Raw genomic sequence first — 72,089 nt, 5'->3', positions numbered from 1 at the left:
TTCATTTCCAAGGCAAACCATTCAATACCACAATAATCCAAGTCTATGCCCTGATCAGTAATGCTGAAAAAGCTGAAGTTGAACAGTTCTATGAAGACCTACAAGACCTTCTAGAACTACACCTCCCAAAAGATTTCCTTTTCATTATAGGGGACTGGAATACAAAAATAGGAAGTCAAGAAACACCAGGAGTAACAGGCAAATTTGGCCTTGGAGTACAGAATGAAGCAGGGCAAAGGCTAATAGAGTTTTGCCAAGAGAACCCACTGGTCGTAGCAAACACCCTCTTCTAACAACACAAGAGAAGACTCTACACATGGACATCACCAGATGGTCAACATTGAAATCAAGTTGACTATATTCTTTGCAGCCAAAGATGGAGAAGCTCTATACAGTCAGCAAAAACAGGAGCTGACAGTGGCACAGACCATGAACTCCTTATTGCTAAATTCAGACTGAAATTGAAGAAAGTGGGGAAAACCACGAGACCATTCAGGTATGACCTAAATCAAATCCCTTAGGATTACACAGTGGAAGTGAGAAATAGATTTAAGGGACTAGATCTGATAGACAGAGTGCCTGATGAACTATGGACTGAGATTTGTGACACTGTACAGGAGACAGGGATCAAGATCATCCCCATGGAAAAGAAATGCAAAAAAGCAAAATGGCTGTCTGAGGAGGCCTTACAAATACCTGTGAAAAGAAGAGAAGTGAAAAGCCAAGGAGAAAAAGAAAGATATACCCATTTGAATGCAGAGTTCCAAAGAATAGCAAGGAGAGATAAGAAAGCCTTCTTCAGTGATCAGTGCAAAGAAATAGAGGAAAACAGTAGAATGGGAAAGACTAGAGATCGCTTCAAGAAAATTAGAGATACCAAGGGAACATTTCATGCAAAGATGGGCTCGATAAAGGACAGAAATGGTCTAGACCTAACAGAAGCAGAAGATATTAAGAAGAGGTGGCAAGAATACACAGACCCAGATAATCACGGTGGTGTGATCACTCACCTAGGGCAAAACATCCTGGAATGTGAAGTCAAGTGGGCCTTAGAAAGCATCACTATGAACATAGCTAGTGGAGGTAATGGAATTCCAGTTGAGCTATTTCAATTCCTAAAATATGATGCTGTGAAAGCACTGCACTCAATATACCAGCAAATTTGGAAAACTCAGCAGTAGCCACAGGATGGGAAAAGGTCAGTTTTCATTCCATCCCAAAGAAAGGCAATGCCAAAGAATGCTCAAACTACTGCACAGTTGCACTCATCTCACTGGCTAGTAAAGCAATGCTCAAAATTCTCCAAGCCAGGCTTCAACAATGCCTGAACTGTGAAATTCCAGATGTTCAAGCTGGTTTTAGAAAAGGCAGAGGAACCAGAGATCAAATTGCCATATCCACTGGACCATGGAAAAAGCAAGAGAGTTCCAGGAAAACATCTATTTCTGCTTTATTGACTATGCCAAAGCCTTTGACTGTGTGGATCACAAGAAACTGTGGAAAATTCTGAAAGAGATGGGAATACCACACCACCTGACCTGCCTCCTGAGAAATCTCTGTATGCAGGTCAGGAAGCAACAGTTAGAACTGGACATGGAACAATAGACTGGTTCCAAATAAGAAAAGGAGTACGTCAAGGCTGTATATTTTCACCCTGCTTATTTAACTTATATGTGGAGTACATCATGAGAAACACTGGCCTAGATGAAGCACAAGCTGGAATCAAGATTTCCGGGAGCAATATCAATAATTTCAGATATGCAGATGAAACCACTGTTATGGCAGAAAGTGAAGAAGTACTGAAGAGCCTCTTGATAAAAGTGAAAGAGGAGAGTGAAAAAGTTGGCTTAAAGCTCAACATTGAGAAAACTAAGATCATGGCATGCGGTCCCATCACTTCATGGGAAATAGATGGGAAAACAGTGGAAATAGTGACTGACTTTATTTTGGGGAGATCCAAAATCACTGCAGATGATGATTACAGCCATGAAATTAAAAGACACTTACTCCTTGGAAGGAAAGTTATGACTATCCTAGACAGCATATTTAAAGCAGAGACATTACTTTGCCAACAAAGGTCCATCTATTCAAGGCTATGGTTTTTCCAGTAGTCATGTATGGATGTGAAAGTTGGACTCTAAAGAAAGCTGAGCACTGAAGAATTGATGCTTTTGAACTGCGGAGTTGGAGAAGACTCTTGAGAGCCTGTTGGATTACAAGGAGATCCAACCAGTCCATCCTAAAGGAGACCAGTCCTGGGTGTTCACTGGAAGGACTGATGTTGAAGCTGAAACTCCAATACTTTGGCCACCTGATGTGAAGAGCTGACTCATTGGAAAAGTCCCTCATGTTGGGAAAGATTGAGGGCAGGAGGAGAAGGGGAGGACAGAGGATGAGATGGCTGGATGGCATCACTGACTCAATGGACATGGGTTTGGTGGACTCTGGGAGTTGGTGATGGACAGGGAGGCCTGATGTGCTGAGGTTCATCAGGTCGCAAAGAGTTGGACATGACTGAGTGACTGAATTGAACTGAACTGAATCATATTGCAAAAGGAGGTACCAGAAATTACCTCTAAATGTATTTATAACTTCATACTTATAAGCTTCTTCTTTTTGATTTGGTGTGGTAGACAGACTCTGCAGAACCACAAAGTACAAAGAAAAAAACTTCAGCAAGAATGAATTAATATGAGTCTCTAATCAAACCTGAAAGAGAATTAATATTGGACGGTCACATAATTTTAAAAGAGGAAGTTTGTTTTAGATTTTTTCGATGTAGATCATTTTTAAAGTCTTTACTGAATATGTTACAATATTGCTTCTGTTTCATGGTTTTTAATTTTTTTGGCCTTGAGGCATGTGGGATCTTAGCTCCCCAATGAGGGACTAAATCTACACCCTCTGCATTAGAAGGTGAAGTCTTAACAACCACTAGACTGCCAGGGGAAGCCCCAAAAGAGAAACTTTTTAAGAGCTTTGAGTGTAGGACATCTCATCTTACTCTTTCTTAAACTCCATGGCAGATGGACAATTTAAGCAGAGGGAAGAAAGACTCAAAATGGTAAAACTAGCACTTAGCATTAGCAAGGTACTAGTAGTTCTCCATATATATGAACTCAACCCAGTTGTTTTGCCAACATCCTCCAAGGTAGGTACAATTATGATCTGTATTTTAAAGAAGCTGATTAATGGAGAAGAGAAGAAGCATACAAAGTAAATTGCAAAGCTAGACTTTCTACCCAGGCCTGTCTCCACTGATGATGCTCAGAACCACTGCTTCACCTCCTTCATAATAGGTACACAGATCTGCAATGAAGGCAGATAGAGGAGCTCTCTTGCTCTCATTAACTTGGGTAATTAAGGACTTCTTTTCAGACTCAGACCCATGTGACAACTGAGTCAATCCTGAAGAGGGCAAGAAGCCCACTAGCAATGCAGCTGCAGTAGGAGAATCCAGAATTATTTTTTCTGGCACAGACCAAAAGCCCTGCAGTGAATCCTGACTGTCCCCTACCATCAGTCACCATTTGAGCTTTTCCCAGTCTTTTCTCTCTTGGCCCCAATTGTTGGATGAAGCTTCAGCTCAATTCTCCGACTTGAGTTTTATATCCCCAAGACTGACTGCTCTGAATTCCAACCAACTTCTTTGCAGCTCTGGGTTTGACCTAATTTTTGCAAGTTCCTCACAGGATGGAAGGTGAGAAAAACCAAACATCTTTCTCTCAGTGCCCTTAGCCATTGACTAGGATTTGCCATGAATATTTTGGAACTTTGGCACCAGTGTTTGCCTTTTATTACCCTGGCTGCTCACAACCCACCATAGTCATTTGGCCTTATTGATTGATCAGTTAACTTACTCTGACAATGTCTAACAGATGAATGCTATTGTAGGAGGACCTCCTATAGCTGAGGTTAGATTTTTCAGTACACTTCCTACTGTTCACCCCCCCCCCCCACTTCTTATTTCTTTTCTCACAGCATGTCTCAGGCTCTGACCTGTTTGACTTTTGACTTAGAATACTTCCCTTTATACAGATCCTCAGGGCAGAAGTACAGTTAGTTCTATGCAGCTACTTAAGTTCCACCACCACGGCCAGCCTGGAAGATTGTGAAGTAGTTCTGGGCATCACTTGGCCTATTTTGAAAGCTTACTTTGAGTCAGGTGCCCTCACATTGCACTCTCACTCTCTCACCCTTTCTTTACCTCTTCTTTCTCATATTTAACAGCTCAGCTGCTAATAGTTGCTGAGTCATGTCTTTGTGACTCTTTTGCGACCCCATGGACTGTAGCTTGCCAAACTCCTCTGTCCATGGGATTTTCCAGGCAAGAATACTGAAGTAGGTTGTCATTTCCTTCTCCAGGGGATCTTCCCAACCCAGGGATCAAACAAGCATCTCGTGAATTGCAGGCAGATTCTTTGTGTATTTTGACCCCTTTAATCACCAAAGGTATTGTATTATTATTGACTATGTTCCCCACATGTACATTTCATATCCATAACTCATTTATTTTGCACCTGGAAGTTTGTACCTCTTAATCTCCCTCACCTATTTCACTCCTCCCCTCACCCGCTCTCCTCTGGCAACCGCTGCTTTGCTTCCTGTAGCTATGACTCTTTTCTGTTCTGTTACGTTTGTTCATTTGTTTTGTTTTTTAGATTCCACATATGAGTGAAATCATAAGGTATTTTTTTAGTCTGACTTATTTAACTTAGCACGATAACCTCTAAGTCCATCCTGGCTGTTGCAAATGGCAAGATTTCATTCTTTTTTATGACTGAGTAAAATTCCATCATATATATATATATATATATATATATATATGAAACCTAAGTAAATATATGTCTCACACCTTTATCCGTTCATTTATCTTTGGATACTTAGGTTGTTTCCATATCTTGGCTATTGTAAACAAAGCTGCAATGAACATAAGGGTGAAAGTATCTTTTCAAATTAATGCATTTGTCTTTTTCAGATAAGTACCCAAGAGTGAAATTGCTGGAACATATGGTAGTTCTATTTTTAATTTTTTGAGGAATCTGCATCCTGTTTTCCATTGGTAGCTGCACCAATTTACATTGCCACAAACAGCACTAGAGGGTTCTATTTTCTTCACATCCTGGCCAGTACTTATTATTTCTTGCCATTTTGGTGTGGTTTGTTATGCACAAAATGTGATGGATGGATGCATGTTATCTCATTTGATCTTCATTGTTGGGCTGCAGTGAGACAGGTTAAGTGACTTGACTAAGATGCTTAAGTGGCAGAGCTGGGACTGGGACCTGGGCAGCTCTAGCACCTGTGTTCTCCAGTGCACCCTCTCTGCTTCTCTGTCTGCCAGAGGAGCATCTGATGAGATTGAACGGAATAGTGAAACACTAGAGAGGAAAGAGCCTTAGGGACAACTTAGTACTTCTCTCTTCCTGCACACTTGAAGCACCCAAGGCCTGGGAGTGTTAGTCTTGGTTCTCAAAGCTTGGAAGATATGTAGCAGGGATGCTGACCCCAGACTTTCTCTTCTTTTTCTCATGCTGTCTGCTTCAGAGTTCTCTGCTCTGCCTTCAGCCCCACCCCCCCAAATTAATTGTTTTAAGGTGAGATGGTGACAGTAAGGTGGTGTGGTGGGGGGGGATAGCATTTTAGGCATGCGGCAAGCATGCCTTATGTGTTTGTGTGTTTGGTGTGGGTGGCTTCTTTTAGATTTCTGAAATTAACAAGAGGTAATCAGCTGCTTCTTTGCCTGCCTAAAATTTGCCTTCAGTGATGGACTCCCCTTCTCAGAGAGTGAAGATGGCCTTCTAGAAACAGATACTTTCTCCCTATTGTTTAGCAGGAGATGTGCCTAAAAGACTGATGTGAAGGAACCTCTGGAAAAGAGCAGTCTCTGTGCAGAAAAAGATGGAGAAATAGACCCTGATCTTAGACAAGTCATACACAGGGGCAGACAGAAGAACAGAACTTGATTCTACTGTGGCCTCTTAGCCAAGGGCTGCCACTTCCGCATCTCTATTTCTTTCCATTCCCATAAAGCCCTTTCTTAAGGCCTGTCTGTATGTATCCAGACAGCCATCCACCAGCCTCCGGGGTGCAAGTGTAGCACTTCAACCTTGCCCCCACCTCACCCCAAGCCTAAACAGAGTCCTGAGAAAGGCGTCACGCCTCCTAGTGGGAGTGCCAGTACAAACCAGTATTTCCCTCTGTCAGTGTTGATGTCCAGCCCTTCTTTTCAGTTCTACTACTTTAGGTATGTTGTTTCTGTTCTGTGAAATGTCTTTTTTTAGAGAATCTTTCCAAAGAAGATAATTAGGTAGGTGGCCATAAATAGGATGTGCAGTAATGAGAGTAGGTTGTACAATCTGGGAAAATTTTTCATGCCTGTAATGAGGAGAGGGCGCAGGTGAAAATGCTGGTCTTCAGTAAAGTGAGAAGTACAATTGCATCGTTTTCCTTATCAAATTATGACCCCCCTTGTTATTCCATTTCCTGACTTCAAATTCTTCCTTCTATAAAGTCATATACTAACTGGAGAAATGAAACATTTATCACTACCATATAAAATATATACAATAGGGAAAATGTACTTGAATCTTTATAAATTAAAAAAAAATTTTTATTTATTTATTTATTTTAATATACTTGAGTCTTAACAGCTTGTATTTTTTTTCTAGAGTATTTCTTTTGTGGTTCTCCTTTCTAAGTCTTGGGTGGCTTATCTGGGTATCAGAAGCACAGCAAGAGGGAGAAGAGGAAGGGCAATTTAAGGTCATGACCCTGAGGATTCGGGCAGCAAGATAAAAGGTCCTTTCCTGCCCCCACCAAGAGAGGAAAGCAGAAGTGATAGGAATGCCCTGACTTTGGCTCTACAGAAGACTTTGAATCATTTTGTTGGGACTTCCCTGGTAGCTCAGATGGTAAAGCATCTGTCTACAATGCAAAAGACTCAGGTTCAATCCCTGGGTTGGGAAGATCCCCTGGGGAAGGAAATGGCAATCCACTCCAGTACTATTGCCTGGAAAATCCCATGGACAGAGGAGCCTGGTAGGCTACAGTCCACAGGATCGCAAAGGGTCGGACACGACTGAGTGACTTCACTTTCACTTTGACTTCACTTTCCTTCCCCCACCAAGAGAGGAAAGCAGAAGTGATGGGAATGCCCTGACTTTAGTTCTACAGAAGACTTTGAAACATTTGGTTGTAAGAGATGAATTCTTTTTTAAAAATTTTAAAAAAATAATAACAAAAAATGGCATTATATACACCTCTTAGACAAGATACCACTAATTTGGCTAAATATTAGATGAGGAGAGTTGACAGTCCCAGGGAAAATTCAAGTGCCTGCTTTCATCCAAATCTTCTCCATCTGGACAATGGCTTTCATTGTCATATTAGGAAAATTAAGGGGAGAAAATAGATGTAATTTTCTATTCTTCTCATTACATTCCTCAGAGTCCTTGAGTAGCTTCTGTGTTTTACTCTAGACATCAGATGAAAACTTCTAGCCCTAGCCTTCAAAACTGCACACTAGGCTTGTCTTCCTTGTCTGCTCTCATCTCCAGTACCCATCAGGAAGTCTCTTCTGCAGCACAGACCACCTCCCTGTAGAATCCTGAGGTCAGATTGTCCAGTCTCCCTGTTCATCAAGTGCAAAGCCTGGGCTGGTGCTCAACCAGCCGTAGAGATTTTACCTGGGTTCCTTGCATACACTGGAGTCTCCAGGTTTTTCACCTTGTCTGCTCCTATCCAGGATCAGGTTAGTGTTTTGAGAAGATCATCCTGACAATAGTTCTGAGAAGGAAAGGCTGAGTAGAAGGACATGGGTTGGAAACGAGCACCAGAGATGCTTCTGTACCCACTAAGAAGCTAGAGGAAAGATGATTTGAGTGCCCAATTCAATGTAAAAAGTGAAGAGGGAAAAGGGATAAGATTATTTGATTCTATGCATGTTCATTTACTCTAACCCCTGATTATCTAGATTTACCATTAATTAAAATATTTTATCTTCTTACTATGGTCACAATTATTTAAGACACAAGTTATACGAAGTTACCAGAATTTCATTTATAGAAGCACAGGTGTTGTCTTCAGATCACATTTAGTTCCTCATCTAAGGATATGGTCATACCATGAAAATGAAAATTACTTGTAGACTTTAAATATAAAATATGAGCAATTCATAAAGTTGCTATAAGAATTTTCTCCCTACAGTTTCAATGTCTTAGTTTTCTCAGAAAGTTCCCAATACCTTTTTTCTAAATCATGAGTCCTGTTAGTTCTGTAGAGAATGAAAGAGAGAAAGTGAGTAAGACTTATAGTATATTTTAGGGCTAGACTTGACATTTCTGACTCAAATTCCTAAAATAAACACTAAACAATTGTGTCACAAAATAATACAATCTTGTAAATATCTGGAAAGTATAAACTTTATAAGGGAAAAAAATTAAAATCAGTCATAATCCTATTGTTCAAGGAAAACCACTGAATTTTTTGAAATTTTTAGTCTTCAGAAAGACTAGATTGTAGCTGTATATATCAACTGCATAGATGTAACTGTATGTATGTACATAATTAGGACCATAGTGTATATTCTAATTTATATTCTTTTCTCATTTAATACCATGTCTTGAGCATTCTCCATTGATATTAGAATTTTTACAAAAGCAGAATTCAGTGACTATGTGACATTCTAACATGTAGAGGTGTCATTGTTTAACAGTTTTTGCTATTGATAATGTTGTGGCAGAGACTGATTAGATGGAAGGTCATTGAGAGGATGTGACCTCCAGTTGACCTTGGAGCTGGACTCTGACAATGGAAGGCTCCTTACTCCCTCGCCTGTCCTTGGAATGTGTGCTCTGTTCACTATTCCCATAGTTGAGAGCTGTTTCCAAGAATGCAGAATTGAATGAGCAAAGTTTTGTTGAAACCATCTGGATGGTATACATGACTGAGCCTGGTTAACTTTACACAAACTTTAAGGTTTTATAGGTAAGTACAGAGGTCCACTCATCCTGTGGCCACCCAAGATGAGCCTCCTAAGTTTCCTTACCATCTGCCCATCTGGAATGGTCTGTCCCTTTTTTGGTCTCTTCTTTCCTCTGTGTATGGAAATGGGGCAGTTTCAGATTTTTTTCCAGGAAATTCTCTAGGTTTCAAACCAGCATCATCAACCCCATTTCCTCCTGCAAGGAACACAGGAAGATTATACTGTCCAGCCTCTCTTGCAGCTAGGTTGGGGCCATGTGACTGGCTTCTGGCTGGGAATTTGAATCAGAAATATCAAGTCTGACCCTAAAATATACTTTAAGTTTTTCTTACTTTCTCTCTTTCATTCTCTACAGAACCAAAAGGACTCATGGCAGATGTAAAGGAAGGCATATCTTAGAGTTGTCACTCAAAGGAATAATCATGCAAGAAAGCCCCTCAGCCTTCATCAAACTCTGGTATGAGTGAGAAAGAAATGTTATCATGTCAAGTATCTGGGAATTAAAGCTTCCCCTCACTCCCCCAGCAGCTACCATTATTTATGTTGAGTTTTTCTGATTTTATTCAATTTATTAATATACCAAAATGTCTATCTTTATACAAATACAATTTGTCCTCTTAGGACAGATTCGTTTAGATCAATCTGGGTGGGATTTTTGGCTTCCATTGAGGATGTAGAAAGCTAGAAAGAGCAACATCCCTATTCTAGCAATAAAAAATCTGGATAATCTACAAAATAATAATTGTTCTCAACACCACCCTAGAGGTGAATTCACCTAAAATTTAGGAAAAATTTTAGAATCTAAAATTTAAGGGAAATTAAGGCAAGGCAGTCACCTCCACAGAGAGACAGAACATAAGCAGTGTCCTACCTATCAAGGCAGCAAAAGGAAGATGGGGCTCCCATACAAGGATGGGCAAAGATGCCTTCAGCTAAGATTTGTACCAGATTACTAAAGGCTGAGCATAAGCATATAGATCTCCTGGGAGCCACAGACAGAATGGGTGTTTTACAGCCTCTTCTTGGATCTTGTCAGATGTTCAGAGAAAGAATGGGGTATACGGCAGCTGGAGAAAGGCTCTCTTGGAGATGTTGGCCTAAGAATGAGGTTGGCTACCCCTGTAGGAAAAGCATGACATCCCACTTGTTCCCATCTCCCTGTGGGAAGCATAAACATTTCAATTAGTCAATCAGTAAATAATCACTGTATAGGCCAGGACTGTCTAGGGCCTCATGAAGTATGCCAAAAAGATTTCCTGCCTATGGGGAGCTTTGTAATGTAGTGAGGAGGCCCAATTAACACCAACAAAATTAGGAACAATTAAATATAACACTGAAAATTATCAACTCAGAGTTCAACAGATGAAATCTTGATGTTGAGACCCCCTTTCCCCACCTCCCACCATCAAGACAACCACAACTTCAGTTTGATATGATCAATAAGCAAAACAAGGAAACCTCAGCAACTCTTGCACAGGTACGAGTGTCATATGGGAACAATTCTTGGCACAGTAGGATAAGATCCCTGATATAAACACAGAACTAGCTCTTTGCAAAGCTTAACCTTGTATGTCAATATCAAAAGATATTGCTAAATTTTCTCAAATTATCTTTGAAAGAATTTATACTCTCACCAGCAATGTATAAGAATAAAATCTTGTTTCTCCTTAAACCACCATGTCAATCTAATGAGTTAAAATGCTACATGATTTGATTTTAAATTGTTGCCCTGAGTGAAATTAAGCATATTTCTTGTGCTTAGAGATCATTTCCTTTTCCTGTGACCCATCTATTCACACCCTCTGCTCTTCTAATATGTTAATGGTCTTTTATTTATTGGTTGTAGAACTCATTTGTTGTTGTTCAGTCATTAGTTGTGTCTGACTCTTTGAGACCGCATGGACTGCAGCTTGCCAGGCTCCCCTGTCCTTCACTGTCTCCCAGTTTGCCCAAATTCCTGTCCATTGAGTCAGTGATGCTATCTAACCATCCCATTCTCTGTCACCCCCTTCTCCTTTTGCCTTCAATCTTTGCCATCATCAGGGTCTTTTCCAATGAGTTGACTCTTCACATTAAGCAGCCAAAGGGTTGGACCTTCAGTTTCAGCCAACAGTCCTTCTAATTAATATTTAGGGTTAATATCCTTTAGGATTGACTTGTTCAATCTCTTTGCTGTCCAAGGGACTCTCAAGAGTCTCTCCAGCACTATAGTTTGAAAGCATCAATTCTTCGGTGATCATCCTTTTTATGGTCCAACTCATACCCACACATGACTACTGGGAAAACTGTAGACTCGACTATATGAACTTTGTCAGCATAATGATGTCTCTGCTTTTTAATACCTTGTCTAGCTTTGTCACAGCTTTCTTTCCAAGGAGCAAGCATCTTTTAATTTCATGGCTGCAGTCACCGTCCACAGTGATTTTGGAGCCCAAGAAAATAAAATCTGTCACTGCTTCCACTTTTTTACCTTCTATTTGCCATAAAGTGATGGGACCAGATGCCATTATCTTTGTTGTTATTCAGTCACTCAGTCATGTCTGACTCTTTGTGACCCCATGGATTGCAGCATACCAGATTTCCCTGTCCTTCACTATTTTCTGGAGTTTGTGTAAACTCATGTCCATTGAGTTCGTGAGGCCATTCAACCATCTCATCCTCTGTCATCGCCTTCATCTTAGTTCTTTTAACACTGAGTTTCAAGCCAGATTTTTCACTCTCCTCTTTCTCCCTCATCAAGGGGCTCTTTAGTTCCTCTTTACCTTCTGCCATTAGAGTGGTATGGACAGTGACTGCAGCCATGAAACTTACTTATCCATGAAATTAATTTAACTCTGGCAACTTGTCTTATTCCATCTAGGTTGCTAGAAGAAGAACAAAAATGTATCAAATGCTTGTTGATATTTCTCCAAGCAATCTTGATTCCAGCTTGTGATTCATTCAGCCCAGCATTCTGCATGATGTACTTTGCATGTAACCTAAATGAGCAAGGTGACAATACACAACCTTGTTGTACTCTTTTCTCAATTTTGAACCAGTCAGTTGTTCTATGTCTGGTTCTAACTGTTGCTTCTTGACCTGCATACAGGTTTCTTAGGAAACAGGTAAGGAGTCTGGTACTCTCATCTCTTCAAGCATTTTTCACAGATTGTTGTGATTCACAAAATCAAAAGCTTTGACGTAGCTACTACTTGAATTTTTAAAAATTTAAATTAAAAAATTTTTTTATGAAAAAAGATTTTTAAAGAAAAAAACTTGAACAGGAAGAAAAAAAACTCTGAAATGACCAATGACCAATGAGTCAGCCTCCTGCTATATTTTTGCCTTTTTATTTTTTGACTACATGCTTTCCCCCTCTTCCTTTCTTCTTTTTTCCCTTCCTCCCAAGAGTAATTCTCACTGCAGTGATAGTGTGATGATATTACTAAGGCCATGACCCACTAGAATTTACACTGAATGAATATCAACAAGTGTCTCTACTCTGCTTATTTGGGACTTGAAATCTCCATGCCCTGGTGAGCTCTTCACTTCATAGCTACCTGGTGGTTATATGACTCGCTGTGTGAAGTTTTACTCTGCATGACTTACTACTCAGCAAAGATTCAAGATGACTCTTAGGCCAAGTTTTGAGATTGATTTTCTGTGTAGCTCCCTTGTTTACAGAACTCTTCTTTGCAACATCCAATGACTTCTGGATAATTAGACTCCAATCTTTGTTTCTTTGACTCAAAGAGTCTCCAAGAACCTATTTAATTTCCTTTCCCTTCATGTAATGTCTGGAAATAACCTCCAGGAAGAACACTAGGGAGATGGTAGCATTCACCTTCTTTGCATCTGTTCTCCCAGGGATCACAGTCCTGGGCTGTCTATTTTGAAAAAACTGGAAACAGTTGCTGTAGATTCCACACCCCCCTCCCAGTTTTCTAGTTGTTTGTGGCAGAAGATCAAATCCAGTTTTTGTTTCTATATCATGGCTGACAATGGAAATCCTTAGTTTCCTTTTAATAAGCTATCCAGAAGACCAACTGTGATAGGCAGAAGAGTGCACCTCCAAAGATGGTGGTGGTGGTGGTTTAGTTGCTACGTCTTGTCCAACTCTTAGGAGAAGGCAATGGCAACCCACTCCAGTACTCTTGCCTGGAAAATCCCATGGATGGAGGAGCCTGGTAGGCAGCGGTCCATGGGGTTGCACAGAGTCGGACACAACTGAAGCAACTTCGCAGCAGTCCAGCTCTTTGAGACCACACAGACTGCAGCCTGCCAGGTTCCTCTGTCTACAGGATGTCCCCAGCAAGAATACTGGAGTGAGTTGCCATTTTCTTCTCTAGGGGATCTTCCTGACCTGGGGATTGAATCCATAGATCCACATCTCTTGCATTGCAGGCATATTCTTTTACCATTGAGCCACCTCCAAAGATATCCATGTCTTATTCCCTGGAATCTGTGAATTTGTTGCCTTTCATGGCAAAAGGCACTTTGCAGATATGATTAAGTTAAGGTTCTTAAGATGGGAAGATTGTTTTGAGTCATCAGGGGCCTAATATAAAGTATAGAGAAGCAAAACTGTCAAATTTAGAAAGGCGTATGTGATGACAGAAACAGAGATTGGAATGATTTGCTTTGGTGTAAGAAAAGGGCCATGAGCCAAGGGGTGCAAGTGGCCTCTGAAGCTAGAAAAGACAAGGAGACAGAACTTCCCTGAAGCTTCCAAAAGGAACACAGGATAGGTGACACTTTAGCCTTCTAAGGCTCATTTTGGATTCCTGACCTCCAGAAGTGTAAGATAATAAATTTGTGCTGTTTAAAACCTCTCAGTCTGTGGCAGCTTATTCCAATAGAAATAGGAAACCTAGATATCCAACCATGTCACAGTGGCCACCCAACCTTTACAAGGGAAAGCTGGAAGACATAGCCTTAATACGCACTCTGGCACCTTGTCTTAGTCCACTCAGGCAGCTATAACAACATGCCACAGACTGGATGGCTTATAAACAACAGATATGTGTTTCTCATGATTCTGGAGGCAGGAAGTCCAAGGCAAGAGTGTCAGCATATTCAAGTTCTGGCAAAGGCTCTTTTCTATGTTGCAGACTGCTGACCTCTTGATGTGTCCTTACACAATGGAGGAAGGGGTAAGGGATCCTTCTGGCACCACTTTTATAAGGGCACTAATCTCATTCATGAAGGCTCTGCCCTCATGACCTGATCACCTCCCAAAGGCTCTACCTCCTAATACCATCACTTTTCAGGGTTAGGACTTCAGCATATTAACATGGAGAGACAAAAGCTTATAGACCATACCACACTTCCAATAAAATTAGAATTCTATTAAATCCAGAATTGTTAGTTAAAAATGAGCAATCTCTTCCACAACAGATTTGTTTTAGTTCTTCACTATCCTAATTACTTTTTTAAAGATTTTATTTGTTGTTTTGGCTGCATGGTGTGTGGGATCTTATTTCCCGCACCAGGGATGAAACCCATGCCCCTCTGCATTTGAAGCAGGGAGTCTTAACCACTACACCATGAGGGAAGCTCTACTATCCTAATTATTACAGCTGTTGTGAGGTGTTTTAATATCTAGTGGGTCTATTCTCTTTCACTTTTTTCCTTTTTGAATTCCTTGAATATTCCTGCTTGTTTATTTTGCCGTGTACTTTGCAGTCAATTTATTTAATGGAAAATATCCTGTTGGTATTATGTTAATTTATAGATCAACTTTTAGAGAATATTGACATCTTTAGGAGGCTGAGTTCTTCTGCCTAACTACATGGTATGGGTCTCCATTTGTGCTAGCCCAGTAAGACTCCTTTTGTACTTCTGACCTCTGGAACTGTAAGCTTTGCTTCTTTCTCTATGTAGATTTTAAACTTCTTGCTTGAAAAAGGCTAATTCTATTTGTTATAGGATATACAAGAGTGATTTTTCAAATGCTGAAGTAAAAAACATGTGATAGTAGTATTACACTGAATTTCTTCTCTCAGGAGGTCACTTGTATCACTGGATATAAAATCACAAACAGCTTTGTTCACTGCTCACTGTTTGAAGATACGCTATAGCTCCTTGTAGACAATAACTGCTGAAACTGGTTCATAGCCAATGATTATATTGTCAAATATGTAAAATGTTTCTTGACATGTAAATTACTGCATATGAAAACTTTATTAGAACTGAGGTTCAAACAGCCCCATCAAATTCTGAAGAGAGAGATCAGAGCAAACTGAAAGGAGGGAAAATGCTGATGTGTGAAACAGACAACTCATCATGCCAGGCTAGGAATGCATAAGGAGAGCTATGAATGTGTCCAGACCTCATTGACCCTTGATATCAATCATCCAAAATATACTTTCAAATTCTTATGCTGGAGTCTTTAGGGTTTTCCATGTAGAGGATCATGTCATCTGCAAACAGTGAGAGTTTTACTTCTTTCCTGCTCTGATTGCTGTGGCCAAAACTTCCAGAACTATGTTGAATAGTAGCGGTGAAAAAATCCCTTGCATTCCTATACACGAATAATGAGAAAGTAGAAAAGAAATTAAGGAAACAATTCCATTCACCATTGCAACGAAAAGAATAAAATACTTAGGAATATATCTACCTAAAGAAACTAAAGACCTATATATAGAAAACTATAAAACACTGATGAAAGAAATCAAAGAGGACACTAATAGATGGAGAAATATACCATGTTCATGGATTGGAAGAATCAATATAGTGAAAATGAGTATACTACCCAGCAATTTACAAATTCAATGCAATCCCTATCAAGCTACCAGCCACATTTTCACAGAACTAGAACAAATAATTTCAAGATTTGTATGGAAATACAAAAACCTCGAATAGCCAAAGCAATCTTGAGAAAGAAGAATGGAACTGGAGGAATCAACTTGCCTGACTTCAGACTCTACTACAAAGCCACAGTCATCAAGACAGTATGGTACTGGCACAAAGACAGACATATAGATCAATGGAACAAAATAGAAAGCCCAGAGATAAATCCACACATATGGACACCTTATCTTTGACAAAGGAGGCAAGAATATACAATGGAGTAAAGACAATCTCTTTAACAAGTGGTGCTGGGAAAACTGGTCAACCACTTGTAAAAGAATGAAACTAGATCACGCACACAAAAATAAACTCAAAATGGATTAAAGATCTAAATGTAAGATCAGAAACTATAAAACTCCTAGAGGAGAACATAGGCAAAACACTCTCAGACATAAATCACAGCAGGATCCTCTATGATCCACCTCCCAGAATGCTGGAAATAAAAGCAAAAATAAACAAATGGGATCTAATTAAAATTAAAAGCTTCTGCACAACAAAGGAAAATATAAGCAAGATGAAAAGACAGCCTTCTGAATGGGAGAAAATAATAGCAAATGAAGCAACTGACAAACAACTAATCTCAAAATATACAAGCAACTTCTGCAGCTCAACTCCAGAAAAATAAACGACCCAATCAAAAAATGGGCCAAAGAACTAAATAGACATTTCTCCAAAGAAGACATACGGATGGCTAACAAACACATGAAAAGATGCTCAACATCACTCATTATTAGAGAAATGCAAATCAAAACCACAATGAGGTACCACTTCACACCAGTCAGAATGGCTGCGATCCAAAAATCTGCAAGCAACCCTCCTACACTGTTGGTGGGAATGCAAACTAGTACAGCCACTATGGAGAACAGTGTGGAGATTCCTTAAAAATTGCAAATAGAACTACCTTATGACCCAGCAATCCCACTTCTGGGCATACACCGAAAGAGACACATGTACCCCAATGTTCATCGCAGCACTGTTTATAATAGCCAGGACATGGAAACAACCTAGATGTCCATCAGCAGATGAATGGATAAGAAAGCTGTGGTATATATACACAATGGAGTATTACTCAGCCGTTAAAAGAATTCATTTGAATCAGTTCTGATGAGATGGATGAAACTGGAGCCGATTATACAGAGTGAAGTAAGCCAGAAAGAAAAACACCAATACAGTATACTAACACATATATATGGAATTTAGGAAGATGGCAATGACGACCCTGTATGCAAGACAGGAAAGAGACACAGATGTGTATAACGGACTTTTGGACACAGAGGAGAGGAGAGGTGGGATGATTTGGGAGAATGACATTCTAACATGTATACTATCATGTGAATTGAATCGCCAGTCTATGTCTGACGCAGGATGCAGCATGCTTGGGGCTGGTGCATGGGATGACCCAGAAAGATGTTATGGGGAGGGAGGTGGGAGGGGTTCATGTTTGGGAATGCATGTAAGAATTAAAGATTTTAAAATTTAAAAAAATAAAAAACTAAACAAACAAACAAACAAACAAACAAACAAAAATTCTTATGCTACTAGACTAAAATGCCAGTATATTAGCATGACTCCAATTCTTGAGTATCTGGTACTTACTGAGAAATTCTGTATAAGTAAAGAAGAGTTACTTCCTAGCCATCATATATAATCAACCATAAACTGGCTTAAGTAAAATAGTCAGGAGTTGTATTCTTTTATCCTGTCTCACCTGAATCTATAAAAAGAAAATCTAAAATGTTGATTAGGGCTTTTAAAAAAGATTTTATTTTTGCGTGTGTGAACCATTTTCAAAATCTTTATTGAATTTGTTAACAATATTGTTTCTGTTCTATGTTTTGGTTTTTTGGCCATGAGATACGTGGGATCATAGCTCCCCAACCAGGGATCAAACATGTGCCCCCTGAATTGGAAGGTAAAGTCTTAACCACTAGATGCCAGGGAGGTCCCTCAATTAGGACTATTAAGCGAGGGTTTTACCTCTTTGGGGGCTCAGCTATTGAGGGGATTAGCTGTATAGAATTTCAAGGCATCCCTCAGATGTAAACATAAACAACAAATTGATTAGGGAGATCCTTTAAATGATTCACAGCTTGGAGGAGAATGTCCTGTAAACTGAATGCTTTAATTAGCTTCAACAAATGGGAGAGACAAACTGGAATAGAACCAAGGGAAGATGCTTAGACTAACTAACATGCCAGCTCTAGTTGTTTGCATCAGAAGAGCTACACTGCCATGGCAATTTTTCTAGTTGAATTCAAAGAAAAAGTAGAACATGCGCAAAACAGGAAAATACAGATTAAAGAAGTAGGAGTGTTAATCTGCATTAATATTCAGGTAAACCAAATTTTATAATTTTAAGAAGGGATATAACCATTAAGGGAAAGAGGTCCCTGGCTTACAGCCACTGTTCATCTCAGACTTGACTGCCTGCCATTAGAAGCAGGCACTGGGCTAAAAAAAGACCCAGAATATTACAAACCCAATTTTGGAAGGTATGTTAAATGTCCTCTGGAGTGATCCATCTCCTTTCCTGTGTTGATTCCTTTCTGTAGAAGCCTCACAAAGTCATCACTAAATCAGCTGGTACACTTCCTTCCAAAGCAGTCTACTCAGTCCTTGGCATGCTCTGGCTGTTATATTCTCCTGTATGTTGATCCAAAAGCTGCATAGCTTTTGTTTCTACCCATTGCTTTTAGTTCTGTTCCTTGAGGAACAAAATTAATCTTGGAACTATACAACAGTTTTTCAGCTCTTGAAAACTGGCTATCATTTCCACAATGTACTGTCTTTAGCTGACTAACTAGCTCTTAATTTCTTTAACTGCTCTGAACAGGACAAGAGGTCAAATTTCTTCATCATCCTTGTCTCTCTTTTACAAGCTTGTGTTTCTCTGTGTCAGCTTAGGCAATTAACTCAGTAATCAAGTATGAACTGTTCATTGCTGAACAGAGCATACTTCCTTTGTTTTAAATCTTTGCTATCAAAATGTGTTCTTCCAACTCACAGGACTATCCAGGAACTTGTTAAAAGAGAAAACTCCGCAGACTCACCTCAAACTCCTGAGTCAGAGTTTGGATTTTGGTAAGATCCCAGGTGACTCATATGAACTTTAAAATTTCAAAAACACTGTTCTAGACAAGTGGTTCTCAAACTTGACACCACATTGGCATACAGGTCCTTGAGTCCATTCTGGGCGATGATGGAAAAAATGTTTTTTCCCAGAAGCAACAATACTACCTATTTTTCTATACAAATGTTGAAATACAGGGGTAGTTGAAGGGTGGAGAGCAAAATAAGCATGTCATGAGTCAAGAGTACTAACAAACCCAACAAAAGAAAAGTCAGTTTCCATGTGCTGTGTGGTGGTACTATCCAATCTTGGTTCTACTATTTGAGATATGACATAATACTCATCGGAAATTATAGTGGCTTTACTTCCTATTGATACAAGAATCTGGATAATAAAACATAAAAAAACCCAATGAATTTAGAAATCACAATCTCTAGGATGTCAAATTTTATAACTTATGAGGGCTTGCTGTTTAATGTTAAAACAGTGATTTTATATTTATTTGCTTATACCACGTGGTGGCTCAGATGGTAAAGAATCTGCCTGCAATGTGGGAGACCTGGATTCAATCCCTGGTTCAGGAAGATCCCCTGGAGCTGGGATTGGCAACCCACTCCAGTATTCTTGCCTGGAGAACCCCAAGGATAGAGGAACCTGGTGGGCTACAGTCCAAGGGGTCACAAAGAGTCGAACATGACTGAGCAACTAACATATATGATGAATTGAGACTCACATACCAGTAATGCTTATGTCTTGTCCACTACATGGCAGCCTGAAGGCATACGCAGGTCCTTTTTTGTTGTAGATTTTGGAGTCAGTGTTTTATATATCATTCATCTATCATTTTAAAGGAGACAGTAAAGTAAACTCACTTGCATCAAGAGAAAATATAAGCTTTTTGTTCCATGACTAAAGAAGCTAGATTAAAATCTACTAATTCAGTGGTCCCCAAACTCTGGGATCTAATGCCTGATGATTTGAGGTGGAGTTGATGTAACAATAATAGAAATAAAGTGCACAATGAATTTAATGTGTTTGAATCATCCTAAAACTATTCCCTCTCCCTGACCTGTCAAAAAATTGTCATCCACGAAACTGATCACTGGTGCTAAAAAGGTTGGGGACCATAACTCACTGGGAATAGAAACAGTATTCAATACAAAGTAGAAACAAGGAAGATTTTAGAAAGATTCTCTTGAGAACAAAAAGGGGAGAGTCAGAGAGGAAAGGGTTTAATCTCACAGCTCTGCTGTTTGAACATCCATTTTATCTGTATAGAATGAATAAGTTGACTTATTTTATTGCATCCCATAAGGGAAATTCTCTCAGATTCATTAGATAAACCAACAAACAGAATGGATGCAATATTTTTAGCACATCAGCATGTAAAAGCTTTGCATTGTGCTGCAGGAAAAAAGATACATGTAGACCACGTGTCACGTTCCGGTCAATGCTTCTGGCTGTCTACACTTGTCGAGTGCTTCTCACTTCTTACATAGAAACTGCCACAGCACATGGTAAAAAATGCACCAAACTATCACAATTAGTCATGAAAATATTCCCTAAGAATACAAAATATTAGGGACTGATCCCAAAATACTCCCTAGTATACAAGTTCTAGGGACCATCATTTTTTTCTGAAATTTCTTTTTTTTCCTGTGAAGTGGCAGAAGAGAACTGTGGTAATTTTAATCTCTAACAGAAGGATCTTTAAGGAGAAGGCTGAAAAGTTGAATGGGCTTCCTGGGTCTCTCAGTGGTAAACAGTTCACCTGCAATGCAGGAAACAGTTTCAATGCCTGGGTCGGGAAGATTCCCCTGGAGAAGAAAGTGACAATCCACTCCGGTATTCTTGCCTGGGAAATCCCATGGACAGAGGAGCCTGGCGGGCTACAGTCCAAGAAGTTGCAAAAGAGTTGGACATGATTAGCAACTAAACGGCAACAAAACGTTGAACACTCTTTCTGGGCATCTGGATAAAATAGCAGTTGAGATGAGAACTATAAGTTAGAGGACAGGCTCAGCAAAACAGCATTTCAATGCCTTCCGTCTGCCTTCTCTTCTCTTCATTGTATCCCTCAGCCATGCAGTCTGTTGTTTCTTTCCTCCTTATTCATGTATCAGTTCCAAAAATAACTGCTGGACACTTACTGCATGCCCAGCAATGTGCTGACTTCTAAGGATACAGCAGGAAGCAAGACAAAAGATCTACTGTTGTGAAGCTTAGTATTAATCAGAGAAGACATGCTGTTAACTAACCAAATTACAACAAAGTGTTTGACTGTGTTTACCCCATCTCATTGTCATTTACCTCCAATGTCTACGTCTTTTCCCCCCACTCTGTGTGGGCATATGGAAACTAGGGGCAATCAGGGAGACCAGGAACAGAGGAGGTGACTTTGTCTCTATATTCTCTGAATCTTGTAGTTTTGGGGATAGAGTACTCACTTTTCAACTTAATGTTAAATATTTATTTCCTATTTCCAAACTTCAGTTACACCTCACATCATAGTATTATCTTAAAATTATAACAGTGTGTAGCACTTTATTATTTTTTAAAAAAATATTTATTATTTGGCTGTGCTGGGTCTTAATTTTGGCACTCAGGATCTTCAGTTGTGGCATATGGGACCTAGTTCCCTGGCCAGAGTCGGTCGAACCCAGACCCCCTGCATTGGAAGCACAGAGTCTCAGCCACTGGACCACCAGGAAAGTCCCTGTGTAGCACTTTAGAGTTTGCAAAGTCCTTTCACAGTCATTGGTACCTTAGACTCAAAACAAGACTGTGAGATGAATGATCCATTTTATGGAGGAGAAAATCAAGGCTCCAGGAGGCTAAGCTACTGGTCTCATTAGCAGCAGAGTCTAAACTTGAACTTTTTCGCCTGGTTTAATTGGTTACAGGCTCATACTAGATTTAAACCTGTCTTTGCCTTGGTGATGCTTCATTGACTATCTACTGTGCTAGAAGAATGTTAAAAATCATAGTTTGTGTTACTTCAGTGAATGATTACAGAGACAGTGATTAGATTTTATCTTAGCTGTTTGCAGCAATTACACTGCAGGTGGCACACTGACATACTCAGACCCAGGGATGCATTTGCCAAGTGGTTTCCTAGAAGCTGCCTGTTTTGTTTGTTTGTTTTACCATTTATTTTTTTTTTAATTTTTTTTGGCTATGCTGAGTCTTCCTTTTTGTGTGGACTTTTCTCTTGTTGAGGTGAGTGGAGGCCACTCTCTAGTTGCAGTGCATGAGCTTCTCATTGTGGTGGCCTCTCTTATTGCAGAGCATAAGCTCTAGAGCCCACAGGCTTCAGTAGTTGTGGCTCCCAAGCTCTAGAGCACAGGCTCAACAGTTGTGGCACATGAGCTTAGCTGCTCCAAGGCATCTGGGGTCCTCCCGGACCAGGGACCAAACATGTTGTCTCCTGCACTGGCAGGCAAATTCTTCACCACTGAGCCACCAGGGAAGCCCACTGCCTAGTTTTGGTTCCCTTGCCAACACTACTTGTGGCTGGAGCTCTGCAAGTGGAGACAGAACAAGAGACTCTTAGGAGACTGCTGGAGCAGGGGCCCTGACATACTTGTATAGGTCAGACTATTATGAGTAAAGTGGGTTAAATTTGGGAAGACAGTACAAGAAGATGTCAAGAATCTCAGAGCTGGTTACAATGAGAGTTAAGCAGCAGGATGATGAACATCAACAGGTTAGGCAGGCTGGCATCACGGGCCTGTGACCTATGCAGGGTTTAATATTCTGCTGTTGCCATCTTGAAGTTCTTGACAAGTATGTTTTCATATTTAGTACAATGGGGCAGTGATGATGGACAGAAAGAAGGGAGTCTGTGAAACATGCATGTGGTTAATCATTTCCCTCCTCATTTGCACATAGCACTCACCATGCTCTGTGAGCACGCAGTAAGTGAGCAATAAGTGACTTTTATGTATTTGGGTGTCTGTGAAAACAGGTGTCCATTATCACAGGGTGATCCATGAGCACAGGGATGTCCATGAACATTCTGAACATCTGTCCAGAAATACAGATGGCCAAGGATCTCTGTCTCTCACATCCTTTCCCACTGTTGCATCAGCTGACCTCTTAAACTGAAACGATAGCATGGAAGGAAAGGGAGAGATGAAGCAACTCAGAGTTTCTGGTCATCTCAGCCCTTCCTTTCTCATCAGCAAGTCAAAAAGAGAGTTAGGTGGTGTATGCGTATATTAATAAGTAAAATAAAGCCAGGTGGTTTTGTGACATTTTCCCACTCTTCTGGTTAGAACAACATGCATCTGCTTGTTTCAGTTCTGATATACAAATTGCGTAATTTTGGTGATTCTGCATATGAGTTAAGTGCTCTTGTATTTTCATTTAAAATTGGCATTTTACAATATCAAGATAAATAGGAAAATTCAGGCTATACATTTAAATTTAAAAATTTTGTTTGTAATAACATTAAATATTAATTTTAAAAATTCTATGATAAGTGAAGAGAGAGGCCACAGAGGAAAGAAAACGTTTATATCCAAGCACGTTTAAGGCATGTTTTCTCTTGCTTTGGGAACAGGGTTCCTGCATTTTCACTTTGCACTGGGCCCTACCAATGATGTGGCCAGGTCTCCTCCTCCCAGGTAGGGTAAAGAAACCTTCAGCACCCTGGAAGTCCTGAAAAGATCAGTAAGAGCTGGAAACTTGGTGACTTTTATGTATTTGGGTCAGACAAACTAGAGGATGTTCACCAAAGGAGCCCCAGACAGGTGTATCCAGAGTCTGGGGGACAGTCAAGGTCACCTTGATATAGACCCTAACTAGCAACAGAAGAGTGTGGTCCCTGGTGAGGCTTACTAATCATTTTCTGGCCTTGGGTGGCTTCTCTGAGCACCCTGGAGAGAATGGGCCCTCGAAGAGGAATAGCAGATGCCAGCAGCAACAAGAACCAGGTGGCTGTGAGGTGCCAGTGTCTGAGTCAAGGTGTTTCTCATATCCTGTCAATGCCTGCTACCTTTATCGCTGCATTGGCGCTCCAAATGCTTGAGCTCAATCAAATTGAGTTTTGTGAGTTTTCTAGTTGCCCAGGGAAACTATTCTAATTGCATCAAATGTCTTAGCAATAAACATCATGAATGCTTTGACTCTGTCGACCCCAGGATACACAGATGCTGTGAGACAAGAAAGCAAAGACGTCACTGGAGACTGGATCTGAGCCCCATATGGGCAACAGCTGGCAAGCATGAACACTAAACACATCTAAATCTCACAGTTTTCTCTGCTCACATCTGACAAAGAGGGCAAAACTCATAGGCTTTCCTAGACAGAAAGCTCCCTGCTTCCCACCTTCAGCCTCTAACTCAGAGCCCATGGCACACCCTCCCTCCTTCCTTCCTGCTGTCACATCACCAACAGGAAGGGGATGTGTGTTCATACAAAACCAACCATGATGGCGAATGGTCTTTAACATCCTTTCTTTGACTCTTATTGAGCTTTGCCAATAAGGCTAACTGCCTACAATAGTAAATACATGCCATATAAGGATTTTCACCAAATATAAATAAGAACTCAAAAAGTCTCAGCATTTCTTCTCCCCACTCTTATTTCTACCCACACATTGGCTACTGCTTCTGAAAGATATAAAGATTCTCTGTAAACCTTGGGAGTAGCCAAGGCGATAGTGTGCTGAATAGGAAATACACACATTTAGTATCAGAACTTGCCAGTGGGGCACTGGCAAAAGTTATTTTATATCAGCGAGCCTCCTCTGTTAACTGATGAAAGAAGTGGGTAATGGCTTTGTTTGTGGTGGTGTCTGGGCAAGTGTTAGTTATCATTAAGACAGTCAGTATTTCAGTTTCTGTTGAATTGTTGAATCCTCAAGGAAGCTTGGTGGAGAAGTCCCCTGAGTAGTTAGTCTGATTGTCCTAACCTCTGCTTGGCATTGGATGTCCCAAAGGGGGATAAAAAATGACCAAGGAGAAAGGATGAGGGCCAGTGGCTGTAATATCCTGGCTGATTCTCAAAGCAAATTTGACATACTTAAGATGGATAAAGGCAAGATTGATTAAGCGGTCTGTTGAGACATATCGTTGTTCAGTCTCTAAATTGTGTCTGACTCTTTGTGATCCCATGAACTGTAGCATGCCAGGCTTCCATGTCCTTCACTATCTTCCAGAGTTTGCTCAAACTCACGTCCACTGAGTCAGTGATGCCATCCAATCATCTCATTCTCTGTTGCCCCCTTCTCCTCATGCCCTCGATCTTTCCCAGTATCAGGGTCTTTTCCAATGACTCAGCTCTTCATATCAGGTGGCCAAAGGATTGGAGCTTCAGCTTCAGCATCAGTCCTTCTAATGAATATTCAGGGTTGATTTCCTTTAGGATTGACTGGCTTGATCTCCTTGCTGTCAAAGGAACTCTCTAGAGTCTTCTCTAGCACCACAATTCAAAAGTATCAGTTCTTCAATGCTCAGCCTTCTTTCTAGTCCAACTCTCACATCCATACATGACTACTGGAAAAACCATAGCTTTGGCTATCCGGAACTTTGTTGGCAAACTGATGTCTCTACTTTTTGATATACTGTTTAGTTTTGTCATAGCTTTTCTTCCAAGTGTTGAGACATGGCCAACTGCAAAAGAGAAATACTAAAGATAAATTTACAGCTCCAAGAATTCTCTTCACCTTATATATTTCACATGTATTCGTTTAGAATAGGAAATACTTTTAAAATCAGTTTGTTTTCATTTTGTAAGTGACACAAAATTCTATTAAATTCCATAGCAAAATATTTGACAAACTGTTTGAAAGGGGTAGCAATAATTAATGTTTGTAACATGTCTTAATCTTTACAAAGCACTTCTTTAATCATGATGCATTTGCTCCTCACAGAAACCTTTTGAGAGTAGTAACAATTGTTTACTTGTTTTATAGGTAACAATACTGGACCTAGTATCTTTTCAGGAAAAACTAGAAATTAGTTGGACTCTAACTTGAATCCAGGCCCACTGATTCCAACATCCATAACGCTTAACAAAATGTACAAGTGATAGTCAGATACTCTGATTAGAGACGGAATTAGCCCAGCACTTGGGGAATGTGGACTCTGGTTCCGACTCTGTCATCATCGGGAGTCGCCTCAGTCCCTCCCTTTCACCAGGTCTGTTTCTTCATCAGCAAATTGAAGAGGCTCTGTGGAGCATCTCTAAGTTGTCTCCCATTCCTCTATCACTCGATTGATATGAAGAAAAGAATTGCAGTGGAATCACATTGAACAGAAATTACTCCAAGGCTATCTATTTTAGAAAATATGTTTTCTGTTTGGCTTATGGCAGGAGGGCAAGTAGGAACAGCCAAGCAAGTAACAGAACTAATCCAGGCGAATTTTCTCACCCAGCATAACTCCCACAAAAAAATAAACTCCACCTGGCACCGTGCAGACCCCACCCCCGGCCCCGCCCCCGCCCGCAGGAATTCAGGGTGGATCTCAGAGGAAGCGGCTGCGGTAGGGCGCCTGGCACATTCTCCTGTCTTTGAGCTTGAAGATAGGAGGAGGCTCCATCAGGAAGGTGGGAGTTGGTCCCCAGCAGATAAATGAGGGTTTCAGAGGCGCTGAACCTGATCCACAGGCGTCGTGCCTTTCCCAGAGAAACTCATACTCGTTAGTCATAAATAAGTCCTGTGAAATGCCTCCCACATCCCATGTGAATATTTCAAACATCATTCTTAGCCAAGAAAAAAAAAAAAAAGAACAAAAGCAAAAGAGAGATTTACCTTTTAATCTTTAATATTTGTTTATTTATTACCAGATTTAATCTCCTGAAAAAAAATTTGGTATGACATCTTTAAAATTGTTCCTGTCTGACATTTCCCGGTGAGGCGCAAATATTCAGGCAAGACTGGGGCTTTGGGGGGTCCCATCTAATCTTTATGCTCGTTCTTATTCTAGCTACTGGAGGTCTTCCCATTCTGAAGACCAGGCAAAGTGCTATGGGAGAAATCTGTGGTGGGGAAGCAGGTTTCCCTAGAGTCAGGGGTCAGGCACTGGGCCTACACTTTAGTGGTCGGATGAATAAGATACAGTTTAACTAGCCGTTACCAGTGGGGAGAGAACGGGGGATGGACACACAGGGGAAGGGGATTAAGGATACTGGTGCACGGGGCCGATCCAGAGAGATGATATGGGGTGGGAGGTGGGAGGGGGGTTCATGTTTGGGAACTCATGTACATCCGTGGTGGATTCATGTCAGTGTATGGCAAAACCAATACAGTATTGTAAAGTAAAATAAAGTAAAAATAAAAATTAAAAATAAATAAATAAATTGTTGATATGAAAAAAAAAGAGATACAAACTACTCCAATTAAAATAAATAAATTTAAATTTAAAAATAAAATAAAATAGATAAGATACAACGATGTAATGTACAGCACAGGGAATATAGCCAATATTTTACAATAACTTTAAATGGAGTATAGTCTAAAAATATCAAGTCACTGTGTTATACGTCTGAAACTCATGTAACACTGTAGATCAATTCTATTTCAATTTGAAAAAGACATAGGCTTCCCTGGTAGCTCAGAGGTTAAAGAGTCTGCCTGCAACACGGGAGACCTGGGTTCCATCCCTGGGTCAGGAAGATACCCTGGAGAAGTACCCACTCAGTACTCTTGTCTGGAGAATCCCAGGGATGGAAGAGCATGGTGGGCTACAGTCCACGAGGTTGCAAAGAGTCAGACACGACTGAGCGACTTCACTCACTCACTAACTCCGGGAACCCTCAGTTTTAGTGAGAGAGACAGTCAGGTCAGGTAGAGGAATCAAAGGAAACATTTGTGAGATGTGAGCTTGGAGAATAGAGTTTGGCTTAGGCATGCATACAGGAGAGGACTGAAGGCTATCTGAGAGCAGAAGAGAATTCAGAAACACCTCAGAGAGCAGATGACGTTAGAACTGAGTTTTAAGGGAGGTGTTTCACAAGAGAAGGAGTAGGGGAGAAAAATCTTCATGAGAGAAATTAAGGCACGTGTAAGGCAGGGAGGTGAGAGAACAGGGTCTCTTCCAGAAGCCTGACCCTCCTTTGCATGACAGGCGCCCAGGACTTATATGTGGAAGTGGGGCAGTATCAGCTTGGAAGTTTGAGCATCAGCCAGAAGATGAAGGGGACTTGTGTTCTATTGGGGTGGGAGGTTAGCTTTTTTTTCTCTCAAGGCAATATGAACTTGGTTTTTGGATTACCATTCTGGCAGAAATAGAAAGGATGGATTAGAGGGAGAAGAGGCTAGAGGAATTTCTTCTTATTATTATTTTAAATTTTTGGCTGCATCTTGTATCATGTGGGACCTTAGTTCTCTGATCAGGGATCAAACTTTCATCCCCTGCATTGGAAGGCAGAATCTTAACCACTGGACCTCCAGAGAAGTTCCCAGGCTAGAGAAACTTAAACCAGCCATATAGAGGCAAGAGAGGGGACATGTGAGAGAGATAGAAGAGGATGAATTGGTAGGACTTGATGGGGTCGCAAAGAGTCGGACGCGACTGAGCCACTTCACTGTCTGTAACTATTTTCTGGAGAAGGAAATGTCAACTCACTCCAGTACTCTTGCCTGGAAAATCCCACGGATGGAGGAGCATGGTAGTCTACAGTCCATGGGGTCGCAAAGAGTTGGATATGGCTGAGCCACTTCACTGTCTGTCTGTCTGTCTGATGGCCCGCTACACAGACCCAGTAAGCAACAGAGTCATGGGGCTTGGGAATGCCACTTAATCATGATAGGAGAGGGTGATGAGCATTGCCTGCCGATGGGTGGGCTAAGAAATACTACCTGAGCTATTTGTTGGTATTATGGTTGGGGTGAGGGATGAGCCAGAAAGTGGATACAGTAGTGGTAAAGCTTCTTCCCTCTTTATAAGATCTTGTCCTCTGCCTCACTGTTCAAGGAGTGGTCTGAGGTCCATGGACCAGCAGCATCAACATCACCTGGCACCTTGTGCAGCATCCTGAGCCCCCCAGGTTTACTAAATCAGATTCTGCTTTCTAATAAGATCCCCAAGTCAGTTATATGCAGTTATATTAAAGTTTGAGAAGCACTGGCCAAGGGTAACTCTTTGAACTTTTCTGTTTGTAGGAGGATTATAGAGGGAGTAACCACAGAGAAACAGCATAAAGCATAAAACAAAAAAGCCAAAGGATTCAAATTGTTAATCACAAGATTGTGGAGCCAGACATTGATGTTTCTTTGTCCTGAAGTTTATACCTAATGGTAACTATGCCTAATTACTATCTTGACTCTCTGATCTTTCTTCCACTTCCTATTTCTATTGCTATTCTTTAGATATTTGATTTTGATTTTGTGTGCATGCTCAGTTGTGTCTGACTCTTTGCCCCCATGGACTGTATCCCACACCAAGTTCCTCTCTCCCTGGAATTTTCCAGGCAAGAATACTGGAGTGGGCTGCCATCTCCTACTCCCAAAGATCTTCTTGACTCAGAAATCAAATCCTCATCTTTTGCATCTCCTGCATTTGATGGTGGATTCTTTACCACTGTGCCACCTGGAATAATCTTACATGTATCTGTGACACTTAAAGATACTTAAAAAGTTGTAAAATGAGTAAAGCTATCTTGGGAACAGTTAAGACAACAAAATAAAAAATTAACAAATTTGTTTACATATCTCTGGCATCTTTAGCAGCTCATTATTCCTGAGTTGTAAGGAGATGTTGAGTATGATTTAATAAAGGCTAAACTGATATTCTCCAACTTCTAGATCAGAGAAGAGACTCAGAAGGTCAGGGTCACTTGGAACCAGGGCTCTGTTGGGAGCCAGGCAGCTTCAGGCAAGGAGCAAGGGTCTAAGTCATTGTGACATCTCCATTAAGCCTCAGGAACTGTTCATTGCTCCAGACAGGAGCTCTGATGGTTGTGGCTCTTGCCTTTTCAGCATCTCATTCATTCAGTTAGGATGGATTTACTGGTGTGAAAATTTGATATGGATCTAGATCTCTATGAGCAAATAATAATAACATTTGATGGAGGTCATAAAGATGACTCAGTCCCATAAAAGAAAAGGGCTCTGCAAAACACCAAAGGCACACCAAGATAAAAAAGCAGAATATGCTGCCTTTTCACAAGCTTAAAATGGCATTCACCTCTAGAAACAGGCTTAATCTAAGCTTTGACATGAGCCATCAAATGCAAGATTTCCAAAGTCTGATGATGTGTTAGTTGCACAAAAAGTATGAGAGCAGGTAGACCACATTCATTTGCCGCTGTGATGACTGGAATGCCTATATGTTGGAGCAAAGAAGTGACAGAAGAATGCGTGAACTTCAGAAGCACTTACAGTGATGAAGTCTAGACAAATCACAGACGACTTTAGTGGCGATGTGAAATTGCTTTTCAAGTACATAATAAACGATGGGATATTCTCTTCTGAACTACTCTTGTTTCTGTGAACCACAACTGTGAAGAGAATGTGTTTCTTAGGAATTGAACAAAGCCTTTGAAACAGTCCACAGCTACTCTGAAGGAATGGCCAGTTTCCATCATGGAAGTCCCTTTGGGGTGGTTTTTATAGCACTGTCCTGAGGGAGGGGCACTTTGCACTTAGGCGCTTCACTCAGTTTTCTCATCCATAAGATGTGATGCATCCTAAAGCAGACTGACTGAATGGATCCATCAGACCAGCAAGTGGTTATTTCTTCAGTTCCTGGGTATACAGTGAGTAATGGTGCTCCTAGTCTCTCTCCTTAAAGTGTGGAGTTTCGGATACTGTGGTCATGAGAGTGGAATGAAAGTCCCCTCTCACCACCCTTCTGTGCCAAAATTACAAAGATGTGGGAGGAATGTGGAGGGGTGGGGAATGCCATCACATTTTCATTTTACCCACTTGGCTGACCTGTGCAGAAGATGTAGGATTAACAGTGAATTATTCCAAGTGTAATTAACTGGCGGCTTGAATTATACTTGCTCCTCTAGATATGATATCTTCTCCAGTATAAATAGACAAATTCTTTGACACCTGTTTTGTAGCTCCATATCTGACCACCTCCAAACTCCTACTGAACCTAATAGCGTATTTCAGAGAATAGAATCTAACTTTGAGGCCAAAGAGAAAGGCTGAATGTTACAGACTCCAAGTAGGAGGGATTTAATTCCTCATGGTGAAAACTTTGACCAATGGGGGATATTTGACAGGAGAGACTTCAAGGAGACTTCAAGAAGAATTTCCTGTGTCTTCTAAGAAACACACCTCTAGAGTAAGGGTGCAAAATCTCTATGAGAATTCACGGGCATACCTTATCTGTTTCGTTTAGGAAAGGAAGGCTGTAACTGGAGGAATGACTTCCAGATGAGACCTTAAAAGCATTTAATCCATTTTGTAGCTACTCTGAGAGATCTGAAGGAGCTGGAGATTAGCTGAGTGTTAAGCCCGAGCTCCCTAGGAAAACACTAGAGCCCCTGGGCTATGTGCTCTCTTCCAGGCCTGGCAGCCAAAGCTGGGAGCCTTGGGAGTGGGAGGAGGTGGAAAGGATGCTCAGGCTGGTGGTAGAAGAGGAGGTCGATTGGGAGATGGACAGACAGGCATCTGTCACTCCCTGTGAAAACTCACTGGGCAGAAGAGAATCCTCAGTGGTCAGTTTATTGCTAGTGAAGACCCAGTAAAACAGATGCTTGATTTGCCCCCAAACAGAAAGGTGTATGGGAGGGAGGTACCTCAAAATAAGGAAAGCAGTGAAGTGGTGGATTTTTTCTTTTCTTTGCTTTTTTTCTTTGTTTCATAATATACCTGTCTCAATTTGACATTATTTTTAAACAGACCACATCTGTGCTGGGAAAGGAGAGTGTCTGATAGGTAAATCCGGACCATGAAATGAATAGAAAGAAAGGTCATTTTCATTCACCTCAAATTTTTAAGTTCTTAGTTTTGTTTTTATTTGAAAAGTTGTGACTCTTTTCCTGGAGGGACTTATTACCTGCAGAAAAAGACATAATGCAGGACACTTGGAGTTTGGAAGGAAGAATATTGTATACATAAATGCAAGCTGAGAAAATGTATGCCTACATATACATGCATGTGTGCTCAATCGCTAAGCCATGTCCAGCTCTTTGTGACCTTGTGGACTGTAGTCTGCTAGGCTCATCTTTCCACAGGATTTCCCACACAAGAGTACTGGAGTTGGTTGCCATTTCCTCCTCCAGGGTATCTTCCCTACCTAAGGATCAAACGTGCATCTCCTGGATTGGCAGGCAAGTTCTTTACCACTGAGCCACCTGCGAAATATATATATATATATATATATATATATATATATATATAAACGTATATATATATATATTTATAACTTTAGGTAAGTACCAAAAGGAATGCTTTGGTTTTCTTTCTTTACCTTTCAAAGTGCATTCTTATTAGGTTTTTCTGTAAGATTAAATAACAAGGGAATGGGCAAGGTAAACACAGGGCTTGAAAATTACTTTTTGTTGGAAAAAATTACAATGACTTAATCCTAACCTGCCCTCGAACCAGGGCAGCATGCAGCCACAGAACTTAACATCGCAGACTATATCCTGAGGCCCCTGATGTTTGTAACAGCCATTTCTTGTGGTCAACACATATTTTAACTTCTCAAAGCTTTTTAATTACAAAGATGTTTCTATTTTATCTAGCAAGACAGCCTCCACTTGAGAAAATGTGATGCCTAGATAAGAAGTATTTCTTCTTTCCCTTTACTGTTCTGATAAATATTCCAGAAGAGTATCTCAAAAATCAGTGGCAGCTGCCTGTCAAGAAGACATTCTGTCAAATTAGACAATTTAATGATTTTGCAGTGTGACATGAAATTTCTATTTTTAATAGAATTGTCACCAAGGTTCATCACCAACTACAGACAGGTACGTGATTTAGTTGTGAGTCACCAGAGTTAGCACCAGCTAGAGAATTTATCTGAGGTACCACACTTAGTAAGAAGAGAGAGACACTTGTGGTTTTGATAGAATGCCCATGAGGACTCTGTTTATATAGACCTAGAGTGACTTTCTTGAAACTCTGTGTTTCTATCGGTGTTTTACATCTATCTTACCCTTAGCTTTGCTGGAATCTCTTAAGGCTATCAATTCATGTTCTTTTGCCAGGAATCAATATCAAGCAATGTTTTGTAGTTCTCAGGAGATTTGATAACCTATAAAAGCCTTTCTATGAAGAAGTGTCCTTAGAATAACAATCTTGTTTAAATCTTTGGCAGTAATTTTCTATCATACACTCTCTCATAAATGCAGACTCCTGTCCATTCTCATTTATTTACTCATTGACTTATTAGTATAATTTTCAAGTTCAATATGATAAAAATTATCTTTAAATTCTTATGTTTATCATAATTATAATAATTAAATTCACATTATTTCAAATATCATACATAATTCATAATAGTGGAAATAATCATTTAATGCTATTCAGTTTCACAGCATCTCAAATTTCACATGGTTTTGCTATTGTTAAATCACACTTAAGCACCACTTTTATATTGTTATGGTAATATGACCATCAACCTGCATTTACTTTTATGTCATAAAGCTCTCATAACTAAAATATGGCAACTGAAACTGACTTCTCCCTGGATTCATAGCTCCTAGGAAAGTAAAAATCTTATATGAAACCAACTCTCTGCTTCCTCTGTTCCTAGGAGGAAAACACCTAAGTAGGGTTTTCAGGTTGGGTTCTTACCTATCAATTCATTATCACATTTGGAGCAGTACTTATTACTCATGCTTAGTTTCGATGAAGAGAGGTATTTCCCTTAACCTCCCTTACTCCGCCCTACCCAGGGCAAGAGACTGGAGTTTTCTGATTTGAGAATTTGGAGATAAAATCTGAGATCCCTGCTCGGTCCTTCCCCTTTCTTATTGCAGTGCATCCAGCTGCAGAAAGCACCCTTTCTGGTCTGTTCCTCCAAGCTGTCTACATTTCAGGGGCAGGCTCAATGCTGGTAAGGAGATGGGGAACATAGGTGAACTTTCCCAGAGCCCAACATCTGGTACATGGGCTGCTGATCTTGAGAAATCAACAAGGAGTGGAATTTGAGGGGAAAAGTAACACTCCCAGAGCCTGAGACTTTGAAATGGGTCAGGCCATATTTTTGTTGTGCTGAGTTTGGCATCTGCAGGTATCTGTATTGTGTGATGCTGCTAGTTTTTACAACAGTAGAGGTGAGCATTGGTGAGGCTGGCTTTTAACTTGCATAGCCAGAGCAAGCTAGTTTGGGTTTTAAAGTATGAGCTACTTCTCATTGGCTTGATATTATATGAAGGCTGGGATGGGATTAGATCTTTCAGGTACTAGTTAAACAAAAAGCATTTGCTGTATCAATAATATTTTTCAGTCAAGTTGATAGGCAGGAGCTTTAGCTTTCATGGGATCTGAGTTCTGCACACCTTGCAGAGCACTTGTGGGGCTTAAGATTTCAGTTTTTCCTGCGAGGTCTAAAATCAGCTTAAATTCCATTTTGTACTGTAGCCCAAGAGAAAACAAAGGAGACTCTAGGCTAAGTTTGGGTTAAGTGGCTTATTCATAACCTTGGGTTTTTCTCTACTGTGTTATTTCAAATTGACTCTGGATTTCTTAATGACAGGATCTCTATCCTTTGCTTTGGTTTTTAGAGAACCAAGCTCTAAGTCCATCCATAGAACTGTGGTAAATTTTATTAATGAAATAATAAAAAAGGGTTGGAAGATCTTATTATAATAAAAATATGTCATATTTTAAAGGGATATAAATAAATTAATAAAGTTACCATGGACCCAAAAGTTAGAAAGATAACAAAAATGTCATTACCAGGTATTCTCTGTTTCCAGAGGTCAGATTTGCTTCTTGACTAAGAAAGAGCTGGAGAGATCTGAAAATCATCCCTCAAATAGAAAAAGACCCATTCAGTCCTACTAAAGGGCTTCCCTGGTGGCTCAGCAGTAAAGACTCTGCCTGCAATGCAGGTGCCCCGCGAGACCCAGGTTTGATCTCTGAGTTGGGACGATCCCCTGGAGGAGGGCATGGCAACTCACTCCAGTATTCTTGTCTGGAGAATCCTATGGACAGAGGAACCTGGCGAGCTACAGTCCATGGGATCACAAGGAGTCAGACATGACTGAGATGACTTAGCATGCATGCAATATAACAAAAGTAGTGGAAGAAATAGAATGAAATAAAAAAATTAAAATCTGTTGAACAAGAAGAGAAAGAAAGAACTTTAAGTGGCAGCTGTGAAAGGAAAGATGAGACTTTGACAACTGGAAGGTCAGACCTGATGTGTGTTAAGGGGAATGGGATGTACCCAGGTCTAATGACTCTTAAAGGAACTGTTTGCAAAAGAGGACTTGTTTTGCATGGTAACTAGATCAGAAAAGCTAACACAGATCCCAAACAGTATAACAGAGGAAGAGGAGAAACATTGTGAGCACAGACTAGAATGGTTGTCTGAGGGAGCTTGTCCCCAGGATATCCTGAGAAAGACTTCTTAAAGTTTCACTTGTATAGTCTATACCCTGACCAATTGGGGAATCACTTGCTGACTGTCTGGGCAAGTCTCCCAAGGTTGCTTATTATCTTCATCCCAAATCCAGGCCTCTCACTATCCTATAAAGAGGAGAGGATAAAATGTGGATATATAAAACTCTTCAAACAGAGACTCCTAATCTTCTAAGATTCGGTAAAGAGATTTCTCAAGAGGATCTCCAAGATGAGAAAAATTAAGTTCCCAATGTGATTGGCTGACATCTGTAGAACATAGTGGGTGTAAGCAAGAGAAATATTAATACAATTTATTTGACTACCTGTTGAGCATTTTGTTGTTTTAAAATCCTTTGACACACATCATCTCCTTCGAGTCTCACTGTGCCCTGTGATAGAGGGTAGTATACTTCCGGAATCATAAGCAATGGGACTGCACCTCAGCCGGTGGGTACTTGCTAAAGGACATTCACGTATTGCTGAAGCCTGGCTTGGAGAATTTTGAGCATTACTTTACTAGTGTGTGAGATGAGTGCAATTGTGCTGTAGTTTGAGCATTCTTTGGCATAACCTTATTTGGGATTGGAATGAAAACTGACTTTTTCCAGTCCTGTGGCCAATGCTGAGTTTTCCAAATATGCTGACATATTGAGTGCAACACTTTCACAGCATCATCTTTCAGGATTTGAAATAGCTCAACTGGAATTCCATCACCGCCACTAGCTTTGTTCATAGTGATGCTTTCTAAGGCCCACTTGACTTCACATTCCAGGATGTCTGGCTCTAGGTGAGTGATCACACCATCATGATTATCTGAGTCATGAAGCTCTTTTTTTGTACAGTTCTTCTGTATATTCTTGCCACCTCTTCCTAATATCTTCTGCTTCTGTTAGGTCCAGACCACTTCTGTCCTTTATCGAGCCCATCTTTGCACGAAATGTTCCCTTGGTATCTCTAATTTTCTTGAAGATATCTCTAGTCTTTCCCATTCTGTTGTTTTCCTCTATTTCTTTGCATTGATCACTGAGGAAGGCTTTCTTATCTCTCCCTGCTATTCTTTGGAACTCTGCATTCAGATGCTTATATCTTCCTTTTCACCTTTGCTTTTCACTTCTCTTCTTTTCACAGGTATTTGTAAGGCCTCCCCAGACAGTCATTTTGCTTTTTTGCATTTCTTTTCCATGGGGATGGTCTTTATCCCTGTCTCCTGTACAGTGTCACAAACCTCCATCCATAGTTCATCAGGCAGTCTATCTGTCAGATGTAATCCCTTAAATGTATTTCTCACTTCCACTGTATAATCATAAGGGATTTGATTTAGGTCATACCTGAATGGTCTAGCAGTTTTCCCTACTTTCTTCAATTTCAGTCTGAATCTGGCAATAAGGAGTTCATGATGTGAGCCACAGTCAGCTCCTGGTCTTGTTTTGCTGACTGTAGAGAGCTTCTCCATCTTTGGCTGCAAAGAATATAATCAATCTGATTTCGGTGTTGACCATCTGGTGGTGTCCATATGTAGTCTTCTCTTGCGTTGTTGGAAGAGGGTGTTTGCTATGACCAGTGCATTCTCTTGGCAAAACTCTATTAGCCTTTGCCCTGCTTCATTCCGTACTCCAAGGCCAAATCTGCCTGTTACTCCAGGTATTTCTTGACTTCCTTCTTTTGCATTCCAGTCCCCTATAATGAAAAGGACATCATTTTTGGGTGTTAGTTCTAAAAGGTTTTGTAGGTCTTCATAGAACAATTCACTTCAGCTTCTTCAGCGTTACTGGTCGAGGCATAGGCTTGGATCATCATGATATTGAATGGTTTGCCTTGGAAACGAACAGAGATTATTCTGTCATTTTGAGATTGCATCCAAGTACTGCATTTTGGGCTGTTTTGTTGACTATGATAGCTACTCCATTTCTTCTAAGGGATTCCTGCCCACAGTAGTAGATATAATGGTCATCTGAGTTAAATTCACCCATTCCAGTCCATTTTAGTTTGCTGATTCCTAGAATGTTGATGTTCACTCTTGTCATCTCCTGTTTGACCACTTCAATTTGCCTTGATTCATGGACCTGACATTCCAGGTTCCTATGCAATATTGCTCTTTACAGCATCAGACCTTGCTTCTATTACCAGTCACACCCACAGCTGGGTATTGATTTTGCTTTGGTTCATCCCTTCATTCTTTCTGGAGTTATTTCTCCACTGATCTACAGTAGCATATTGGGCACCTACCGACCTGGGGAGTTCCTCTTTCAGTATCCTATCATTTTGCCTTTTCATACTGTTCTTCCAGATGAACTTCCAGATGTTCAAGCTGGTTTTAAAAAAGGCAGAGGAACCGGAGATCAAATTGCCAACATCTGCTGGATCATGGAAAAAGCAAGAGAGTTCCAGAAAAACATCTATTTCTGCTTTATTGACTATGCCAAAGCCTTTGACTGTGTGGATCACAATAAACTGTGGAAAATTCTGAAAGAGATGGGAATACCAGACCACCCGACCTGCCTCTTGAGAAACCTGTATTCAGGTCAGGAAGCAACAGTTAGAACTGGACATGAAACAACAGACTGGTTCCAAATAGGAAAAGGCGTATATCAAGGCTGTATATTGTTACCCTGCTTATTTATCTTAGATGCAGAGTACATCATGAGAAACGCTGCACTGGAAGAAGCACAAGCTGAAATCACAATTTCTGGGAAAATACCAGTAACTTCAGATATGCAGATGATACCATCCTTATGGCAAAAAGTGAAGAGGAACTAAAAAGCCTCTTGATGAAAGTGAAAGAGGAGAGTGAAAAAGTTAGTGTAAAGCTCAACATTCAGAAAACGAAGATCATGGCATCTGGTCCCATCACTTCATGGAAAATAGATGGAGAAAAAGTGGAAACAGTGTCAGACTTTATTTTAGGGGGCTCCAAAATGACTGTAGATGGTGAGTGCAGCCATGAAATTAAAAGACGCTTTCTCCTTGGAAGGAAAGTTATGACCAACCTAGATAGCATATTAAGCAGAGATATTACTTTGCCAAGAAATGTCAGTCTAGTCAAGACTATGGTTTTTCCAGTAGTCATGTATGGATGTGAGAGTTGGACTGTGAAGAAAGCTGAGTGCCAAAGAGTTGATGCTTTTGAACTGTGGTGTTGGAGAAGACTCTTGAGAGTCCCTTGGACTGCAAGGAGATCCAACCAGTCCATCTTAAAGGAGATCAATTCTGGGTGTTAATTGGAAGGACTGATTTTGAGGCTGAAACTCCAATACTTCGGCCACCTCATGTGGAGCTGACTCATTGGAAAAGACCCTGATGCTGGGAGGAATTGGGGGCAGGAGGAGAAGGGGACGACAGAGAATGAGATGGCTGGATGGCATCACCGACTCTACGGACATGAGTCTGAGTGAACTCCAGGAGTTGGTGATGGACAGGGAGGCCTGGCATTTTGCAATTCATGGGGTTGCAAAAAGTGGGACATGGCTGAGTGACTGAACTGAACTGAAAGGACATTCAACTAGTGATTGAGTATAATCCAGATTGCTGACTTGTGCCGTCTATTCCATTCCCCTGAACCAGACTGTTCTTCCCACCCCTAACAGGGGTTGCTCAGCCTGAAGAATGACCAACAGTGATATAAGGTCTGGGTAGTCTCAGAAGATATAGTTATCTTGAAAACTAATATTGTGAATTGCCTGATTCTTTTTAAAATTAATTAATTTTTTGCCGTGTGTCATTGCTCTGCGTGTGCTTTCTCTAGTTGAGGCGAGCAGAGGTGACTCTCTAGTTGCTATTCACTGGCTCCTCATTGTGGTGGCTTCTCTTGTTGTGGAGCACAGGCTCTAGTTGTGCGGGCTTCAGTAGTTGTGGCCCCTGTCTTAATTGCCCTGCAGCATGTGGAATCTTCGTTCTCCAGCCAGGGATCCAGCCCATGCCCCCTGCATTGGGAGCACAGAGTTTTGTTTTTGCTTCTTTTCTTAATTTATTTTTAATGGAAGGATAATTGCTATATGATATTGTGTTGATTTCTGCCATACATCAACATGAACCAACTGTAAGCATACATATTTCCCCTCCCTCTTGAGCCTCCCTTCCACCTCCCACCCCATCTCACCCCTCTAGGTTGTCACAGAGCCCCTGTTTGAGTTCCCTGAGTCATATAGCAAATTCCCACTGGCTGTCTATTTTACATATGGTAGTGTGTATGTTTCCAAGCTTCTCTCTCCATTCATCCCACCTCTCCTCCCCTCCTTCCCTCATGCTCATAAATCTGATCTCTATGTTAGTGTCTCCATTGGGGAGTGCAGAGTTTTAACCACTGAACTACCAGGGAAGTCCCTGAGTGGGACTATACTATGAAATAGGGCAGGTAATCAAACCAATGCCAAATCTGATAGCTCGGCCTTTTAAGAAATTTATGAAGAGTGACTCCATTTGGTTTGAGGGAAAAGCAGTCTTTTAAAGTGAAGGTTTTAAACATATTTGAGCAGATTCAGAAAATTTTTGCACATAAGGAAAAATACCCCTCCTCCAGTCAGTCTGCACAGTTATTATTATGAATAATTTATATTTCTCTCGGGGATTTTGCTATTTATTGCTCTTAATTATTTGCTTTTCAATTGCCACTATAGGTTCCCTGGGGAAACCCTTGAGAGAAGGAAGTTGTCAAGCTGGGGAAAGCATCAGCCTAATGACTCACCGGTACTGAAGCTGTTGGTCTGCGGGTGACAGCAATTACCATTCATTAGCTCAGCATAACTGGTGGAGCAAAGTTCTTCTAAATGGGCACTTGACATGTGTATTAACTTAATCTTTTCCAAAGAAAAACTTCTTTGGGGGAGGATGGATGAAAATGGAAATGAAATGTTGGAAAGAGAGTTTCCAGCTGTTCATTTTTGTTCTTTCTGCTAAATCAAATATTCTATTAAATAGTCTTAGGACAATGTGAGCACTGAAAAGAAAAAGTTTTGGATCCAGACATCTGGGTTCTGTCATAGGGGTGTCATTAACCCACTGGGATTTTTGTGCCTTGGGTTTTTCATTTGCAAAATAGTGTGGGAAATGGTAATGGGGAATAATTAGACCAAATAAAAGAAACCTTAGTTCAATATAGGGAGCTGGGGCTGCTCAAAAGACAGACTAACTACAGAAAAAGAAATACCCTGAAGCAGTTTACTCAGGCAACCTAGGTTAAATCCATAATCTCTTTACTTACTCTTTACCATCCAGAAAAACTGGTCAAAATTAAAGTTTGCTAGGTCCATGTGTGTGTGTGTGTGTGTGTGTGTGTGTGTGTTCAGTCACTGAGTCATGTCTGATTCTTTGCGACCTCATGAATTCCACCCACCAGGCTCCTCTGTCCATGGAGTTCTCCAGGCAAGAATACTGGAGTGGGTTGCCATTCCTTCTCCTGGGTATCTTCCCGGATCAGGGATGGAACCTGTTTCTCCTGCATTGACAGGAGGATTCTTTACCACTGAGCCACTAGGGAAGCCCTCTCTAGGTCCATACTGCTGCTGCTGCTGCTGCTAAGTCACTTCAGTCATGTCCAACTCTGTGCGACCCCATAGACGGCAGCCCACCAGGCTCCCCCATCCCTGGGATTCTCCAGGCAAGAACACTGGAGTGGGTTGCCATTTCCTTCTCCAATGCATGAAAGTGAAATGTGAAAGTGACGTCGCTCAGTACTGTCCGACTCTTAGCAACCTCATGGACTGCAGCCCACCAGGCTCCTCCATCCATGGGATTTGCCAGGCAAGAGTACTGGAGTGGGGTGCCATTGCCTTCTCCCTCTAGGTCCATAGGAACTAAGAATAGTGAGCTTCTCAGTATTATTCTATTGAATATTCATAAATCACTGTTCCAAAGAACAGAAGGAGTCAAGCTAATGGTTTTAAAAAGGGGACATGATTTGGATACAAAGCCAGCAACATGATTCTCTGCACAAATCTAGCATAAGGATACCTGCAGGTGGGTCTGGTATACCCATCCCTTAAAATAAACAATTAATATGCTAACAGGTTGCTTTGTAAGAAGCGCAACTTAATACTATGGCTGGGAAAGGAATAGGAAAAAGAGATCATTTAAAATGTGGATAATAATACAGTTTTAATATAACAAGAGTTGGCAGTAATACATGATGTTTTTGGCCTTGGTCTATTGTAGAGGTGAATCTAAATCTGGGGAACTTTTACTGTAATTTTTGGCAGATAAAATTGTTTAAAGATGGAGAAGAGGAAGGGTTAGTACTCAACCTTTCTCCGACTCCTTCTTGCACTGCCCTATTACTACTTTTTGCTTGGAGTACTTGGAAATGAACTAGACTTACTGTCCTCAGTTTCACTTCTCTGAACCTGTTTTTGTTTGTAGCCTGGGAAAACTTGCCAATGCTCACATCTGATCACATTACTGCACTTTGTTCAGTTTAGTTCAATTCAGTCGCTCAGTCATGTCCAACTCTTTGTGACCCCATCACAGCACGCCAGGCCTCCCTGTCCATCACTAACTCCCGGAGTTCATTCAGACTCACATCCATCGAGTCAGTGATGCCATCCAGCCATCTCATCCTCTGTCGTCCCCTTCTCCTCTTGCCCCCAAACCCTCCCACCATCAGAGTCTTTTCCAATGAGTCAACTCTTCGCATGAGGTGGACAAAGTACTGGAGTTTCTGCTTGAGCATCATTCCTTCCAAAGAAATCCCAGGGTTGATCTCCTTCAGAATGGACTTGTTGGATCTCTTTGCAGTCCAAGGGACTCTCAAGAGTCTTCTCCAACACCACAGTTCAAAAGCATCAATTCTTCGGCACTCAGCCTTCTTCACAGTCCAACTCTCACATCCATACACGACCACAGGAAAAACCATAGCCTTGACTAAACGGACCTTAGTCGGCATAGTAATGTCTCTGCTTTTGAATATGCTATCTAGGTTGGTCATAACTTTTCTTCCAAGGAGTAAGTGTCTTTTAATTTTATGGCTGCAGTCACCATCTGCAGTGATTTTGGAGCCCCCAAAAATAAAGTCTGACACTGTTTCCACTGTTTCCCCATCTATTTCCCATGAAGTGATGGGACTAGATGCCATGATCTTCGTTTTCTGAATGTTGAGCTTTAGGCCAACTTTTTCACTCTCCTCTTTCACTTTCATCAAGAGGCTTTTTAGTTCCTCTTCACTTTCTGCCATAAGGGTGGTGTCATCTGCATATCTGGGGTTATTGATATTTCTCTAGGCAATCTTGATTCCAGCTTGTGTTTCTTCCAGTCCAGTGTTTCTCATGATGTACTCTGCATCTAAGTTAAATAAGTAGGGTGACAATATACAGCCTTGATGTACTCCTTTTCCTATTTGGAACCAGTCTGTTGTCCCATGTCCAGTTCTAACTGTTGCTTCCTGACCTGCATACAGATTTCTCAAGAGGCAGGTCAGATGATCTGGTATTCCCATCTCTTTCAGAATGTTCCACAGTTTATTGTGATCCACACAGTCAAAGGCTTTGGCATAGTCAATGAAGCAGAAATAGATGTTTTCTGGAACTCTCTTGCTTTTTCCATGATCCAGCGGATGTTGGCAAGTTGATCTCTGGTTCTTCTGCCTTTTCTAAAACCAGCTTGAACATCTGGAAGTTCACGGTTCACGTATTGCTGAAGCCTGGCTTGAAGAATTTTGAGCATTACTTTACTAGCATGTGAGATGAGTGCGATTGTTTGTAGACCATGCAAATGGCAAATCTCTTGAACAAGAGATGAGGTTTGAGTAGTTCAGCATAGTTAAAAGGTTCTGCATACACTAGGTCTCTCTCCCCTGCAGCCTCCCATGGTTGTGCTTGTCACTCCTGTCAAACCAAACCTTCCCACCCCAGGACCACACACATTCCTACTCATGAAATACCTACCCCCTTCTTCAGCCCATCTGTACCTTAAATTCTGAGCATCCTACAATCCCCTTAAACAACACATCCTCTAGGGAGCCTTCCTTGGCAACCAAGATTAGGACAGGTTCTCCTAGGGCCTTTCACATCCTGGAGTCCCTTCTATCACCACGTTTATCATACTGTCTCTGAGTTTCACAAAGTGTGTATAGAGGCGTCCTGGGATGCTTCAGCAAATTCGCAGGATATTTTACAATTTTGAAATTTAGGCCCAAAAAGCCATTAGACATCACATGGACCATTGTCTTACGTTACTTGAATCTAGCTACTTTAAAAATCGAACTGTTAGGTATTTCTTTTAACCGAGGGGCACATGAAAACATTAATTAGACATAAAAGGCAAAGGTTGGCAACTTTGCCCTATTGCAATTGCCTCTTCTTGTCTGGGTGTCTCAGTAGAACGTTTTTATTACAAAACTCTTGGGGAATCTGTGGAAAGTTTTTGTCCCATCTTCTAGAAAAAAATTGCGTATGCTTCTACATTTAAGAGATTCATGGGCCTTTGCAGCCCATTGGTGAACCCCCTATAGTAAGAAAATCTAGTACAGGGTTTTATATAGGCTGAGCTGAATGAATGAATGAGAAGCTTAACCTGACTGGTTTCACAGATGCAGAAGAGTCAGAGGAAATTAGAACACTGGAAATAGGCCTTAAGAGGAGAGAAATTTCTCAGTTGTTTGCCAGAAGAAGAAAGTGGAGATTTTTCAGTTTGGGGATCTGAGAGTCTAATTAATAACCCCTCTTTTGGATTTCGAATCAACTGATAACACACCAAGGGGCTGAATAGAACCAACAGGTCAATTCTATTAATGCTGTGGATGGATAGACAAGAAGCTGAACTGGACCCTAATTGGGGAGGGGGCTCTGGTTATTGTATGGGAAATGGGAAGAATTTTTTGATCCATAAGACGAGAAGCATCAGTGGATCATAAGACATGAAGTTGCTGCTACTGCTGTCACTTCAGTCGTGTCTGACTCTGTGCGACCCCATAGATGGCAGCCCACCAGGCTCCCCCGTCCCTAGGTTTCTCCAGGCAAGAACACTGGAGTGGCTTGCCATTTCCTTCTCCAATGCATGAAAGTGAAAAGTGAAAGTGAGTCGCTCAGCTGTGTCCAACCCTCAGCGACCCCATGGACTGCAGCCTTCCAGGCTCCTCCGTCCATGGGATTTTCCAGGCAAGAGTACTGGAGTGGGGTGCCATTGCCTTCTCCAAAGACATGAAGTTACATGTGTGCAGTGATGGCTGATGCGAGCCTGCCCAGAGGAGAAATGCCAACCCATCGGTGTCACTTCTCACCGGTTTCCCTAGGTGGATCTGTCACAACGTGGACAAGCACACCAGGTACACTCCAGTACTTCCTAAGAGAATCTGAGTGCTGGAAGCTCCTACTTTTAGGATCCAGGCAGCATCTCAGGGAAGGGAAGAGGATTATCCTTATGGACTTACCTATTTTTATTGGCATAATTTTTGTCATTTGTTTTCTGGTTTGCTGATAGACATGTGATCCAAAATCTCATTCAAAAGATCCCAGGACGTCCTTAGGATGCCCACACATAGTCAGAGAGAAAATTAATACACCTGCAGAAAAGGTTCAAACAAGACTCATATTCTTTTTTTTTAAAATTTATTTATTTTAATTGGAGGCTAATTACTTTACAATATTGTACTGGTTCTGCCATACATCGACATGAATCTGCCACGGGTGTACACATGTTCCCCATCCTGAACCCCCCTCCCACCTCCATCCCTCTGGGTCATCCAAGTGCACCAGGCCCGAGCATACTATATCATGCATCGAACCTGGACTTGATTCGTTTCACATATGATAATACACATGTTTCAATGCCATTCTCCCAAATCATCCCACCCTCGCCCTCTCCCACAGAGTCCAAAAGACTGTTCTATACATCTATGTCTCTTTTGCTGTTTCCAATATAGGGTTATTATTATCATCTTTCTAAATTCCATTTATATGCATTAGTATACCGTATTGGTGTTATACTTTCTGGCTTACTTCACTGTGTATAATAGGCTCCAATTTCATCCACCTCATTAAAATGGATTCAAATGTATTCTTTTTAATGGCTGAGTAATACTCCATTGTGTATATGTACCACAGCTTTCTTATCCATTCGTCTGCTGATGGACATTTGGGTTGCTTCCATGTCCTGTCTATTATAAACAGTGCTGCGGTGAACATTGGGATACACTTGTCTTTTTCCATTCTGGTTTCCTCAGTGTGTATGCCCAGAAGTGGGATTGCTGGGACATACGGCAGTTCTATTACCAGTTTTTTAAGGAATTTCCACACTGTTCTCCATAGTGGCTGTACTAGTTAGCATTCCCACCAACAGTGTAAGATGGTTCCCTTTTCTCCACACCCTCTCCAGCATTTATTGCTTGTAGACTTTTGGATCACAGCCATTCTGACTGGCATGAAATGGTACCCCATTGTGGTTTTGATTTGCATTTCTCTGATAATGGGTGATGTTGAGCATCTTTTCATGTGTTTGTTAGCCATCTGTATGTCTTCTTTAAATAAATGTCTGTTTAGTTCTTTGGCCCATTTTTTGATAGGGTCGTTTATTTTTCTGGAATTGAGTTGCAGGAGTTGCTTGTATAGTTTTGAGATTAGTTCTTTGTCAGTTGCTTCATTTGCTATTATTTTCTCCCATTCCGAAGGCTGTCTTTTCACCTTGTTTATAGTTTCCTTTGTTTTGCAGAACCTTTTAATTTTAATTAGATCCCATTTGTTTATTTTTGCTTTTATTTCCAATATTCTGGGAGGTGGGTCATAGAAGATCCTGCTGTGATTTATGTCGGAGAGTGTTTTGCCTATGTTCTCCTCTAGGAGTTTTATAGTTTCTGGTCTTATGTTCAGATCTTTACTCCATTTTGAGTTTATTTTTGTGTATGGTGTTAGAAAGTGTTCTAGTTTCATTCTTCTGCAAGTGGTTGACCAGTTTTCCCAGCACCACTTGTTAAAGAGACTGTCTTTAATCCATTGTATATTCTTGCCTCCCTTGTCAAAGATAAGGTGTCCATAGGTGTGTGGATTTATTTCTGGGCTTTCTCTTTTGTTCCATTGATCTATATTTCTGTCTTTGTGCCAGTACCATACTGTCTTGATGACTGTGGCTTTGTAGTAGAGCCTGAAGTCAGGCAGGTTGATTCCTCCAGTTCCATTCTTCTTTCTCAAGATTGCTTTGGCTATTCGAGGTTTTTGGTATTTCCATATAAATTGTGAAATTATTTGTTCTAGCTCTATGAAAAATACCATTGGTAGCTTGATAGGGATTGCATTGAATCTATAGATTGCTTTGGGTAGTATACTCATTCTCACTATATTGAGTCTTCTGATCCATGAACATGGTATATTTCTCCATCTATTAGTGTCCTCTTTGATTTCTTTCACTAGTGTTTTATAGTTTTCTATATATAGGTCTTTAGTTTCTTTAGGTAGACATATTCCTAAGTATTTTATTCTTTTCATCGCAATGGTGAATGAAATTGTTTCCTTAATTTCTCTTTCTCTCATTATTAGTGTATAGGAATGCAAGGGAATTCTGTGTGCTGATTTTATATCCTGCAACTTTACTATATTCATTGATTAGCTCTAGTAATTTTCTGGTAGAGTCTTAAGGGTTTCCTATGTAGAGGATCATGACATCTGCAAACACTGAAAGTTTTACTTCTTCTTTTCCAATTTGGATTCCTTTTATTTCTTTTTCTGCTCTGATTGCTGTGGCCAAAACTTCCAAAACTATGTTGAATAGTAGTGGTGAAACTGGGCACCCTTGTCTTGTTCCTGACTTCAGGGGAAATGCTTTCAATTTTTCATCATTGAGAATAATGTTTGCTGTGGGTTTGTCATATTTAGCTTTTATTATGTTGAGGTATGTTCCTTCTATTCCTGCTTTCTGGAGAGTTTTTAAAATCATAACTGGATGTTGAATTTTGTCAAAGGCTTTCTCTGCATCTATTGAGATAATCATATAGCTTTTATTTTTCAGTTTGTTAATGTGGTGTATACATTGATTGATTTGCGGATATTGAAGAATCCTTGCATCCCTGGGATAAAGCCCACTTGGTCATGGTGTATAATCTTTTTAATGTGTTGTTGGATTCTGATTGCTAGAATTTTGTTAACGATTTTTGCATCTATGTTCATCAGTGATATTGGCCTGTAGTTTTCTTTTTCTGTGGCATCTTTGTTAGGTTTTGGTATTAGTGTGATGGTGGCCTCATAGAATGAGTTTGAAGGTTTACCTTCCTCTGCAATTTTCTGGAATAGTTTGAGTAGGATAGATGTTAGTTCTTCTCTAAATTTTTTGTAGAATTCAGTTGTGAAGCTGTCTGGACCTGGGCTTTTGTTTGCTGGAAGTTTTCTGATTAAAGTTTCAATTTCTGTGCTTGTGATGGGTCTGTTAAGATTTTCTATTAAGCCTCGTATTCTTAGAGGTTTGTTCTTTCTCCTCTCTCTCTCTCGCTATATATATATGTATATATATATATATATATATATGCTTAGTCTCTCTTTGGTTGCTCTGTAAATATCTCCATTTATATTAATTATGAGTTACACTGCTCATGGTAGCCAGTTACCTGTTCCATTTGGCACAAGATCACCAAATCCCCCCACCCAGCACTGGGGCTGTCTCTCTGGTCTTTGCAGCACCTTGCCTTTACTTGGTGACAGAATTATCCTTTTCAGTTACAAATGTTGTTTATGACATTGCTGTCAGAGTACTACATCTTGTTGTTTCATGTGCTAGATTTATTTATTAATTTATTTTTACCAGTGAAATTATTTCATTTGTCATTCTGATTGCTTTTATCTTTAACTTCTTGAAAGGATGATGACTTCTATTTAAATTATTAGAAATATTTCGTCATCTGGAGTGAGTTATCATTTTTCAAACCAAATCCTTCCCCTGACAGTTTATTATACAATGTTGTAAATCTCAAGGTTGAGCTTTCTTTCTCTGCATGGGGAAAAAAAGAGGGATAGAAAAGATTTCTAAAAGACATCTAAAGTGTCAACGTCAAAGTTTTCTAGAAAAGACATCTAAAGTGGCAATTTAAAAATTATGTGTGAACAGGGGGAGAACACCATTCCTGAGAGGCCATTGGATAGGTAGTTAATTCTTACCAGCTGATCTCAGTTCACTGATTTGATTATTTAATGCAAAACTTGGGAGAGAAGGGGAGGTTACAGGAAGTTAAAATGTTTCATAGAAATTGTTCTGTGTTGTATTTGAAGGCATGCTTCCCATTAGCATATAAACATCATGCTACTTCCTTACCGAGAAGTTACACTTCTATTTGGTTATCAAAAGATAACCAAAGAAGCAACTATTTGGTTTATTTCTACTATTTGGTTATCAAAAGAAAACAAGTATGTATGAAATAATCTGGCTTTTTGGAATTAGAAATATATAAATTGAGGAAGAATGACTGAATTAAGGATCAGTAGAAGCACCTGAACCCACTCCATCTCTTTGACACAATGTCATGGGTGATGTGGCATCAGAAAGAGATGATTTTTTGTTCACTTGGTCAACTGGAATCAAGGTAAAAGTTACAGAGCTGAAAAGTACAGACCATTCTCAGAAGCAGTGAATGTTAGAGAACCCTAGAGGTTGGATGTGTAAACTCCAGTACCTACAGGATCTAGGCAGGGATTGTAAATAAATGAGACAGGCAAGCACATGGGTAAACATCAAAAGTCAACAGGAAAAGTAGAGGCCATCTGAAAGCTCATGTGAAGAGATAGTTGCTTCTTACTCTACATCATTGTCATGTGAGGTTATGTGCCCAGCAGTGCAAGATATTGCATGACTTTTATTTATTTATTTTTTTCAGTGTTACAGCTCTATTTTATTTAGAAGATAGCAGGAGAATCCATCCTTGAAGCGTGAGGGCATGCCAACCCAAAGATTTGAAGGGAAGAGAGTGGAGGAGCGCGTGGGAGAGGGAGAGAGAGAGAGGGAGAGAGAGAAAGAGCACACACATGCAGGAGAGGGAGAGAGAGAGAGAGAGCTCACACACACGCGGGAGAGAAAGAGAGAGAGAGAGAGAGAGAGCGCTTTGGCTCTTCCTTTTATATGTTTTTGCCACCATCTGGGCCTGCCCTATGCAAATTGGGCTTAGCCCGGAGTGCTGTTTGTTCTACCCGAAGTCTTCACTCTGGTCCTCGGACCTTTCTTTGACCTTCCTTTCGGCTGCCCTGGAGTAGGAAATAGCAACCCACTCCAGTATTCTTGCCTTGAAAATCCCAAGGACAAAGGGACCTGGCAGGCTACAGTCCATGGGGTCACAAGGAGTCAGACACTACTGAGCGACTGAGCATGCAAGAACACAAGTCTTACCTGCAACACATGGAATCTTCAATCTCTGCTGTGGCAGGCCAGATCTTTAGTTGTAGCATGCAAGATCTAGTTCCCTAATCAGGGGTGAAACTCAATCCCTCTGCACTGGGAATATGGTGTCTTAGCCACTAGACCACCAGGGAAGTATCAAGATATAGCAATATTTTAAAGAAGTTAGTTAAAAATTATTTTATTATCACTTGAAAAAAATTAAAGATTTTGTGTGAAATCTCTTCATTTCTAAATGCTGTCAACGAATTTAAATTTTGAAAACTTTATGTAGTTCAGAAGACACATTTCTACCACTTGAATTTAGCTCACAAGCCACCCTGCATACTTCTGCTGTCTGATAAGAAGCCAAGGAAGTTTTTTTGAGCAAAGGGAATGGCATTTATTCTTTTTTTCATCTGTTTAACATCTATCTGTCAAATGTCTGCTCTGTGACATGTGTCTTATAGTCCTGTGACAGGGTACCAGCCTTTATGAAACTTACATTCTACATTCTAGTAGAAGAGGCGGATGATGAAATAAGAAAAAGACATTGTGTGACACACCATTCCAACAGTGAAAAAAAAAATGTGATGGAAAAAAGTAATTAGGCTAAAGGGGACAGAGGAGGGTACAGGGTGCCATTTTAAATGTCATTGGCAAAGGTCTCTGTGAGTAGGGTCTGTTGGAACTGAGACCAACACACAGTAAGGGGGCACATTGTGTAGTGCCAGGGTGGAGTGGGAGAGGAGAAGCCCCAAGTTTGCAAAGGCCTTGAGGCATACGTGTAATTTGATGTGTTGTATCTGGAGGAGGGAGGCCAGAAGAGCTGAAGCAAAATGAGCAAGGGAAGTTTCAATAGACAAGTCCGTGTCTGAGAAATGCCAAGATGTCCTATTACATGGGGCTGGGCAGGGCTGCTTTTAAAAGCTGCTCATTCTTCAGTGTCCATTTCAAAGAGGAATGAACAATAGGGAAATAACAGGGAGCAATATTGATAATTGTTGGAGCTAAGTCACCAGTGGATGGATTCCCAGGGGATTTACTGTATCTTCCACTTTTGCATAAGTTCAGTAGATTTTTGAAACAAAATTTTAAGAAGTTCCAGTTCAGGTTTTGTATTTCCCCTTCTTGTTGTTCCTCTGAACTTCCTAAATACCTTATTTTTTAAATAACTCATTCAAAAAGTGCCTGGGTTTTGTAATTTATCCATATCACATGTGTGTCTTTTTTTTTTTTTTTTCTCAATTATTTGTAAGTGCCTGAAAATCTGCCAACATCTGCTGGATCATGGAAAAAGCAAGAGAGTTCCAGAAAAACATCTATTTCTGCTTTATTGACTATGCCAAAGCCTTTGACTGTGTGGATCACAATAAACTGTGGAAAATTCTCAGAGATGGGAATACCAGACCACCTGACCTGCCTCTTGAGAAATCTGTATGCAGGTCAGGAAGCAGCAGTTAGAACTGGACATGGAACAACAGACTGGTTCCAAATAGGAAAAGGAGTATGTCAAGGCTGTATATTGTCACCCTGCTTATTTAACTTATATGCAGAGTACATCATGAGAAACACTGTGCTGGAAGAATCACAAGCTGGAATCCAGATTGCCAGGAGAAATATCAATAAGATATTGATATCTTAATGGCACCACCCTTATGGCAGAAAGTGAAGAGGAACTAAAAAGCCTCTTCATGAAAAGCCTCTTGAGAGTGAAAAAGTTGGCCTAAAGCTCAACATTCAGGAAACGAAGATCATGGCATCCGGTCCCATCCCTTCATGGGAAATAGATGAGGAAACAGTGGAAACAGTGTCAGACTTTATTTTGGGGGGCTCCAAGTCACTGCAGATGGTGATTGCAGCCATGAAATTAAAAGACACTTACTCCTTGGAAGAAAAGTTATGACCAACCTAGATAGCATATTCAAAAGCAGAGACATTACTTTGCTGACTAAGGTCCGTCTAGTCAAGGCTATGGTTTTTCCTGTGGTCATGTATGGATGTGAGTTGGACTGTGAAGAAGGCTGAGCACCGAAGAATTGATGCTTTTGAACTGTGGTGTTGGAGAAGACTCTTGAGAGTCCCTTGGACTGCAAGCAGATCCAACCAGTCTCTCCTGAAGGAGATCAGCCCTGGGATTCCTTTGGAAGGAATGATGCTCAAGCAGAAACTCCAGTACTTTGGCCACCTCATGCGAAGAGTTGACTCATTGGAAAAGACTCTGATGGTGGGAGGGATTGGGGGCGGGAGGAGAAGGGACGACAGAGGATGAGATGGCTGGATGGCATCACTGACTCAATGGACGCGAGTCTGAATGAACTCCAGGAGTTGGTGATGGACAGGGAGGCCTGGCGTGCTGCGATTCATGGGGTCGCAAAGAGTTGGACACGACTGAGCAACTGAACTGAACTGAACTCAAAATCTGGTGACCCAGTGATAAAGAATTTATCTGCCAATGCAGGAGACTCGGGTTTGGTCTTTGATTAGGAAGATCCCATAGAGAATAAAATGGCAACTCACTCCAGTATTCTTGCCTGGGAAATCCCATGAACAGAAGAGCCTGGTGGGCCACAGCCCATGGGTGCCTACTAAGTTGTTTCAGTCATGTCTGAGTCTTTTCGATCCTATGGACCACAAACTGCCAGGCTCCTGTGTCCATGGGATTCTCCAGGCAAGAATACTAGAGTGGATTGCCATGCACCCCTTCAGGGGATCTTCCCAACCTAGGGATAGAACCCATGTTTCTTATGTCTCCTGCACTGGCAAGTGGGTTCTTTACCACAAGCGCCACCTGGGAAGCCCTGGGCTACAGTCTATGGGGTCACAATGAGTCAGATCTGACTTAGTGACTAAATAGCAATGGCAACACCTAAAAATCAGGACAATGATTCACATTTCTTCTTTAAATTTTTTACTTTTAAAATTCCTTTATTTTTAATTAAAAAATTTAATTGGAGGATAATTACTGTGCAATGTTGTGTTAGTTTCTGCTTTTTAACAAAGTGAATCAGCGGTGCATATAAATGTAACATCTTTTTTGGATTTCCTTCCCATTTAGGTCACCACAGAGCATTGAGTAGAGTTCCCTGAGAAATACAGTATGTTCTCACTAGTTATCTATTTTATCAGTTGTTGTTTAGTTGCTAAGTCATGTCCAACTCTTTTTGTGACTCCATGGACTATAGCCCACTAGGCTCCTCTGTCCATGGAATTTTCCAAGTGAAAATACTGGAGTGTGTTGCTATTTCCTTTTCCAGGTGATCTTCCCAACCCAGGGATTGAACCCAAGTCTTCTGCACTGACAAGCAGTTTCTAACCTCTAAGCCACCAGGGAGTGTCAGGGAACGTTTAACAGGAGGATACCTGTGTGCTATTTTACGTCTCTCATAACCCTCTGTTCCTTATTAGTTCCTGATAACAGGAATGAGTGGAGATGCACACTGCTCCCAGGACTGAGGTCATGGAATGAGACACACGCATGGATTTCCTCCAGTAAACGTTTTCCTTATGACAAAACTGCTTAGTCATGACCCTCTTTCTTGAGATATGGATTGTCTTCTGACCTTATGACCATTGCTAATTTCTTGTTTCCTTGATAACGGTTGCTGTACGCTGGCGACGGAATGAAACACCAACACCGCAGAGTGGTTTGAATCTTTACATTTTAACACTTGCTTCATACAGCTGCTTTATTTTATATCCCTTGCACAACAACCTACAGGGCAAGCTGCCAAGCACTATGATTCAGAGACTATACAGTGCGCAGGCGCAGGGCGAGATAACCTTTACCTTAACTTATTTACTGCAGCTAAGACTTTGTTTTGGGGAACTTCTTTATCAACTTAGAATCCGTTTTGTCCCAGGGTCTGTTCCTTTTGAGGAATCAGAGAAACATCCTTGTGTGCAAGAAATGTTCTTTTCCCACGGGAACAAACAGAGGATTCTTAGCTGAACATCTCGTTTGCAAGAATGTTCAGCCCTGGTTGAGAGTCTCGTTTGCAAGCACTTCTCAACCTTCCTTATACCTTGTTCCCTACATCTCCCCCTTTCTTTTCTTGCAGGTGCTGAATAAGCGCTTGAATACACAAAGCTTTTTTTTTTGTTTGTTTGTTTGTTTTTTTTTTTTTTGCCCGAGCCGGTAGACTATAAAAGCAATAAAAGATAAAGCAACAATTAACAAAGTATTCACAAAGGATGTTGTTAACAATGTAGATACATGCCCTAAAGGATTAAGGTTATCTAATCCTTTTTGAAGACTCTTTAGTATATCAGAACCAAGAATATCAGCCAGCGTCTTACTAAAAGTTGACAATATAGTTTGTTTCAATTTCATAATTTTAGCAGTTAAATTTTGGTGTCTCACTAAAGACCTTTTTACCTTTTTCCAACCCTCACTCATATTAAAGGGAACAGGGGTTACACATAGGTGAGATGAGTTCTAATCACATTTTAACACACTCTTTGTAGCTAACACAGTCACTTGATCTCCTAACCAGGAAACAGTGTGTTGTAAATTTAATACATCAGTAGCCAATTGAGCATCCAAATCATGTTGTTGTTGCCACAGTAAATGAGCATCTTTATGCCATTTCCTGACAAAATCAGCATTCTGTATGCCCTGATGCAAAGCAAGACCTGTTATAGTTGTTGTTGTTGTTGCTGAAGCCACGGCAAGAATTGATGCGATGACAATGCCAAGCATTCTTTGAGATCGGTGGAGAAGAGTTTGTACAGCATTTACAAGATGAGTGACAGCAAAAGAGTCCGACCAAGGTCGAGTAAGATTAACAGGCAACCAAAGTTCAGTCCGTGCTTTTACAATGACCAAAGAGTAATTACTGGAATGGACCATCTTGTTTTCAACATTTTTTCACCAGGAACGATTTATATATTGAGTCAAGTTACAATCAGAACATGATACACCTCCCAAAATTTCATTTTAAATCTATTGCCCATACAGTAAAGAATAAGGAAATTTTACACATGCTATAGCAGAGTAAGATTTGTTAATATGCAAATGAACTTGAAATGGCCCCTTAGAATCATTAATATTTAAAGTAAAGTTTTTCGTCCATATAGTAAGGTTACCTGACACTGCCCATGATTATACACTGGAATAGTAAAAGCAAATTTATTTTTATCCTCCAATTGCAAAGGAATAGTAAAAAAACAATCTTTCAAATCTAAAACCATCAAAGACCAATTTTGTGGAATCAAAGCAGGAGAAGGGAGAACTAATTGCAAAGCTCCCATAGGTTCTATACATTTGTTAATTTTCCTTAAATCAGTCAACATTTTCTATTTACCAGATTTTTTTTAATGACAAAAACAGGGGAATTCCAAGGAGACGTGGAAGGTTCAATATGGCCAGATTGAAGCTGTTTTTCTACTAATTGTTCTAAAGCCTCGAGCTTCACTTTTGGAAGCGGCCACTGCTCAACCCATTTAGGGACATCAGTTAACCATTTTAATGGGAGAGCTCGAGGAATCTGAGCAGTGGCTACAAGTTTTCCAACGAGATGGTGAGCGTTGTTCCTAAAGAAAATAAAAGATCCCTTCCCCAGATATTAATAGGTATATTAACAATGTAAAAAGAAATAAATACTTTCTTTTCATTAGACAGTTGGTATGACAAAGGTTGAGCGCTTTTCCACACATCTGCTATTGATCCTAAGCCTGTTAAAACAAGAGGAATTTTTTTTTCCAGTCATTAGGCCACTGCTGGAGAGAAATAACTGAAACATCTGCTCCTGTATCCACTAATCCTTCAAACTGTTTACCTTTAATAATCAGTGACATTAAAGGACGAGAGTCATTAACAAGCATTTCCCAAAATATACTTTTTCCCGTACTTCTAAAACCATTGACTCTCTCTCCCTACCTCAGCCTTGTCGGCAGCTACTGGAAATAGGGATGCGTAAAGTGGTGCAGAAGGGTTAACAGCCTTGGAAGTTCATTTTTTATTTAATAAAACCTTTTAAAAGGCAGCAGTCATTGCCTATACAGAATCTGAATCTTCCCCAGAACTCACATCTCTATCTGTCTCAGTGGATGAATCTATACTATCATCCGGAGGTTTGGGCAGAGGCCGAAGTGAAGCCCCCTCCTCAAGATAACATGAGGCGGCCTCACTGTCAGCAGCCATTAATTTTAAAGCCTGCGTTATACCGCTGCATAGAGTCCACAGCCTTAGAGGAATCACATTTCCTTTTTGATGCTGCCTTCTTAACTCCTGCACCACTTTCCATTCCTTCAAATTCAGCTGTACTTTTGTTTGATATTGAAACCAATAGCAATGCTGCTCTATAAGACAGAACAACTCACTCAAGCGGCGAGTAGACATTTTAATTCCTATAGAATGCATGAGCCCCTTAACCAGCTCCATATATTGTGACTTTAAAGACGGGGAATTTCCCATAGTTTTTTCTTTTTCTCGAAAGTCCCCCTTTCAGCGTTTCGCCCCGGGGTGCTCACCCTTTTGGATTTTTATTCTTTTCTCTTTTTCTCTATTTCCCAAAAGTCCCCTTTTCAGCGTTTCGCCCCGGGGTGCTTACCCTTTCGGTTCTGTTGTGCCCCGCGCTGGGCGCCAGATGCTGGCGACGGAATGAAACACCAACACTGCAGAGTGGTTTGAATCTTTACATTTTAACACTTGCTTTTTACAGCTGCTTTATTTTATATCCCTTGCACAACAACCTACAGGGCAAGTTGCCAAGCACTATGATTCAGAGACTATACAGTGCGCAGGCGCAGGGCGAGATAACCTTTACCTTAACTTATTTACTGCAGCTAAGACTTTGTTTTGGGGAACTTCTTTATCACCTTAGAATCCGTTTTGTCCCAGGGTCTGTTCCTTTTGAGGAATCAGAGAAACATCCTTGTGTGCAAGAAATGTTCTTTTCCCACGGGAACAAACAGAGGATTCTTAGCTGAACATCTCGTTTGCAAGAATGTTCAGCCCTGGTTGAGAGTCTCTTTTGCAAGCACTTCTCAACCTTCCTTATACCTTGTTTCCTACAGCTGTACGTTTGGTTTTCTGATCTTTATCATTGTTGAAAGAAATTCCTTGTATAACAGCCTATATATACTCACAGAAAGGTCATTAAAGCACCCTTGTTCCACCAGAGACTTGGGTCCCTGTGTCTTTCTCTCTCTCTCTCTCTCTCTCTCCTTCCTCTGGCTAATTCTCTGGAGCTTGGAAACCCACCGAGTTCACTCTCTTGCCCAGGCTTTCAAGACCTCCTCGAGAGGACACTCTGTGCCTTCGTGAGTGGTGCAAACCCTGTTCTAGGGTTTTATAGGTTCTCTGTGTAAACCAGGGAATACTAGCTTCTTTCTCTCTTTCACTTTCTTATGGTTGACTCCAGACCACCAGGTTCCGGTTTGCAACAAGGGAGGCCCCGCCCCCTGGAAAAAAAGAAAAACAGATATTATATATTAACGTATATATGTGGAATCTAGAAAAATGGTAAAGATGAACCTATTTGCAAAACAGATAGAGACACAAACGTAGACAACAAACGTATGGATACCAAAGGGAGAAAGGAGGTTGAGGTGAATTGGGAGGTTGGGATTGATAGTGTTATGTCAGTGACAAATTGGTACTTGCCAAGGGCATTTGCCATCTGCCTCTGCGGGGACTGAATCATGTACTGCTGCAGCTGTTGACTATCAACACATCCCAAGGGGGTTCAGAATGGACACTAGAAATGAGGTCCTCTGTGCTCCAGGAAACTGGCACAACAGGTCTTTAGATAGTAGATATTTTTAGGAACTGATTTCATGAGCCCTATCCTTGCATCTCCTCATATCTGGAAAAGCACTAAATCCCTTCATGGTGCCATCAGCATCTCTGTGACTAGTAGAAAGCCTTTTGTAAGATAAGTAAATGCTTGATTGCAGAAACTCCCCCTTCCCCAAAATCACATATATTGACCCTCCCCCTGCCTCTTTGGAGTGGTTTCTCAGAGCTATCTGAGGTGCCGTCTCTTGGGCTGCATTTTCCCCCAAATACAACTTTACTCACAACTCTCACACTGTGCTTCTTTTTCAAGTCAAAAGTTACATAGTAGTGTATATATGTCAATTCCAATCTCCCAACTCATCTCAACCCCTTTCCCTGCCTTGCTATCCATTTGTTGCCTGTGTTTGTGTCTTTGTTTCAGCTTTGCAAATAGGTTCATCTCTACCATTTTCTAGATTTCACATATATGTGTTAATATATGATATTTGCTTTTCTCTTTCTTTTTAAAAAATTCACCAGCTTAATCTTTTTTGGGGGGTGGGGGGGTGCGTACCACATTGTGCGGCATGCAGGATCTAGTTCCCTGATGAGGAATTGAAACTGTGTGCTCTGCATTGGGAGCATGGAGTCTTAACCACTAGCCAACCTCTGGTTTTCTCATTATGACTCCCTTCATCATTTCTTTGCAGTCTTAGTGTTTAGCACACTGCTAGGCACACAGAAGTTGTTCATTAATATTAACTGATGGGTGGATTAAACAAATATTTGAGGGTCTAGTTTGTGCCTAAATGTGTGATGGGTAAGGGTGGGAGAAGGGAGGCTAAGACATGGTTCTTGTTTGCTACAACCTTCCAGTATTCTGGAAGATACTGATGTTATAGGGCAGAATGTTGAGAGTTTATCACAGTGAATGAGATAAGTTAAAGGTGGACTGTAAAATCAGATATATAGAGAAAAGGTTGATTATTTCACATAAATCTACTCTGTTTATACTCCCAGGCTTTGCTTGCTGGATCCTAGGTGAAAGCAAAATGAAACAAAGGCAAAAATAAAAACTTACTCTGATGTGGTAATCTTAATTTGATGTGATAAACTTTTAATAGTTCTTTTGCACTGTTCTTAATGTTTAAGAGGGAGAGAAAAAAAAAAAAAACACCACTAGTGTTTTGGAGATTTTGTTTTTCGCTTTTTTCTCTCCACTGTCAAAGCAAAAATTGCACTGGACACAAGTAAACAGGCAAGGAAGACTTAACTTAAGGCTATTGCAATAGAGGAGAGAGATCAGAGCTCAGTTCGAACTCATTTCTGCTGAAACAAAGAGTAGGAGGATTTTTAAGCACCTGGGGGGGGGGGGGGGGGGGGGGCGGAGAGAGAACACAGGACATCCGTGTTTGAGAATTTGGTTTTACCTAAAAGAAATGTAAACTTTTTCATGTGTCTTTGTGAGAGGAGGTAGTTTATGAGTTGGAGCAAAGTGCCTGCTGCATTTAGGCTCACAAAAACTTGAAGACAGGGGTGCTATCTCCCTTGAGGTTTACATTGCAAAGAGATGCCTCCAAATCCTTGAGAAAGACATTTCCGGGTTGTAATATTGGGAAGAAGCTTTTTAAAAAGATATGCATATATCTCAAAGAGGCAAAGAAATAATTTATAATGATAAGTTTTCTACAGTAAATGCCATAAGAGAAGGGGGTCAGGGCTAGAGCTGAGAAGAAGCTGATGTGAAGTTTAGTCATGCTGAGTGCCGTCTTGGTCTTCACTTTCTTATCTCCAATGTGGCATCTGGGGATGTGGGCAGGGGTGTGGCTTGCACGATCTCCTGGTGACTAGCAAGATGTGGTCCTCAGATATTTTGATTTCTCTGTTTCCATGGTAATGTTCCTTGTCTGCCTGGCTGCTGCTCATCCTGGTAACCCCTATGGCTGAACATGCAACTTGTATGACATTGTCCAGTTTTTCTCTTGGCTTGATAAGTTAAGAGTCTAAAGCAGTGGCTCTCAATCATGCCTGATCTCTCACTTGCCAGTAGGGAGGCTAAAGATTAGTAGGCATGGATAGTGTGTGAGATAAAGTGTTCTATGACTCCAAACATGACTAGCACAAAATCCTTTTCTTTCAGGGTCTTCCCTGGTGGCTCAGACAGTAAAGAATCGGCCTGCAAGGCAGGAGACCCAGATTTAATCCCTTGGTTGGGAAGATCCCCTGGAGAAGGGAATGGCCACCCACTCCAATACTGTTGCCAAGAAAATTCCATGGACAGAGGAGCTTGGAAGTCTATATAGTCTGTGGGGTCACAAAGAGTTGGACATGACTGACTGACTTTCATTTTCATGCAACATACTGTTACTAAAAAGTAGGGGATCCAGTTTCTCGCTACTCAAAAGCCATATGTCTGAAGGCTGACTACTCCCCAACATGACAGCTTTTATACAAGGTGAGGGGCTACATGCAGAAAAAAGACAGTCATCTCTGACAGTCATCTTCAAATTGGTTTCTTTGAGGTTAATTATTGGAATCGTGGCAGCTTATGTTGTGGGTACAGTCTGGTCACCATTTAGTTAACTTCTTCCACCTAGTGTTTTGGTATCTATAAAACAGCTCACAGGATATGGTTCAGAATACTTTCTATAGTCCTTGAGAAGGGACTAAAGGTCCTTGACTATGCTTAATGACTACATGATTATTATTTGATTTCCTTTGGTTATTTCCCTTTTTTTCTGCATGTTCTTGTTTCTCTGATTAAACTTATTCTTTTACTAAAGTTTTCTACATACAAAAGCAGGCAGAAGACATGAGGGCAGCAGGGACCACAGGGTCTTGCTCTGTTTCAATACTCTTTTTTTTTTTTTTTCCCCTTGGTGCAAACTTGAAAAGGATGAATGGAACATACATGACTGACTCTTCCTCTACCACTTCTATTTCCCTTTCTCTGTCTCTCTTCTTCCTATAGGCTGTCTGGACCAGGATTCTCTTTTTCTTCCCTTACTTGATGTCTTCATCTTTCCATAGGACAGGAAGCCTTGGGGTTTAGCCTGAATGAGAAGAAGTCTCAAAGTCCTTGGAAAAGACCACACAATTATCTCAAGGTTTAGTTGTTAATAAACTAAAGGAATTTGGAAAGTCTTCTCTCTGGTCTGCTATTTAAGTTTACAGTTTTGTTCTGGACATAAACCTCAAGATTTGACATCAGAGGGTAGAAGGCTACAAGGTAATAAGATTTAAGAAGAAAGTTAGAATTTAAAGTTAGTTTAATATTTGCGAAATAGGATTTCTTAAAAGTTAAACAAAATATGCTGATGTTAAGCAAGGTACGCTGAACTGCGAACTCAAAGGAAGAGTATAGCAAGTGTGAAAAAGTCAAACAGAAATCTCAAATAGATTCGGGAGACCAAAGCAGGGAGTACTCACACATTGTGATGATAGTAGAGTCCAAGAAGAAGACAGACAATTCTTTGCTGGCAAAGTCTTGACCATGGACTCCTCATTTACAACAGCCCCCCTGACTTCCTTTTACCCTCTATAAAAGGGGCCTGCTTCCCTTACAGGAGCTTGCATGTGGCTCACCACGGTTGCAGACCCTGAATTGCAATTGTCAGCTGATCCTAAATAACCTCCCTCCCCCAACATTTTTTTTTTTTTTTTTTTGCTGGAGAAATAACTGGCAGTCTGTGTTAGGTCAACATTTTGGTGGCCCATATGAAGACTAGAGAAGAGCCCTGAAGGCTCTGGGGCTGGTGAGCAAACAAATGAGGTGCCCACATGGAGCTCATTGTCTCTCTCGTGGCTTTTCTTGCTGACCCCTTGAAGCTGTGTCTTTCTCCTGGATCTGAGCCTGAAGATCTCTAGGCTTATTTTCAGGATTTACTTTTAAGATTTTGTCCTTGCTAATCAAGGTCTTATTCTGTATGCAAGTACTCATTTGACATTTTGGTCTGATTTTGAGATCTGACTGCTTCACCTCAAACTGGCTCAGAAGATTTCGGCCCATTCCTTTGGGAACAGGGATTGCTTCACTGAAACAGTGACTGAATTGTACAATACTTTGGAATAGAGGCTGTTCCATGGGACCTGGCTTAGAGCCTTCAGTCTGGCTCCTTCAGAACTGGCTGGTATTAAGCTTGCTTGCTGTTTGAACTGTTTGAGTCAAAAGCTGTTTGAGATACTGCAACAGTTTAAGATCTTTGAATTTAGTTGTCTTAGCTGTTTGAAAATTATTCTTTTATTTATAGAATAACATAAGGGAAATGGGGTCCCAATTATCTAAATATTTTTTTGAGAGTGCCCCATCTACCCTTCAGGGATTCTGGAGATTTTATTTTTAAAAATCGAGGTCCTTCCCACCGTGCATTTCTAACTAAATGGAACAACAAAGGCAGTTTAGAATATCAATGGCCATTATGGGGAATTTTTATATCCTGAAACTTAATTTTCTTAAAACTAAGTTGGACTACAATAGCTCAGAAACTCCCCAACCTGAATGGTATGCCTCTTTCAATTGACATTGTTTGGTAATATTTTGAGGCTTCCAGACACTGCACGCACGCTCAGTCATTAAGTTCTGTCCAGCTCTTTTGGGACCTCATGGACTGCAGCCTTCCAGGTTCTTCTGTCCATGGGACTTTCCAGGCAAGAATGCTGGAGGAGCTGCCATTTTCTCCTTCAGGGGATCTTCCCTGACCCAGGGATCAAACCCACGTCTCCTACATTCCCTGCATTGGCAGGCAGGTTCTTTACCACTGAGCCACCTGGGAAGTTTGGAGCCTGAAATTGCCTCTCTACAGAATAAGATTTTAAGATGACCTGAGGCAAACAAATGCCAGGCCTCCCTGTCCATCACCAACTCCTGGAGTTTACTCAAACTCACGTCCATTGAGTCGGTGATGCCATTCAACCATCTCATCTTCTGTCACCCCCTTCTCCTCCCACCTTCAATCTTTCTCAGCATCAGGGTCTTTTCAAATGAGTCAGTTCTTCGCATCAGGTGGCCAAAGTACTGGAGTTTCAGCTTCAGCATCAGTCCTTCCAATGAACATCCAGGACTGCTCTCCTTTAGGATGGACTGGTTGGATCTCCTTGCAGTCCAAGGGACTCTCGAGAGTCTTCTCCAACACCACAGTTCAAAAGCATCAATTCTTCAGCACTCAGCTTTCTCTATAGTTCAACTTTCACATCCATACATGACTGTGGAAAAACCATAGCTTTGACTAGACAGACCTTTGTTGGCAAAGTAATGTCTCTGCTTTGTAATATGCTGTCTAGGTTGGTCATAACTTTTCTTCCAAGGAGCAAGCATCTTTTAACTTCATGCCTGCAGTCACCATCTGCAGTGATTTTGGAACCCCAAAAAATAAAGTCTGACACTCTTTTCATTGCTTCACCATCTATTTGCCATGAAGTGATGGGACCAGATGCCATGATCTTAGTCTTCTGAATGTTGAGTTTTAAGCCAACTTTTTCATTTTCCTCTTTCACTTTCATCAAGAGGCATTTTAGTTCTTCTTCACTTTCTGCCATAAGAGTGATATCATCTGCATATCTGAGGTTATTGATATTTCTCCCAGCAATCTTGATTCCAGCTTGTGCTTCATCCAGGCCAGCATTTCTCATGATGTACTCTGCATATAAGTTAAATAAGCAGGGGGACAGCCTTGATGTACTCCTTTCCTGATTTTGAATCAGTCTGTTGTTCTATGCCCAGTTGTAACTGTTGCTGACCTGCATACAGATTTCTCAGGAGGCAGGTGAGGTGGTCTTGTATTCCCATCTCTTGAAGAATTTTCCACAGTTTATTGTGACCCACACAGTCAAAGGCTTTGGCATAGTCAATAAAGCAGAAGTAGATGTTTGTTTGGAACTCTCTTGCTTTTTCAATGATCCAGTAGATGTTGGCAATCTGATCGCTGGTTCCTCTGCCTTTTCTAAAGCCAGCTTGAACATCTGGAAGTTCTCTGTTTGTGTACTATTGAAGCCTGGCTTGGAGAATTTTGAGCATTACTTTGCTAGTGTGTGAGATGAGTGCAATTGTGCAGTACTTTGAGCATTCTTTGGCATTGCCTTTCTTTGGGATTGGAATGAAAACTGACATTTTCCAGTCCTGTGGCCACTGCTGAGTTTTCCAAATTTGGGGACATATTGAGTGCAGCACTTTCACAGCATCATCTTTTAGGATTTGAACAAACAATTAAAGAACAATAAAGGGCTCCTGAAACCTGAGTTTTCTTCTTTGACTTTGTCTCAGTCTCCACCTCCAGTGGTGTCTTCTTCCCTCTTTCCTTCTTTGCTGCCTGAAAGAAAGTGAAAGTGAAGTCTCTCAGTCATGTCCGACTCTTTGCGACCCCATGGACTGTAGCCTACCAAGCTCCTCCCTCCATGGGATTCTCCAGGCAAGAGTACTGGAGTAGGTTGCCATTTCACCTCCCCTAAATTCTCAGTCTCCTCCCTCCTCAACATAAGAGTTTTCTCACCAAACATTCCTTTTTCTCTGAAACTTCCCCCTGTTCTTTCTTCTTCTGAGCTTGTTCGAACCTGCCCCTGTAAAATTAAGCCCCTGAGGATCCAGAGGATAAGTTCTTAAACTCTTATATTCCCTGGACTAAAGATGAACTTTGAGCCATAGTCAGAGATTTTCCTAAAGTAACTGAAGATCTTCACAGATCTGCTGATGAATTTAATACAGTCATTCAAACTTATCAACCTGTTCTTTCTGACTTACATCAGCTAGTTCATATGCTGGTCACTGAAGGCCAGGCCCAGCATTCTATAAAAACTACTAATTGGGAGAACACTGTGTGGTCTTTAGAATTATAACTGGGAGACCAGTCCACAAACTTATAATCTGATCAGACTTGGGCAATTGCTAGATGACTTCACTGAGCAATTCCTAGGGCTTATCCAAAGTTTGCTGATTGAAACAAAATTCATACTTGTGCACAAAAATCCAACAAAGCTGTTCATGACTATTACAATCCACTTCAGGTTGTTTCTAAAGAAAATTCTGGTCTTCCTTCAGATGTTGATTCCACCCTGGTAGCTTTTAATTCTGTTTACTAAAGGCTGGAACGAGAATATTTTCCTTCAAGCAAAAAGGACAAGGATGGGATGAGAAACTATGTCCACTCCAGATCTAGTTAATCTGGCAAAACAGCTCTCTCAAACTCTAGAGGAAATGTCACCTCAAAGCCAGGCAACCAAAGTTCTTAATCTTCAACTCCAGAAAATGAAGGCTTCTACAGGTAACCCAAATCCTTTCCATTTCTGTTATTACTGCAAAGTCAGGATAAAGAGATTGTTACACGTTTAAGCACTTCAAGTGCCTTTAGTCCTCTAGCCAGCTTTTCCAATGTACTCTCAATTCTCAATGACAGAATTTCAAGGAACTATGGGGGCTCTTCCCAATCCTCTCTCTTAAACAGCTTGGAGAGATATTTCTCCATATGCGAATGAACCTCTTCCAGTCCTAATTGACATTGGAGCCACACCCTTGGTGCACAACTTCAGTACTGTTTAGAGCACTAAAACAGTTCAAATAGTGGGGATTTCTAAGGAACCTTAAGAGGTTCCCGTCTCTGAACCTAATTCCTTTTGTTTAGGCCGTTTAAGAGATTCACACCCTTTTCTCTTTAGTTCCTCCCTCTATACATTTATTAGGCTCAGATTTCTTAAGGAAGTATCGTGCCAGAATTTTTTTTTCCCAAAAGGGGAAAATAATTCCAGAACTTGACAGTAATCATCAAAGAAGCTGACCAGGTGGATTAAATGACCCTTTGATAGCATTTATTTGTTCTGTCTCTGGTGGTACTAGAGCTGATTCTGGAAACATTGATTATTTGCCCCATACTGAATTAGCTATCACTTTCCTTACGGGCAAAATTTCCAGCTGATGTTGGCAAAATTCACAGCACAGTGCCCATCAAGATTCAAATAGGTATTTCCAAACCTGTTCTCAGAATCAACTAATACACTTCAAAGGAGCCTTCGAAGGCATAAAGCCTGCAATAGAAGATTACAAGGCCATATTACCCTTTGTACAGGCCTCTATATCATTCTCATTTCACCAGTGAGAAAAACTAAGGTCTTTGTCCAGGACCTCCAAGTGATCAGCAGTATCCTGTTGTTCCTAACACTCATCTATAACTAACATTCATTCCTTCTGGGAATAAATTCTTTACTGCAAATGATTTATGCATTTCATTCCTTAGTATTCCAGTTGATGAAGCTACCCTATGCCTTTCTGCCTTCACTTGGGAAGGAAAAAATAATTCACCTGGATAATAGTGTCTCAAGGTTTTAATGAGACTCCTTATTTCCTCACAAATCCTGAGGCTGGTCTGCATGATACAATGATGCATTCCCTCTACTTTGTGGCAATATGTGGATGATTTGCTCTTCTTCTCAAGCCTCCTCATGGGAAGACAGCATTCAATTGCTAACATTTTCAGCTTTAAAGGGACTTAAGATTGCCAATGGAAACTTGCAGCTTACCCAATCCTAGGTTCAATATTTAGGGTTACAGTTAGGTCCAGGTAGATTTCACGGTATCCTAAGTTTCCCAAAATCTAAAACTAAGTGCCAACTATGAAGTTTTCTCATGCTAGTTGGTTATTACTGAAACTGCATTCCAGATTTCTCTCTTATGGGCAAATCTTTGATACGTTTTACTCAATAATAACAACTCCAATCCATTTTTATGGGAAGAATTGGATGACATAGTCTTCCAAGACTAAAGGGAAAGTTTGATGAACCTACCTGAACTTGGGCATTGCAAATCAGATTCCCCTTTTACATATGAAAATAAAAGGAATGCCCTTAGCCCATTCACTCAAAAAATAGCAATTACCATTGACTCATAGGGTATTATAGATAGCAACTGAATTCTGCGGCATGGAAATACCCCCTTTACCTTAGAAACATTATGGCCACTGACTTTTTGGCTAAGGCCTCTGAAAAAACTGGCTCTGGGATCTGTTGAAACCATTTTTGTATCTCATGCAGTAGAAGTCCTCCTGAATTCTTGTCACGCTCAACACTTCTCAATCAGTGGCCTTACCTCCTTTGAAGGCCTTTCGTTAACTTCTCCTCACATAACTCTCGTTTTGTAATAGCCTTAATCCTGCTACTCTTCTCCCCTCCATTACTGACAAAGTCTCTCATGACTGTTTAAAAGTGATGGATCACCTTCTGACTCCTCATGATAATCTGCAGGAAATTCCTTTGGGCAACATTGACTTCTAATGGTTCACTGATGGTTCTTATTTAAAAGGCAACAATGGCAAATACAGTGCTGGGAAAACTACTGCAACTCCTTTTGATGTTGTTCAGGCAGCATCTTTACTTGTGGCTACCTAGCCCAGTAGGCTAAATTACACACTTTAAAAATAAACTTTTACTTTAATCAAGGACAAAACTGCTCATTTTTGGCAATTTTTGCACTGATAGTGTATATGCTTTCAGAGTAGCTAACGATTTTCGAATGTCATGGAAGCAACATGGCTTCCTTACTTCCAGCTGAAATAAAATTTTAAATGGCCTCTATGTTCAGGAATTATTGGTGTAATACTTGTACCTGCTGCTTTAGCTGTTCTTGATTTTCCTGTTCAGTTCAGTCACTCAGTCGTGTCCAACTCTTTGCGACCCCATGAATTGCAGCACGCCAGGCCTCCCTGCCCATCACCAACTCCCGGAGTTCACTCAAACTTACGTCCATCGAGTCGGTGATGCCATCCAGCCATGTCATCTTCTGTCGTCCCCTTCTCCTCCAGGGCATTCTAAACTTGACTCTCTGAAACCAAGGGAAATCACCTTGCTAACATTTCTGCAAGGAATGCTCTCTTAAAGGAACTGCTGCCACTGCTAAGTCACGTCAGTCGTGTCTGACTCTGTGCGACCCCATAGAAGTCAGCCCACCAGGCTCCCGCATCCCTGGGATTCTCCTGGCAAGAACACTGGAGTGGGTTGCCATTTCCTTCTCCAATGCATGAAAGTGAAAAGTGAAATTGTTCAGTCGTGTCCGACTCTGTGTGACCCCATAGACAGCAGCCCACCAGGTTCCTCCATCCATTGGATTCTCCAGGCAAGAGTACTGGAGTCAGGTGCCATTGCCTTCTCTGCTTAAAGGAACTAGCAGCAGCCAAATCTTTGTCATAGTCTAAAAGAGTCTTTCTCTAAATGATAAATTGAAAAACTGGCTACAGAAGTCCAACAATTGGTGTCAGAAAAGGAAAAACAAGACTGGAAATTCAACAGTTGTTGGTTTAATAAAAAGTACTCTCTCTACCTTGTCATGCAGGGATTTGCACAAGGCTCATCACAGTTGCAGACCCCAAATTGTGATCCTCAGCTGATCCTAAATAAACTCATTTTAACTGGAGAGATAACTAGCGGTCTATTGATTTTAGATCAGCATAAAAGACAAGGAGGTTTAAGTACAGGCTGCATAAGGAAGGAAAGCCTAGAGACAGATCAAAGTTTCAAGTGAATAGGTCAGATTTAAAATCTGAATATACTACTTAGTAAAATGGAGGAGTGGGAGACTCTCCCCAGGAGAGTTTAAAATTTTGGAGTTTGAGTAGTTCCAGATGGTATAAGTTTTCAGATACATCTCTCAGCTAGAGAATGAATTTTAATTTTCATTCTGAAGAACCCATATATTCCTGACATGATAATATGCAATAAAACTGTGTAACCAAGACCAGCATCATCTTCAAGCAAAGGAAATTCTAAGTTTGAACATTAGGTGGCTTAAAGTTTCAAAAAAGTTGCCATCAGTTGTAAGTTCCTTCTTCTGCTTCCTTTCCCACATTATTCCCTACCCACACCCATTCTAAATCAGCTCTTGCTGTAGGTTATCAGGGCTTCCTGGATGGCTCAGTGGATAAAGAATCCACCTGCAATGCAGGAGACACAGCAGACGTGGCTTCAATCCCTGGGTCAAGAAGATCCCATGGAGGAGGAAATGGCAACCCAATCCAGGATTCTTGCTTGGAAAATCCCATGGACAGAGGAGCCTGATGGGCTACAATCCAAAGTGTTGCAAAGAGTTGGACATGACGGAGCAATTAAGTACATAGGTTATCAAGGTATATGTAAAACCTCACTGTCTATATAGGAAACTATTTCAGAAACTTGTTTTTGAGGGACTGTGAAAATGTTTATGCATCACTGTGTTGACATTTTGTGACAGAGCCTGATGAAAAGTCTCAGGATGCAAATTTCCTCAAATAGCTTACAGTCACCATGTATCTCCACATACAGAGCTTTCGAGGTCCTCCATCTGCACAAACAGCCCACGATTCAGTTATTCACACCACACTTCTCTCTGAGGTGCCTTTTAATGTACAAGGATCAATTAAAAGTGAACCAGTACTTTTATTTAAATGTCATCTCATAAAGGCAGGCCACACGGATAACCTTTTCTGGAGTGATTCTATTCTAATGTACTCCTCACAGATGGTAAAGCCTTCTCTTCATTTCAGTCTTTTGACCAAATCTGCTCACATTTATTCCCCTAAAAGTTATTTATTGCCAACTAAGAAAAAAAATGCAGAAAAAAATTTAGAAGAAGTAAAACACTTTGGAATATACACACAAAAGTCAACTTGTTTTTTTTCCCTTGACTGTCTTCTTTTCAAGATTTTCTCTCTTGGTCTTTGAATTTCATGACTAGTGGTCTGCAGTGGGACTCATCAATATAGAGGCATATATACATACTGTGAGGCAAATATGAAGACTGAAGGGGGGAAGGGGAATTTTCTAGCAAGTCTAGCCTTTATTCTCATTTTTTTTTTCTCATGGCTTTTCAAAATATAACTGGCCCTGAAAACTAACTTGCTTTCATGCTATTTTGTATTTTTAGACCAAGAAGGGTGAAGGAGAATGAAGCAAAATAACAAAGGCAACAATCATGAAAATTAATATCTTCAACACACCGCTTACCCTTATTCCCCTTTTGAAAATATCTGCCTACAGTGCTTCTTTCCACTCATTATGGGCTTATCTGATCAAAGTTTTGCATGTCATACAGACGACTTGATTATCTGAAAATTCACAAATTGTAATTTCTTATTTTTACAACTGTTGTCAAAATGTAGGAAAGAGGTAGAATCTTTCAGTTGTGAAAGCTCAAGGAAAGTTTTCAGATTTTCCTCCTTACCTCCCCCAGTCTCACTACCTCCTCCCTCTCTCCCTCTCTCCCCTCCTTCTGTGATTCGAAATAAGAAAACTTCAGCATTAGCTTGATTTGGCTTTAAATGCTTGCTCTCCAAGACACAAGCTATTTAGTCTTGAGTAAATTAGTTAATTTTTAAAGCACCTCAGTTTTCATATCTGGAAAGTGAATAAGATATTGCTTTCCTTGGATGACTTTTATGAGATTTGGAGATATTTGTGAAATACATGACTTAATGCACATAGTAGGTTTTTAGTAAGTAGTAGCTACTATAATAATTTATTAAACAATTATTTCTTACCAACCATGTGTAAGAAACCATCCTGAGGTACTTATCATTGCGTTTTGACAAAGGTATCAAGGTGCTATTCTAACACAAAGTCTGATTGCTTGACTATATATAGAGACTTTATTATAGGCAAGCAAAATCAAGGCAAAAAACTATTTATGACTGATTTAATTTCCTGATGTGATGAAGGGCAGGTCTATTCAAGTACTGTTGATATATAATCAGTGTTCATTGTTGTACACTGGAAGGGTTTGGCCTCAGATGTCAATTTAATCCTGTAACAGACCACATACCCTCTCAGCTGTCATAATGACAAGTCATTTCATTTAGAGAACAGACAATGGCTGACATAATGAATATCTATATATGTATTTATTTATTTTGGTTATAGGAAAGACAGATTTTATATTTGTGTTTAGTTGATTAATAATATTGTATTAATTTCAAGTGTACAGAAAGTGATTCAGTTATACATACATATGTATCCATTCTTTTTCAAATTCTTTTCCCGTTTAGGTTGTTACATAATACTGAGAAGATTTCCCTGCACTATATAGTAGGTCCTTGTTGGTCATCTATTTTAAATATAGTAGTACATGTCTATCCCAAACATCTTAACGCTCCCTCCCCTCTACCCTTCCCCTTTAGTAACCATAAGTTCATTCTCTAAGTCTGTGAGTTTGTTTCTGTTTCATAAATAAGTTCATTTGTATCATTTTTTTAAAAAAGATTTTGCTTGTAAATGATATCATACAATATTTGTCTTTCTCTGACTTACTTCAGTCAGGGACAATCTCTAGGTCCATCCACGTTGATGCAAATAGAATTATTTCATTCTTTTTATTTCATTTTAAACTTTTTATTTTGTACTGTAATACAGTTGATTAACTATGTTGTCATAGTTTCAGGTGGACAGCAAAGAGACTCAGCCATACATATACATGTATCCATTCTCCCTGTATATGTATTTATTTAATATGCAAATATGCATAGCCTTTGGTACTATTCCTAGGGAGATGAAAGACGTGGAAAACTTTCTTATCAAACCACTCAAAAATCTTCATAGCTTCTATTGGATATATTTTCTTTTTAGTAATGAAGCAAAATTCTCCCATTATTGAGCCATCCTTTTTATATCAATTCTATAAAATTGCATGTAACTTTATATCTTAAAAGATACAGTTTTTGTAAGTATTTAATATTCTGCTAATTTGATTTTGAATTGTAAATGTCAAGTATTCTGTTTGGGAGGATTTTATGTTTTATTATACTTGGTTAAAAAGGAAATATTGTACATTTTTAGAATGTCTGTATGAGTAAATTTAATGTACTGAGAACAAATTTTTTTTTTAAAGCTGTGCAAAAAATTTAGTGGGATTGAGTTCAAAACACAAAGACTCTTATCCTTCTTTCCATAATTACTTCTCACTATCCCAGTCTTTCCCTCTTGTGTCCCACAGGTACGTTTTAAGATTTCAAAACCACTTACTTTCTTTGGAACAATGGAACTTGTTGATTTTGCAGTTATCAGACAAACAACTGATCAGCATTCTTTTAATGGGTTAAACAAATTTTGTATCGCTTTTTGTGGCATAGACTATTTCAAGGGATAAGGGGTGTGTTGTAATGTGTAAGGGTTCTGGAGTCAGGCTTGTTTATTATCGTTTAGTTGCTCAGTTATGTTTGACTCTTTGTGACTCCATGGAACTGTAGCCTGCCAGGCTCCTCTGTCCATGGGATTTCCCAAGAAAGAATACTGGAGTGGGTTGCCATTTCCTTTTCTCTAGGGGATCTTCCCTACTCTGGGATCAGATCCACATCCCCTATACAGGAGGTGAATTGTTTACCATTGAGCCACCTGGGAAACCTGCTGCCATTCAAGTTCCAGCTGTGATATTTCCTGATTCTTTGTGCTTGTACAAATTATTTAATCTCACTGAACCTTGAGTCTTTGTCAGTAAAATAGGGTTTATTGAGAGGATCAAGCAAAATCATGATCTATGATACTTAATGCATGCCTGCATATAGAAGACACTTTAAAAACTGGGGTACAGTTTTCCATTGGCATCTGTAATGGACTGGTTCCAGGACTCCTCTCAGATATGAAAATCCGCATATCCTCAAGTCCTTCATATAAAATGGCACAGTATTTGCATATAGGGCTTCCCAAGTGACACAGTGGTAAGGAGCTTGCCTACTAATGCAAGAGATGCAGAGATGCAGTTTCGATCCCAGGGTCAGGAAAATTCCCTGGA

General features: G+C 40.5%; 1 long non-coding RNA gene across 1 annotated transcript; it reads right to left on the bottom strand.

The window, feature by feature from the left end:
* Window positions 1-20,097: 20,097 nt before the first annotated feature.
* Window positions 20,098-56,233, bottom strand: LOC132660203 (uncharacterized). Its single transcript, XR_009601524.1, has 2 exons — window positions 56,193-56,233; window positions 20,098-25,504 (listed from the first exon to the last, which is right to left on the bottom strand). It is a non-coding gene; the product is annotated as an uncharacterized LOC132660203 (long non-coding RNA).
* Between the last annotated feature and the right edge of the window lie 15,856 nt (window positions 56,234-72,089).

Source organism: Ovis aries, chromosome 8 (genome assembly GCF_016772045.2).
Source record: "Ovis aries strain OAR_USU_Benz2616 breed Rambouillet chromosome 8, ARS-UI_Ramb_v3.0, whole genome shotgun sequence".
NCBI lineage: Eukaryota > Metazoa > Chordata > Mammalia > Artiodactyla > Bovidae > Ovis > Ovis aries.
Note: the sequence above shows the minus strand (reverse complement) of the source record. Positions and strands in the feature narration are given on the sequence as shown.